Source organism: Ursus arctos, unplaced genomic scaffold (assembly GCF_023065955.2).
Source record: "Ursus arctos isolate Adak ecotype North America unplaced genomic scaffold, UrsArc2.0 scaffold_11, whole genome shotgun sequence".
Classification (NCBI taxonomy): domain Eukaryota; kingdom Metazoa; phylum Chordata; class Mammalia; order Carnivora; family Ursidae; genus Ursus; species Ursus arctos.
Window position 1 is genome coordinate 38,401,455 of NW_026622775.1, and position 72,089 is coordinate 38,473,543.

Below are 72,089 nucleotides of genomic sequence, written 5' to 3' on the forward strand. Positions count from 1 at the left end.
AAGATGGTGGTCCAAGAGGTGCTTGGTCAAGTAGGCAGCTGGATGGGCCAGGCATGTAGGAGGCTCGTCAGGCTATGGGGGATAACTGACTCCTAGTGTATTTTCAGAAAGTAGAGTGAGGACAGGACATGGCCAAAAACTGAGACTTGAAGAAGTCTAAGACCTAATGGCCAAGCAAAAGGCAGGAAAAAAAAAAAAGGCTATCAAAATAGAAGAAAAACCAGGAATGCCTTCCATCACAGAACTCAGGGAGAGCATGTTGTGTGGTGAACAAGATTACTGGTTGGAGAAAAAACTTCATATGTGTCCAGTCATATGAACGATATTGATGATTTTATTGAGGGCTGTTTTGTTGAAAGGATGAGAACAAAAACAGATGAGAGGGTTGAAGAATGGGTTCTGGTTGAGGAAGTATGTGAACTCTCTTGAGTAGTTTATGCATGTATGAGAAGGGAGAGATAGGGCCTCCAATGAACAGCAATGAAGGGTGAATGAGAGATTTTTTTTCTTTCTTTTTTTTTAATGAGGGAGAGGGTTTGGACGTAGCATAGAACAGTTTGAGAAATACAAACAGAAAGTAAGGTATCTGAAATATGAAGGATGGTTTATGTAATTGTTAAAATGAATAAAATGAATGTAGCAAATCTGTATATACTAAAAGGAAGCAATTTCCAAGATAACTTTTTCAGAAAAACAGTAATTTGCAGAATTCTATTATAGATATTACCATTTGTATATGAACTTGTATATGCATGTTTGTCTGGCTGGGTGAACATTTAGAATGTTTCCAAACGTTTTCCTTTTTTTTAAGATTTATTTATTTATTTTTAGAAAGAGAGTGAAAGAGAGAGAGAGCACATGCATGTGCCTGAGAGGAGTAGAGGGACAGGGAAAGGGAGAATCTCCAGCAAATTCCCCACGGAGTGCTGACCCTGATGTGGGGCTCAATCTCAGGACCCTGAGATCATGACCTGAGCCAAAATCAAGAGTAGGACGCTTAACCAATTATGCCACCTAGGTGCCCCTCCAAACATTTTTCTTAAAACTGTAAACAATTTTGCAGTAAATACTCTTGTTTATATCTTTGCAAACACAGATGTGCGTATCTGTAAGATAGGGTAGGGTTAGGCTTCTGAGGAATTATTTTTGTTGTGTTAAAAATTTAAAGCTAATTTTATAAGGTAATGTGTATGAGTTTTGTATCTTACCGTCCCCTGAAACAGTTTAAAAATATTTTTTCTTGGGGCACCTGAGTGGTTCAGTCAGTCAATCCTCTGCCTTTGGCTTAGGTCATGATCCCAGAGTCCCTCCCCCTGCTCATGTGCTCGCTCTCTCACTCTCTCTCTCTCTCAAATAAATAAATAATCTTTTTTAAAAACGTAATTTATAAATAAATAATTTTTAATGAGTCCTGGAAATCAGTTATACACAATAAAGCAGCAGTCACTATACTTCAGTTCTACTGAATTGGAGAAAGAATGAGATTCACAAAAATAGTGAGATTTTTCTGGATAGGAAGAGCAATGTCTCTGAAAAGTCAAAGATTTCTTGAATTTTTCAAGGATGAGTGACCAGAAAAAGAATGGGGTCAGTAATTGATAAATGGATATTTGGGGATATCAAGTTAAAATAAGAAAATAGTTTGTTTTAGTTTGTTGAGTTAGATGTTGTGGTGATATCTACCACAGCTGACACTTTCAGAGATAAATACCCCTGGCTGCTTCTAAGGAACTACTCAAGCTGCAAGCCACAATTTCTTTTTTTTTTTTTTTTAAAGATTTTATTTATTTATTTGACAGATAGAGACAGCCAGCGAGAGAGGGAACACAAGCAGGGGGAGTGGGAGAGGAAGAAGCAGGCTCATAGCAGAGGAGCCTGATGTGGGGCTCGATCCCAGAACGCCAGGATCACGCCCTGAGCCGAAGGCAGACGCTTAACCGCTGTGCCACCCAGGCGCCCCCCTGCAAGCCACAATTTCTAAATGCTCTGATTATAGTGTGCCTCCTTCTCAGTCCTAATTGCAAATCCTGGCTAGCTCTTCCGTAATTCATTCAGCATGCTTTCATTCCCACTCTTTTTCAACCTCACAAGCTTCCAGATACATTTCACATTTTACTTACATTCTTCTCTGTTCTTAGAGTCCTAAGGGGATCAGTCAGAATGTTTCACCTCCACCCCTCACTACCACTCTTAATTCTCCCAACCTGTAGGCACAGCACAGACTAGCATTCAATCTTGATTAGGAAGGCACAGGACAGGCAAGTGGAGATGTCTAGCAGCCTGGCAAAGATATGACATTCACCAGCAGAAAGATTTATTTGGTAACTGAAATTGTGGAAAGGGCTGAGTTTGCCAAAAGTACAAAACAAAACCAGAGGTCAGACAACTCAACCTTCGGAAATAACTACTTTTCAGGGATCAAGTAGAAGATAGACAGCCATTGTCTATAAATTCATTCTCTACGTAGATAGCAAACAAGTCAGTCTCTGGAAAAGAATTCAATTCGTCAAACATTTTGAGTCCCTACTATGTAACTGATGAGGACTGCCTATATTAAAGAAGTTAAGAATAAGTCATAGTCATTCGATATTGGGTGTTTTTAAGTTGAGCTCCTAGGGAAACAGACTCTGAGATGGAGATGTATGGGAAAGGTATACTGGGGAGTGTTATTTAGAATGGTACCTGTAAAAGAATCAGGGAATCTGAGCTGTGATACACTTCCAGTTGATCCTAGGAGTAGCTCTGGAGCTGAGATGACCCTTCAGAGGTGTCCTCAGTGGAGGAAGGAGGATCCGACATTTGGACCCCCACATTGCTCCATCATGGGATGTGGACTGTGGTTGGGATGAGATGTAACCTTAAAGGAGCAGTGTCATCAACTGAAGGCATCCCAGAGAGAGACTTTTGCTGTGAGCCATCAGCAGTCAACACCCTAAGCACCCAGGAGAATAAATCCTTCAGTCTTTCAAGTGTGGTTCTGAGTAGTGCATCTGGGCATCCACCACAGAGAATATTTAATGGCATCTTTTCTTTCTTGGTGGGGAACAACTGAATCCCTTTAACAGCAGAGTGGAGGTTTTGTTTTTGTTCTTTTAAAACAGCATTATTGAAATATAATTCACATGCCATATAATTCACCATTTTAAAGTGTACAATTCAGTGGCTTTTAATACATTAACAGTTGTGCAGCCATCACCACAGTCAATTTTAGAATATTTTTATTACCCCAAAAAGAAAGCCCATACTCCTTAGCCATCACCCTTCCAGTCACCCACTGTCTCCCCTAGTGCTAGGCAACCACTACTTCCTGCTGCTATAGATTTGCCTATTCCATTTCAAATAATGGAACATACAATATTTGGCCCTTTGTGAATGGCTTCTTTCACTTAGCATAATGTTTTCAATGTTAATCTATGGTTTAGCATGTATCAGTATTTCAATTCTTCTTATTGTCAAATAATCTACTATATAGATATATCACATTTTATTTGTCCATTCATCAGTTGATGGACACTGGGGCTTTTTCTACTTTTTGGCTATTATGATTAATGCTGCTAAGAACATTCATGTACAATTGTTTCAATGAAAATATTTCTCATAGATATATAGCTAGGAGTGGAATTTCTGGATCATATGGTAACTCTATGTTTAAACATTTGAGAAACTGCCAAACTGTTTTCAAAGGAGCTGCACCATGTTACATTCCCACTAACAGTGTGTAAGGGTTCCAGTTCCTCCACATTTTTGCCAACACTTGTTGTTATCTCTTTTTATTACATGTAGTCATTTCAGCGGGTAAGCAGGTGTGAAGTTGTATCTCATTGTGGTTTTGATTTGCACTTCCTGATGACTAATGATATTGAGCATCTCTTCATATGCCATTTGTATATATCATCTTTGGAGAAATGTTTAGTCAAATCTTTTCAGTTGTGTTAATTGTCTTTTTATTATTGAATTGTAAGCATCTTTTATGTGTTTTAGATACAAGTCCTTATCAGATATGATTTGCAAAAAAAATTCTCCCATTCTGTGGATTGCCTCACTTTTTGATGGTGTCCTTTGAAGCATGCAGGTTTTTAATTTTGCTGATGTCCAGTTGACTTATTTTTTCTTTTGTTGCTTGTGTTTCGGTGTCATATCTAAGAAACCATTACCTAACTAAAGAGCACGAAGATTACAAGAGCACCTTTTTAAACAGAGATATAAACTGGTAGAGAGGGAAAATGTAGCTAGAGGGTAAGATGCAGTCTGGATAGAGAAAATCCAAAATTCCACTTGGGAAGTTTTACCTTAAGTCAAAACATTTAAACATGCATTTTATTTTATGGTCACAAGGGCTCATTATTAAGTAATAGAGATACATACATACTCATGAAACATTTTAAAAATGGGTCCATAATTAAAGTGCTCAACTATTAGAAGAGGTCAGATAGAAGAGGCAATACACTGGCACTAGATTTAAAAACTAGAACTTGAGCTGAATCTTGTGAGGTATGTAGGATCTAGAATATAGAGAAAAAAAGAAGCCCATCCAAATTAGGTGAATAGCAAGAAAAGGAAAAATCACAGAGGAGAGAATGGTCATATCAGGTGAGATCAGCCAGGTTGGAACAGGAGGTGGAAGAAAAGAGATACTAAAAAACCTAAAAATGAGTTTGCAACACAGAATGCAAGAGCAAAACAAACTTACATATACTTCAAGCAGACCTCAGAACTAAAATTAATCCACAGGACAAGACACGGTGGCAACAGTCTCCTGTACTTCCTTGAGAGTCAATGGGAATTGTATGTGGTTCTGGGAGACCTATCCATTTATCAAAGTGGGAAAAAAAGCCCGTACCTAAGACTAATACCACCCTCCAAGGTAATAAGAGTAGGAAGAACTATGTGGATTGGAGATCAGGGCAGCATCTTCAATCCTCAAAGGAAACAGTGATATCATGCAAAATAATTGGCTGGTGTACGGCATAGGGTGGAGGTAGAAACCCAGTCCAAGGTGCAATGCTGTGATGCAAGGGATAATTAAGAAAGTTTGGAGGGCTTGTCTAGGTGCCCCAGGTCTTGGCATCTGGTAGGCAATAAGACTTAATTCTTTTTTTAATTTTAGTTTTTTATTGAGGTATAATTGACAAATAAAATTGTAAGGTATTTAAAGTGTACATCATGGTGATTTGATATACACAATAAGACTTAATCCCAAACCCCATCTGATGATGGTGCTAAAACTGCTGGCAGAACTATAGGCCACATCAGGTCTGTATAATATGTGAATAGCCTTCATCCCACTGACAGATACACCTACAGGGGCTGAACAAAAGGGAAACAGGAGAACCACCTTCCATGCAGTAGTAGCACTAAGTGAGAAATATGGTTAGATGGGGCCATATCCTGGAGGATTTTGAAAAGTAGGCCAAGAAGCTCTGGCTTGACTCAGGATTAAAGAGTCATTATATGTTAATAAGCCATCATATGTTAATAATCGTAACAGCACTATGGTACCATAACAATATGATGGAAGCAGCATCCAACAGGATTAATTTCAGAGTTTCATTCCACTATTTCACATTTTAATTATCCACTCTTAAGTGCTCCTTAAAGTGAAAATACCCATTCCCTTAGCTATCACACCCATGCATATTCCCCCACCATATTCCTTTTTTGTTCTGTGTTTCTTTAGAAGCACAGTTGCCTACCTAATTAAGATAAAAATCACTCAACTCCCGAATTGAAGAAGGTATTTCTTAAATAGGCCAATTACACCAAAACCATAATGACATCAGAGAATTCATTTGATTCAAGTCCCCAAGAGTTTCAGACTGACTTCTTTGCTACAGCTGGCTGCTGCTTTGTATGAGGCGATGTATTAAGGAGCTTGAAAAGTTCAGGTTATGTCCATCACCAGCCTAATCTCTAAATATCTGCCACAGTAGATCTGCTGACTACTCAGTGAAAGTACTTCTGCCTCTGACATCAGCAATGGTGACATTTGTGCCTTAGAATTTTAGATCTCTTTTCCTCCCAAATCTGTTCCTCCCCAAGTCTTCTCTATCATAGTAAATAATACCATTTTCACCTGTTAAGCAGGACAAAAATGTGGAAACCATCTCTATTTGTCACCTCTATCGTCTCAACTCCATTATCAAGGTCTTGTTGGCTCTTCCCTTTTAATATCATAAATCTGGCGACTTCTTACTACCACTGTCTCTACTACCCTAGTCTAAGTTCCATCGTCTCTCCATGATTCCCGAAATACCTGCAAATATGACCGCTATGGTAGTAGACACTGCTAGTTGTCTATGCAATATCCATGCCCCTCTTCTTTCTTACTAATGGAGCCCTGATTTTGTTTGGAGATACAGAGTAAGCAGCTTAGTACTCACCTCCTGAGCTGTTCTCATACTAAAAGGTAGCCATTTGACCCAGTTCTGGCCAAAAAGAAGTAGTCAGAATAATCTTGAGTAGAATTTCCAAAGGAGCTTTCAGAAAGGGCACGCTTTCAGCCCTTTGCTTCCTTTTCCTACCAAGGCTGTGGTCATGGGGCGCCTGGGTAGCACAGTCATTAAGCATCTGCCTTCGGCTCAGGGCGTGATCCTGGCGTTCCGGGATCGAGCCCCACATCGGGCTCCTCCACTGGGAGCCTGCTTCTTCCTCTCCCACTCCCCCTGCTGTGTTCCCTCTCTCGCTGGCTGTCTCTCTGTCACATAAATAAATAAAATCTTTATAAAAAAAAAGACTGTGGTCATGATATCCAAACGTGAAACACCCATATTGCAACCAAGATCTAAAAGCTACATGCCAAGGATGAGGTACAGGAAAGTGGAAGAAGCCTAGATCCTTGCTGATATCACTGAACCAGATTTGGACTGACAATGTACAGTGTTCTTATTGTGTGAGACAGATAAAACCCTGGCTTATTTTAGGCACTGTTTGTAGGGTTCTCTGTTGTTTTCAGCTGAATGCATTCTTTTTTTTTTTTTATGGTGACAAAATATTTTATTTATTTTTTAAAAATATGTCATACAGAGACACTTTGATATTATTCCAAAACTCCTAGGATCAAAAAAGATTTTATTTTATTTTATTCTATGATTGATTGATTTATAGTGAGGAAAAGTTTGTATATAACATTATATTACTTTCAGGTATACAACATAATAATTCTACATTTGCATACAATACAAAGTGATCACCACAATAAGTCTAGTTCCCGTTGTCACCATACAGTTGACTTCCTTTACACGTCCTCTTTTCTAAGTTAAGCATCTAAAGCTATAAATTATCTTCTTTTTTAAACACTTCTGTTTTATTTAAATTCAATTAATTAGCATATAGTGTATTATTAGTTTCAGAGGTAGAATTCGGTGATTCATCAGTCTTATATAACAGTGAGTGCTCATTACATCACGTACCCTCCTTAATGTCCATCCCCCAGGTACCCCATCCCCCCACCCACCTCCCCTCCAGCAACCCTCAGTTTGTTTCCTATGGTTAAGAGCTGAATGCATTCTTAATAGATAAACCCCCTTTGGTTAAAGCTTCTAGGTAATAACCAACATGAGCTTTGCAAAGACTGGCTTCCCATCAAAGTCAGAAAAAAATCCAAATTACTAATGTGGCCTGAAAGGCCCTTTATGATTTGTCCCCTGCCTAGCTTTCTAAACTCATCACTCCTCACTTTGGCACACTAGACTTTCTGCCAGTTAAACAATGTATAGAAATACCTTGTTTTAGGGATGCCTGGGTGGCTCAGTTGGTTAAGCGTCTGCCTTCAGCTCAGGTCATGATCCCAGGACCCTGGGATCAAGTACCACCTCAGGCTCCTTGATCAGCGGGGAGTCTGCTTCTCCCTCTGCCTGCCGCTCCCCCTGCTTGTTCTTTCCCTCTCGCTCTCTCTCTGACAAATAAATAAGTAAAATATTAAAAAAGAAAAAGAAATACTTTGTTTTATTGTGATTCACAGATACTACATTTTTTACAAATTGAAGGTTTTGGTAACTTTGCATTGAGCAAGTCTATCGGCACCATTTTTCCAACAGCATTCACCCACTTTGTGTCTCTGTGTCACATTTTGGTAATTCTCATAACATTTCAAACTTTTTCCTTGTTCTTATATTCGTTACAGTGATCTGTGAGCAGTGATCTCTGATGTTACTATTGTAGTTGTTTTGGGGCACCATAAGTCACACCCATGTAAGATGGTGAACTTAATTGATAAATGTTGTTTGTGTTCTGACTGCTCTAGCAACCAACCATTCCTCCTTATCTCCTTCCCTCTCCTCAAGCTTCCCTATTCCCTGAGACACAACAATACTGAAATTAGGCCAATTAATAACTCTGCAATGGAAGGGAGTTAAGATGGCGGAGGAGTAGGGGACCCCTTTTTCAGCCGGTCCCCTGAGTCGAGCTGGATAGGTACCAGACCAGCCTAAATAACCACAGAATCAGCCTGAGACGCAGGATGATGCATCTGGATCTCTACAAATGAACATCTCCAGCGCTGAGTATTGAGGTACGAAGAGGGGAGCTGTAAACCGTGCACAGATATCGGAAGATAAACGGAAGGGGGAGGGAGCCGCTGCGTTTGGGCGCCGGGAAGCGGCAGCCACCTGCACGGGGGAGCGGGCGGACTCACAGAGGGCACCCGTGAGAGAGCACACTGAGACCGGTGAGCCGTGAACGCGCACCACCAGGCATCTCCCGGAACACCAGAATCCCGGTGTGCTCACGGGATCCAGACTGAAACCGGGAGCTCCGGGAGCGCGCGCGCACGCGCGCGTGCGGGGCGGCTGGCGGGCCACCTGCACGGGGGAGCGGGCGGACTCGGGGTCGGCACCCGCGAAACAGCAGACTGAGACCCTGAACCGGGTGCGCGCGCCACCAGGCTTCTCACGAAACTCCGGAATCGAGGTGTGCTCACTGGGCATAGACTGAGACCGGGAGACCCGGGAGCGTGCGGGGCGGCTGGTGGCTGGCGGCATTAGAAACACAAAGGACAGAGATGCGCCAGCCCTGGAAGTGAGGGCAGGGACGCCGAGTTGGTGTGCACATCCCGGGAGGCTACAGGGTTGAGCAGCACCAACAGTAATAGAGTTAAAGTGGCCAGAACATCAGTGGAGAACGGGCCGCAATCCCTCTGTTCTGTGACAATGCAGCCTCTGCTGCACTGACCCTCAGAAGAGGCATAGCCAGCCGCCAGGGAAAGCCACCAGAGAACAAAAGCCTGGAAATACCGGCTCAGAGAGTGCCCATTCCCATCCTCCCTCGCAGGGGACACGGAGACTCTACCCAAACAGGGTTGCCTGAGTATCGGCGCGGCAGGCCCCTCCCCCAGAACACAGAAGGCAGGCTGAAAAATCAAGAAGCCCACAACCCGAGGTGCCTGGGTGGCGCAGTCATTGAGCGCCTGTCTTCAGCTTAGGGCGTGATCCCAGCGTTCCGGAAAGGAGTCCCTCATCGGGCTCCTCCGCTGGGAGCCTGCTTCTTCCTCTCTTACTCCCCTGCTTCTGTTCCGTTCTTGCTGACTGTCTGTCTCCCTCTCTCAGATAAGTAAATAAATAAAATCTTTAAAGAAGAAGCCCACATCTATAAGATCCCTATAAAACAAGGGGCACGGCCTGGGACCCAGTCAATAATTTTGGGCTCTGGACAACCCCGCAACCTCTCCTCATTAGAATGACAAGAAGGAGAAGCCCCCCCCCCCAGCAAAGAAAAGACAGTGAGTCTGTGGCCTCTGCCACAGAAGTAACGGATATGGATGTAACCAAATTATCAGAAATGGAATTCAGAGTAACAATGGTCAAGATAATGAGTAGACTTGAAAAAAGTATTAAGGAAAATGTTACTGAGAATATAGAATCCCTAAGGGCGGAAATGAGAGCGAATTTGACAGAAATTAAAAATTCTATGAGCCAAATGCAGGCAAAACTAGAGGCTCTGACGGCCAGGGTCACGGAAGCAGAGGAAAGGGTTAGTGAATTGGAGGATGGGTTAATAGAGGAAAAAATAAAAATAGAAGATGGTCTTAAAAAAATCCACGCCCACGAATGTTGGCTACGGGAGATTACTGAATCAACGAAACGATCCAATGTTAGAATCATCGGCATCCCCGAGGGCGTGGAGAAAAACAGAGGTCTAGAAGAGATATTTGAACAAATTGTAGCTGAAAACTTCCCTAATCTAGCAAGGGAAACAAAAATTCGTGTCCAAGAGGCAGAGAGGACCCCTCCCAAGCTCAACCATGACAGACCTACACCACGTCACGTCATAGTGCAATTCGCAAATATGAGATCCAAGGATACAGTATTGAAAGCGGCCAGGGCAAAGAAATTTCTCACGTACCAAGGCAAAGGCATCAGAATTACGTTAGACCTGTCTACACAGACCTGGAATGAGAGAAAGGGTTGGGGGAGCATTTTTAAAGCTCTTTCAGAGAAAAACATGCAGCCAAGGATCCTTTATCCAGCAAGGCTGTCATTCAGAATTGATGGAGAAATAAAGACATTTCAGAATCGACAGTCACTAGCCAATTTCGTAACCACGAAACCAGCCCTACAGGAGGTATTACGGGGGGTTCTATAAAAGTAAAAAGGCCCCAAGAGTGATACAAAACAGAAAGTCACAGCCAATACAAACAAAGACTTTACCTACAACATGGCAGAATTAAAAGCATATCTCTCAGTACTCAGTCTTAACATTAATGGTTTAAATTCTTGCTTAAAACACCACAGGGTTGCAGATTGGATAAAAAGAAATGACCCATCCATTTGCTGTCTACAAGAGACTCATTTCGAACCCAAAGATGCATTCAGACTGAGAGTAAGGGGATGGAGTACCATCTTTCACGCAAATGGACCTCAAAAGAAAGCTGGGGTAGCAATTCTCATATCAGATAAACTGGATTTTAAACTACAGACTATAGTTAGAGACGCAGAAGGGCACTATATTATTCTTAAAGGAAGTATTCAACAAGTGGATATGACAATTATAAATATATATGCCCCCAACAGGGGAGCAACAAGATACACAAGCCAACTCTTAACCAGAATAAAGAGACATATAAATAAAAATACATTAATAGTAGGGGACCTCAACACTCCACTCTCAGAAATAGAACACCCTGGCAAAAACTAAGCAAAGAATCAAAGGCTTTGAATGCCATACTCGACGAGTTGGACCTCTTAGATATATATAGAACACTACACCCCAGAACCAAAGAATACTCATTCTATTCTAATGCCCATGGAACATTTTCAAGAATAGACCATGTTCTGGGACACAAAACAGGTCTCAGCCGATACCAAAAGATTGAAATTATCCCCTGCATATTCTCAGACCACAACGCTCTGAAATTGGAACTCAACCACAAGGAAAAATTTGGAAGAAACTCAAACACTTGGAGACTAAGAACCATCCTGCTCAGGAATGACTCGATAAACCAGGAAATCAAAAATCAAATTAAACAATTTATGGAGACCAATGAGAATGAAAATACAACAGTCCAAAACCTATGGGATACTGCAAAGGCGGTCCTAAGGGGGAAATACATAGCCATCCAAGCCTCACTCAAAAGAATAGAAAAATCTAAAATGCAGTTTTTATATTCTCACCTCAAGAAGCTGGAACAGCAACAGAGGGACAGGCCTAATCCACGCACGAGGAAGCAATTGACTAAAATTAAAGCTGAAATCAATCAAGCAGAAACCAGAAGTATAGTAGAGCAGATCAACAGGACTAGAAGCTGATTCTTGGAGAGAATCAATAAAATTGACAGACCACTGGCAAGACTTATCCAAAAGAAAAGAGAAAGGACCCAGATTATTAAAATTATGAATGAAAAAGGAGAGGTCACGACGAACACCATTGAAATTGGAAGGATTATTAGAAATTTTTATGAACAGCTATATGCCAATAAACTAAGCAATCTGGAAGAGATGGAATCCTTCCTGGAAACCTATAAACTACCAAGATTGAAACAGGAAGAAATTGATTTCTTAAACAGGCCAATTAATTATGAAGAAATTGAGTCAGTGATAAACAACCTTCCAAATAACAAAACTCCAGGCCCAGACGGTTTTCCTGGGGAATTCTACCAAACATTCAAAGAAGAAATAATACCTATTCTCCTAAAGCTATTTCAAAAAATAGAAACAGAAGGAAAGCTACCAAACTCATTCTATGAGGCCAATATTACCTTGATCCCCAAACCAGGCAAAGACCCCCTCAAAAAGGAGAATTACAGACCGATTTCCCTAATGAATATGGACGCCAAAATCCTCAACAAGATACTTGCTAATAGAATCCAACAGCTCATTAAAAGGATTATCCATCACGATCAAGTGGGATTCATACCTGGGATGCAAGCGTGGTTCAATATTCGCAAATCAATCAGCGTGATACATCATATCAACAAGAAAAGACTCAAGAACCATATGATCCTCTCAATCGATGCCGAAAAAGCATTTGACAAAATACAGCATCCTTTCCTGATTAAAACCCTTCATAGTGTAGGAATAGAAGGTACATTTCTAAATCTCATAAAAGCCATCTATGAAAAGCCTACTGCAAATATTATTCTCAATGGGGAAAAGCTGGAAGCCTTTCCCTTAAGATCAGGAACACGACAAGGATGCCCACTCTCGCCACTATTATTCAACATAGTACTAGAAGTCCTTGCAACAGCAATCAGACAACAAAAAGGGATCAAAGGTATTCAAATCGGCAAAGAAGAAGTCAAAATGTCTCTCTTCGCAGATGACATGATACTCTATATGGAAAACCCAAAAGAAGCCACTCCCAAACTATTAGAAGTTATAGAGCAATTCAGTAACGTGGCAGGATACAAAATCAATGCTCAGAAATCAGTTGCATTTCTGTACACGAATAACGAGAACGAAGAAAGAGAAATTAGGGAATCCATCCCATTTACAATAGCACCAAAAACCATACGTTACCTTGGAATTAACTTAACCAGAGACGTAAAGGACCTTTATTCTAGAAACTATAAATCACTCTTAAAAGACATTGAGGAAGACATAAAAAGATGGAAAGATATTCCATGCTCATGGATCGGAAGAATTAACATAGTTAAAATGTCCATGCTACCCAGAGCAATCTACACTTTCAATGCTATCCCGATCAAAATACCGAGAACGTTTTTCAAAGAACTGGAACAAATAGTCCTTAAATTTGTATGGAACCAGAAAAGACCCCGAATCTCCAAGGAACTGTTGAAAAGGAAAAACAAAGCTGGGGGCATCACAATGCCGGATTTCGAGCTGTACTACAAAGCTGTGATCACAAAGACAGCATGGTACTGGCACAAAAACAGACACATAGACCAATGGAACAGAATAGAGAGCCCAGAAATGGACCCTCAGCTCTTTGGGCAACTAATATTTGATAAAGCAGGAAAAAACATCCGGTGGGAAAAAGACAGTCTCTTCAATAAATGGTGCTGGGAAAATTGGACAGCTACATGCAAAAGAATGAAACTTGACCACTATCTCACACCATACACAAAAATAAACTCCAAATGGATGAAAGACCTCGATGTGAGACAGGAAGCCATCAAAATTCTAGAGGAGAACATAGGCAACAACCTCTACGACATCGGCCAAAGCAACCTCTTTCATGATACATCCCCGAAGGCAAGAGAAACAAAAGACAAAATGAATTTATGGGACTTCATCAAGATTAAAAGTTTCTGCACAGCCAAGGAAACAGTCAGAAAAACTAAGAGGCAGCCCACGGAATGGGAGAAGATATTTGCAAATGACACTACAGATAAAGGACTGGTATCCAAGATCTACAAAGAACTTCTCAAACTCAATACACGAGAAACAAATAAACAAATCAAAAAATGGGCAGAAGATATGAACAGACACTTTTCCAATGATGACATACAAATGGCTAACAGACACATGAAAAAATGTTCAAAATCATTAGCCATCAAGGAAATTCAAATCAAAACCACACTAAGATACCACCTTACGCCAGTTAGAATGGCAAAAATAGACAAGGCAAGAAACAACAATTGTTGGAGAGGATGTGGAGAAAGGGGATCCCTCCTACATTGTTGGTGGGAATGCAAGTTGGTACAGCCACTCTGGAAAACAGTGTGGAGGTCCCTTAAAAAGTTAAAAATTGAGCTACCCTATGATCCAGCCATTGCACTACTGGGTGTTTACCCCAAAGATACAGACGTAGTGAAGAGAAGGGCCATATGTACCCCAATGTTCATAGCAGCAATGTCCACAATAGCTAAATTGTGGAAGGAGCCGAGATGCCCTGCAACAGATGACTGGATTAAGAAGTTGTGGTCCATATATACAATGGAATATTACTCAGCAATCAGAAAGAACAAGTTCTCAACATTTGCTACAACATGGACGGCACTGGAGGAGATAATGCTAAGTGAAATAAGTCAAGCAGAGAAAGACAACTATCATATGATTTCTCTCATCTATGGAACATAAGAACTAGAATGATCAGTAGGGGAAGAAAGGGATAAAGAAAGGGGGGGTAATCAGAAGGGGGAATGAAACATGAGAGACTATGGACTATGAGAAACAAACTGAGGGCTACAGAGGGGAGGGGGGTGGGGGGATGGGATAGGCCGGTGATGGGTAGTAAGGAGGGCACATATTGCATGGTGCACTGGGTGTTATACACAACTAATGAATCATCGAGCCTTACATCGAAAACCGGGGATGTACTGTATGGTGACTAACATAATATAATAAAAAATCATAAAAAAAAAAAAAAATAACTCTGCAATGGCATCTAAGCATTCAAGTGAAAGAAGGAGTCACACATCTCTCATTGTCAATCAAAAGCTAGAAGTGATTAAGCATAGTGAGGAAGGCATGTCAAAAGCCAACACAGGTGGAAAGCTAGGCCTCTTGCACCAGTTAGCCAAGTTGTGAGTGCAAAGGAAAAGTTCTTGAAGGAGACTGAAAGTGCTACTCCAATGAACACACAAATGACAAAAAAGAAAAAGTCTTATTGCTGATAGGGACAAAGTTTGAGTGGTCTGCATAGTAGATCAAACCAGCCACAACATTCTCTTAAGCCAAAGCCTAATCCAGACTAAGGCCCCAACTCTCTTCAATTCTTTGAGGGCTAAGAGAGGTGAGGAAGCTACAGAAGAAAAGTTGGAAGCTATCAGAGGTTTATTCATGGGGTTTAAGGAAAGAAGCTGTCTCCATCACATAAAAGTGCAAGATGAAGCAACAAGTGCTGATGTAGAAGCTGCAGCAAGTTCTCCAGAAGATCCAGCTCAGATAATTGAGGAAGGTAGCTACAATGAACAACAGATTTTCAATGTCGATGCAACAGCCTTCTACCAGAAAGAAGATGCCACCTAGTACTTTCGTAGCTAGAGAAGAGAAATCAATGCCTGGCTTCAAAGTTTCAAAGGTCAGGCTGAGTTTCTTGTTAGGAGCTAGTGCAGCTGGTGATTTTAAGTTGAAGCCAGTGCTCATTTACCATTGTTAGGGCTCTTGAAACTTATGCAAAGAATTATGCAAAATCTAGTCTGCCTGTGCTCTATAAATGGAACAATGAATCTTGGATGACAGCACATCCATATACAACATGGTTTACTGAATATTTTAAGCCCACTGTTGAGACCTGCTGCTCAGAAATAAAGATTCCTTTCAAAATATGACTGCTTGTTGACAGTGCACCAAGAGCTCTAATGGAGATGGACAATGAGATGATGTTTCCAGGTCTACTAATATAACATCCATTCAGCAGCCCGTGGATCAAAGAATAATTCTGACTTTCAAATCTTATTAATTAAGAAATACATTTCATAAAGTTATAGCTGCCATAGATAGTGATTCTTCTCATGGATCTGGGCAAAGTAAAACCTTTTGGAAAAGATTCACCATTCTAGATGCCATTATGAACATTCGTGATCCATGGGAAGAAGTCAGAATACCAGCATTAACAGTAGTTTGGTAGAAGCTGGTCCCAAACCCCCATGGATGACTTTGAAGAGCTCAAGACTTCAGTGGAGGAAGTAACTGCAGATGTTGTGGGAATAGCAAGAGAACTAGAATTAGAAGTGGAGCCTGAAGATGGGACTGAACTGTGGCAATCTCATGGTAAAAAACTTTAACAGATGAGGATTTTCTTATTTGGGTGAGAAAGAAAGTGGTTCTTGAGATGGAATTTACCCCTGGTGAGGATGCTTTGAGGATTGTTTAAATGACAACTAAAGATTCAGAATATTATACGGATTTAGCTGATAAAGCAGTAGTAGCGTTTGAAAGCTTCAACTCCCAATTGTGGAAGTTCTCCTGTGAGTAAAATGCTATGAAATAGTATCACGTGCTCCAAAGAAATTGTTCATGAATGGAAGTCAATTGATGTGGCAGACCTCATTGTTATCTTATTTTAAGAAATTGCCACAGCCACCTTGACCTTCAGCAGCCACCACCCAATAAATCAGCAGCCATCAACATTGAGGCCAGACCCTCCACCAGTGAAAAGATTATGACTCATTGAAAGCTCAGATGATGGTTAGCATTTTCAGCAATAAAGTATTTTTAATTAAGGTATGTACATTGTTTTTTCTAAACATAATGCTATTACACACTTAATAGACTACCGTATAGTGTAAACATAACTTATGCACTAAGAAAAGAGAAAATTCATTTGACTCACTTTATTGCAATATTCCAGCTACCCAGTATCTTAACATATTTAATTATATGAAATGCAGGGCATCTCTGCAGGACTTCATGCATTTAGCCTCCTATCCCAGTCTTTCCACAATTTGTTTCAAGATAGGCCTAGATCACTAAGGACTTAATCTTTGGCAGAATTAACATTTGTCCCATACTCCGTGTGGACTCTCTGTCCACCAGCAGTGAAATGAGCAGCATGAAATTGCATCCAGAGGTTGATTTACAGTGTCAATAAATTTGTTATCTCCAGGGAACTCCTGACTACAAAATCATTATCTAATTAAATTAAAGGGTGAAAGCACAAAAGCCTTCCTAATTCAGGTCACAATAATCCCAGCAATGAAGAGAGCAATGGCAGTCCATTAACTATCTTACCAGGAAAAAAAAAAAAAAGGCAAACCTTAGGTCCTTGGCTGCTTTGATGAGATAGCTCTAAAGCCCTTAGAATATTATTGTGGGTTTATAATTTTTACTTCTTACTATGGAAAAGATTCTACTTCCAAAACAACCCATAAAAATGTGAATAATTAAATTTCCACCTGAAAAATTCATTTGAAAATAGTTTTTGTTGCCTATCATAATAGAAGGGGCATTTCCTCAGATATGGAAATTCTGAAAGCCCTGTTTTAAAATGTTGATTTAGAAACTTAAGACCTAAATCGTTAAGTATGTACATGGACATCAACTTACATGCTTGTAGTCTCTAAGCATGAAGTATATATACAAAAGAGTTTGGTTCATGACTTATTTTATATCATAAGAACTTAAAAAGACATAATATATTATTCTGTTAAAAGTTACAAACACAGTTTTCTTAAGGAAATCTATAAAAGTCTGATCAAGTATTCACAAAGGAGAGACAAAATTAAAGTGAATTAATACATTTAAGTGGAGGACTTTAAATCATTATTTAAACTTTAACACATGGAAAACTAATTCTTTTGAGAAATTTCATTTTAAAACTTTGCTACTACATTCTGATGAAATAAAATAATACAAAGCCAAAGAAATAACAGTATCACATGAACATAACACAAATTTTTACCAGTATACAGTGACAAAAGTTAAGAAAAACTTTTTAAATATATACCAGGATGATAACAGCTTACTTGTGAAAGCTGCCAAACAAATTTCTCTATAGTGTTAGTTTTCAAAAACCTCTAGAGACATCAAGCAGAGAAAATCTTTTAAAATTAAACACAACACACAGCTAAGAACCATTTGTGATGTGTCAGTTATGGCCCTTAAAAATAAAAGAGAGAGAATATAGAATGAATTTGCCAGTTGTGCTAAAAGAATCTGGTACAATAATCCTAATTATCCTAATAATAATTCATAGGGGTTATCCCCAACAGTTACCTGGAACATCTGTATTTTCGGGAGAGATTTTCTGAAAAACAAACGTGAATACATTACATTTCCGGAGTCGAACAGCTTCTAGCAACCAATTTTGTATAACAGGTTTAACCTCTCCATGTTTGTTTGTGATTTGAAAAGCACACAGTCCTGTTCCAAGTGGAATGGAGGATTTTTTTAATGCTTTTGGAAGAGTTTGCCTGGCAATAACTTTAACATCTTGGAAAAGCTTAGTTACTGATTCCACTTACCTTCCCCAGGATCATCGTAATCATAAGCAATTCACATGGAAAGTACCTGGAACAGTGCCTAGGACAAAAGAGATACTCAATAAATATGTTTTCCCCCTTTTCCCTCACCCCTATTCCTTCCATACCACCTGCTATGCAGTGGTTTCCCTGTGGTGCTTCAGGAGCCCCAGCCAGTGACAAAGAAAGATCGGGAGAGGTCAAGAAGGGTGGCCTTTGGCATAAGCAGTTTTGTTTTTATCTGCTTCACATTCTAACATCCAGTTAAGAGTTTGTTTGAATAAAGGGTTCTAATTGCACTACTAGGAGAAAAAGAAGATCAGCTCTGTCCTTCAGAAGTGGAAGTCTGTCCCAGGCTTTCTCTTTCCAGGGTGATCCCATGTCCCCTATAACTTCAACTGTCCTTTATACAATGATGCCCAGATCACTATCCCAACTCATTATCCCCAGTACCAGTTAGAACGTCCTGTGGATCCTAAATATCTCTTGCTCTGCTTCAATCCTATCACCACTGCTTTACTTCAGGTCCAGATTATTTCTGAGTGTATTAGTGGAATAGAGAATTCACTTCAGCAGTGTAGGCTGTACTGGGAGGCAGCAGTCCAGACATGAGGTGCTGAAGACTTAGATCAGAGGGTAGCAATGAGAAGGAAGGGCTGAGTGTGAAAGATACCACACAGGAAGATCCAAAAGATTTGTTTACTGAGTAATTATTGGGGGAACAGAGAGAACAAGGAGGCAGAGTCACTCTAAAATTTCTAGATTAAGTAAATTGGAAAATGCCTACAGAGAGTAGATTACAGAAGAAAGTAGAGTCATTAAAGAAGATACAGGAAATTGACTTGAAAATAGAAGGAGAACCAAAATTTCACAGTGCTAAGAATTAAAATAGCAGTAAGTATTGTTAAAAGTATATATTACATAATTTGTAATTATGTTTATCATCAATAATAATTTTAATTATTACTATTATTGTTCCTACAAAGAAACACAAGGGCCATGGGAAAATAATCAATAACATGAAATGATGGAGACATTAGAAAGACATGAATACAGAGAAATGTGTACTGGATTTGCTAATGAGGAGACCATCAGTGACCCCAGAGAGGGGAGTGGGAATGGAAGCCAGTCTACCAGGAACTGACATGAGTGGGTGATGAGAAATGCAGGCAGTAACAGATTTAAGAAAGACAGCAGAGAAAGGAAGATTGGGAAACGAAAATATTAGGATAAAATGACTGCTTAAAGGGATTATGAGCCATGTAAAGTTTGCAACCATTTAGAAGAGAGAATAGAAAAGAACCATTCATTTTACAAAGCAAGAAATTTTGCCTCCAGTGTTTCCTTTAAGTCTCAACAGAAGACAGCAGGCTTTTATATCCAAGAAGATATGTAGAGATCTCTGCACTAATGTGACATAGACCATATTCTTAGCTTTTGAAAAGCCGTCTTTGAGTCACTGGCCAAGAGGGCAAGGGCAGGGATATTGCAAAGATATCTATGGCCTTACTAAACAACACAAATAATGTCACAGGTCTGCTACCTTTCAAGGTAATATTTTCCTCCATACTTTCAATTTAACATTTTAACATGTTTGCCAAAAAAATAGATTCTATATGAAGTTATTGGATGATACAAAATATTTAGAATATGACCTATATTAAATCAAAAGTCAGCCAAACTTTAGTCACCAAAATGGCCAGATGACTGACAGCATAACTGCCATTCAACATTCATGCGGTTATCTCCAAAAAAAGAATTCACACTCTTAAACTCAGCAGCAGTCAAATGAAATTAGAATAAAGTGTAATAAAATAATAAAGTGAATAAGAAAATAGAATAAAGTGTAACACATGCAGTTTACCGACTGGCCCTCACCATTTCATAAATAGAGGGTGCTTGAAACCTGCCCTTCAGTTCTTAATAATAGCCTGCCAAGAGCTTCTAAAGCAAGTAGGAAGGAATGGGGGAGTGAATTTGTGATCTGAGGAGGAGATACTGTATATTTGGAAAATTCCTTTTAAATAACCCAATTGTAACAAATCCCCTTGCTAGATCCCCATTCTAGGAGACTGAAAAGCAATAATTAGAATGGGTGGGCTGAGAAAGTCAACTAAACACAGATTGACAGATAGGCCTACCAGAAGAGGCATCCCATGAACTTCATTATTCCGACAAGAATGTCTTTATTTACATAGCAAAGTGGGTATATTGTGTTCAGCAAAGCTTTTCAATAAGCAGAAACATGCTGCTAAAAGAATAGCCCACCACCACCGAGAACTTCTAATTTAAAGATACAAAAACCAGTTTGACAATTATTTCTGTCATCTCCACAGAAAACAGTGAAATAGCTTTCTTCATGAGCCTTGCAAATCACAACCATAGCAACTTAACATGTGCAGTCCCATATGGGTCCACTGCTTCCCAAAATGAGGCCAAGAACTAGGGAATTCAAACTTTTACATCAGAACTAGAGAAAAACTGGACATTAAATAGTTTCGTCTTGAAGTTAAATTTTAGAAATTCTAAAAGCAAATCTCAAGTAATCATGTATATTCTTGCATTTTGTTATACTGTTTATATGGGTTTAGTTAGATTTTCTGGCCTGTTCTATATCCCCACAATGATCAAAGGGACTCACTTTGATTGAGAATGGTCATTGCGTGGGGGGGGGGGGTATGTGTGTTTTATATGAGGTTTTTTTTCTGATTCTGAATTAAAGAGAATTTTCAAGAGAAAATTTCTCTTGATATGAACAGCCACTGAATAAGGCTAATGCTGGCTATGGGAAAGGACTATTTCCAACAGTCTACCGGTTTGCAATACATACCCTGAATAAATCAAAAAGTGCTGATGTACTACCAGAAGCCAAAAATGTAGGACTGGGTCCCTTGTAATTAAGGCCTTTCTCATATATCATATGAGCAGACTGAATTAGATAGGTTCAAAGTCCGGTTCTACCACTTAATTTCTATACTTTTTAAAAATTTTCTATACTTTTAAAAAAATTACTTAATTTTTCTATGCCTCAGTTTCCTCATCTGTAAAATGAGGAATAGTAATAGTGCATACCTCATGGAATGAATTAAAATATGAAAGCAATTAAAGCAGTACCTGTCTGGTAGTAACTGCTCAATAACTGTTCCCTGTAACGTGTTCTGTGTTGATCAAGAGAATACTATAGAGCAGTTCCCAGCTCCCAGACCTGTAATTGCATGAAACGTGTGCCAATGTGTTGTGTTGCCTTTACTGAAGAATTAAATATTAGGGCCGAAAAGGAAATCATTCTGATGAAATACCACTTTCTAAATATTTAGTGCCAACCTATTGGAAAGACCAAATAAACTAGAATATTTATCTGGTATTTTTAAATCAGAACCTCGTGATTGCAATTGTATTCTTAAAATAAGCTCAAGTGTTATTTCCATTAGAAGAAAAAGTAGAACCATATTTGGAGTTTACCTTTCTCCCTTATCACTACCTTTTGTGGTTTGTATCTCTTTTCTGAGTTTCCGTAATTGGAACTACTAGAGTGATTCAAGAGTATAATATGGGAACATCCTATAAATGATTACTCTTCTTGAGTACTTGCACAGAAGTAGGGTAAAGAACCTAGCAGATGAGCCTCTTTTAAAGGTCCCAACATTTGTAGGGGAAAAAAAGGAGAGAGAAACATTTTCATCCATTTCAAATTAATCCACACATTCATTAATTGAGTAAATATCTTTTGAAAATGCTACACACTATTCTAGAAACCACAGGTACATATATAAATATGCAATCCCTGCCCTTAAGGATCTTATAGTTTAGTGGAAAGACAGTCTGGTAAACCAACAATTACAGTAGAATATGACAACAGAAGTATTAGAAGTATGTACAACATACAATGGAAACATAAAAGAAACAGGACTCAATGTCTGCCTGGAGGTATCAGACAAAAATTCACAAAGGAAAAAAATACATGGAAAAGAGATTTTTCTTAGCCTGGGAAGGATGAGAGGGCATTCTGGGCAAATGGAATGGCATCTGCCCAAATCCAGAAGCATGAAAATGCCTGCTTGACGTGCTTCAAAGAGGTTGATGTTGCTAAAGGGTGAAATGTGAGTGGAGAGTCAGAGAGCTAGGAGAGAAAACTGGGGGAGTTGGTGGGGAAACAGATCGGTCATGTCTGGCTACAGAATTCAGTCTTTATTCTATAGTTGATACACAACCAGGATAAAGGGACCAATACTAATTTCAAGTTTGGAAAGGTCACTCTAGGCACAAAACAGAGCCTGGAGCAGAGGAAAAGCAGAGTAAGAACCTCAGGCTGGAGATGGTAAGTGCCTACCATAAATCAATAGTCACAATAAGTAGAAATGCGGGTGTGCTCAAATACATATTTAGGAGCACAACCTTACAGAATTTGGTAATTGATAGGATAAAGCATGAGAAAGAGTCAGGAAACAAGAATAATGCCAAAGTATCTATCTTGATTAAAACAGATGAAATGTCAGGGCAGGAAGAGGAGGTTTGACTTCAGATTAGGACACATGAGGTGTCTGTGGAATTTGTAGGTGCAGACGTTGGATCTGGAGGTCAGGAGAGAGATTTGAGCTAAAGATAGCGATTTGGATATGAAGAGGACAGAATGCACAGTTCAAGTGATAGACATGAATGAGTTTGCCCAGCTAGAGGGTAGATGAGAGAAGAAAGGACCCAGAAGTCCGTCATGTGAGAGGTGAGGTAAGTCAGCAGAATTCCAAAGGAGAGACTGGAAGTCATGGAGGCCACACAGAGGGGTAGCAATTGGTGGTTGCTACCAAATGTTCCTGCTGGGACATGAAAAAGCACAGAAAAAAGAAAAGTCTACTGGATTGAACAACTAAGGAGCCATTAGTGACTTTAAGGGGAGTGAGGAGGTAGAGAAGCTGGGTTGTGTGGGTTGAGGATTAAGTAGGATGTGAGCAAAAAGAGTAGGCAGACCCAGCTCTCTCTAGATGAACACACATGTGGCTTATCTTATGCACATGACAAATACACAGTCACACTTTCAGCCCACTTGTTAAAACCATGCTGGTCTTGCATAGATGTTTATGGTAAGCTGCTATCTATGTGGTATGCCAAGAAGCCCCTTTTCCCCTGCAAAGACCTTTCCATCCATTGACTAATGCCTAAGAATCTGATAGAACACAAAGCCTTTCTTTCATATATTAATTAGAAACAAAATTTATAAATTCCTTTATAAAAGGTAAAACATGGGCAAATTTCAATTTAAGCTGAACATCACCTTTGCTGACCTTTCTCTAAGAGAAGGTTTGGGCAGGGCAAGGAGCCAGGAAGAATCTGAGAGCCCTGAGAGAGAGGACAGAAAGGAAGACCTAAAGGTACTGATGAAAACAAATTCTACCTCATCCAAAATTGTATTTAGGGCTATGTCTGTCTTCCATGGTTTTAGAGGTCACATTGTCATAAGCACAAAGACACAGATTCCTAACCACTGGGAGAATTCTTTCCCCTGGTTGCCAAAGGAGAGAATTACACCGATGAGTGATTTCACATTGTCTAAATTCTAGATAGCTTTAAATAAAAAGCCTACCCTTATTCTCCAACCCACATACTCATTTCAGCTATCTAATAATCTTGACACATTTCATTTGGTTTTAGGGTTTTTTTTTTTATATCTCTTTAGCAATAGTTAATTTTTTAATTGCCAAGAAAAGTTTTTAAAATCTATTATGGGTATTATGATATGGAACTATTAAGTTTGAACATATATACTGACTTTCAGATATTTTTGAAACCTGTCATAAAGTCTTAACTTTTTTTAAATACTCCGCTACTTTCATGAGCCTTCTAAAAAACCACTCATCAGAGCCATTTAGAAAGAAATATGACATTAAAAGGAGGTAAATTTTCCATGTATTATACTGCGATTTAGTAGTGCTCTCCCATTAACTCTAAATCTGTCTTCCAACCAGTGTGTCGTAGTCATGGTTTATTTGAGCCTGATGGAAAAGGTCTATTAAAACAATAACTTGAAAATAGTCTTCATAATTAACGTGTCACTCATCAAAGAGATTAGGGCAGGAATTCCACAGAAGGCTGTGGGTCCATCTGTGTCAAGAAAATGAAATGCCAGAAGAAGTAAAGATGTCTGACTCTTCGTGCACAGAGAACCCCACTCTCAGAGGGTCTCAGAGAACTAGGGGAGACTTGGAAACAGGAAAAGAAGTTCTCAGAGCCTGTGCCTGCCACAGGCTGTGAACTGTCCTCACAAACTGACTCTGCATTTAAAAGAAATATTTGCAGTTGGATAAGGAAAACAAAAGGAACAACTTTAAATTCTTTAAAATAATATCCAGCAGAGTTGTCTATAACACAGCTTGCTGGCAAACAGATTTAGACATTCCAAAGATCAAATTCCTGTCCCCCAAGTCATAACTGTTACAGTAGTTCAAGCCCAGGAAGACACAGCTATAAGGTGGGTTTTCACCATGACCACATCTTCCAGACTCTCTCGTAGCCTTTGCAAGGTTAAGGCTTTTGGTATTGGAGTCCACCAACTCCTTTCACTAGAGGTCCTCCTTTTCTATTGCTGTGTACCTATTTTATCATCAAACTTCTCAGAGGCAAGTTCTATCTTCACTATCTACTTTTTCTCAGTATAAGTATATTCCTCAATTCATTGCCTCACCACCCCCCTGAAACTGCTCTAATTAAAATAACCGGTCACCTTCCAATTGCTAAAACCAATTCTATTTGTCTTTGCCTTTCCTGCTCTTCTGCAGCATTTATGATGTTGATTGTCTCTTTTATTACTCTCCAGAACCCCATTTGCTCCTGCTTCTCCTCCTCCCACTCTGATCATTTTCTCTCCTAATTGGCCTCTACCTCTACTCTTAGCAGTTCTCATGTTTACATATTGAGTCCTCTTCTCCATTCACACCACCTCCTCTCCCTTTATGATCTCATCTACAATCTATAAAGCGTGTGAGTTTCAAATCTTCATCTCCAGCCCCCATCTCTCTCAAGATCCAGACACACAGGTGCAGCTTTATGTTTCACAGGTTCTTCTCACATACTGTGACTAAAAGTTATTTTAGTTTTGTCCCACCCCACCCCTCTTCAAAACCTATTCTGTTTTTCTTTATCTCAATTAATGGTGATACTCCAAATGTAAAATCCTGGGACTATTCTGTACTTCCTCCCTTTCTCTCACCCCTGACACACTAATGAGTCACCAAAACTCATTAGTTCTATCACAGAAAAGCTTCACAAATCAAATATCTCCTGTAGCGCTGCCTGTGCCTTAGACCAACCACTCCTTGTCTGTCAAATGGATTGATGAAATAACCTCTTAATTGGTCTTCTGCCTGCAATTTCTCCCCATCCTGCAAGCGTTCACATACCTGATCCTAAAAGCAGCTGTTGGTCCTGTCCCCCCCAGTATAAAGATCCTCACTGCTGCAACTCAGCTTCCTTCAGATGTAGTTCACACTCCTTAAAGGGGCATACAAGACCCTCAAGATGGCCTCAACCTACTTCTCCAGTCTTAACTGTTGATGCTTCTCTCACAAAGTATCTACAGGTAGTCACGTAGGCCTTCTCATTTACTCCCTCTGAAATCTTAAATAAATTCCTTCACTGAATGACCAACACCTCCTAACTGTCCAAATTATTCACTACCTTAGCATGGTGTATCTAATTCTTTACATCACTGAAACATCTTGTCCCTCCATGATACCCCCTCCGCATTTATTTCCAATCTATTAGCTGCCTTTTGAGCTAAAGGCTCATCCCTATATGCCTGCAGTTAGATCTTCAATATTTCCTCATCTCTCTTGCCCTCCTGGTCTTCTTATTTATTCTATAAAACCCAACTCTGGATTAATCCAAATATATGAATTCTTTGCTCTTATTCTCTAGGGGTAATCACCTTCACCAGCTCTGTTCTCAGAAATAAGTCCATTAAATTTTATGGAAATAGCTTATAATAGCAATAGGTGTCATTCTACTGCATGAGAAATTACTGAAATGGATGATACTCAGAATATTCTCTGATGCTGCCACAAGAGTTTGAGCTTTTTGGTGGGGAAAAAAGCACAGATGATTTCTTTGTCCAGGAGAAACTTTATCTTATTGAAAAGTTTGAGCCCAGAGTCAGGATTTTAGGTGAGTTGAGCATCATCCTATGGCTCTCTTTCCAGCCAGTCTATATGGAAGTCTCATTAGATCAAATCATATTTACGGAACTTTTCAGATGAGTTTCTGACTAATTGATTGAAACTGAGAGTGACTAAATAATAGCAGAAAGTTACATTCTTCTTTTGGTTCTCTGGTATGAACATAAAAAACATTATTATTTGAATAGCAAATTAACTTACAGAGAAAGAGGACTGGCTTCCTTTCTTTTATGTGGGTGGTATCTTGTTAACATCCATTACCAATTTTACCCAGCAGTAGGCCAACCTGGGTTCCAGGTGAGGGTCCTGAATATTGTCAATGGGCAAGTCTTATAGCAAAACACAGAAAAGTACTTTTCTACTCAGAGAGGGGATTCAGGTTGGAGCCTTACTTGAACCAAAAGTCAAAGAGTGTTAGTATGTTTGTCATTCTGTTCAAATAAGAACAGAAAAAGCCAAGGAGTAAGCACGAGGAATAATAATGAGAACAAGCACCCACCACAGAACACTTCAGGGACAAAGCAGAAGCAAACCTGTTGTAAGCAATAGAAAAAAATTCCAAGGGGGGAGCTGGGGCACTTCAACCCAAATTTCAACAGCTGGAATTCAAGAGTCAGAATCAGGCAGTGGAAGACCCCATCCCTGTTTCAGGTAGGTAGCCTAAAAGAATCAAGTATGGCCTTGGAAACTTCATGAAGCACTTGTCTCATATTCACTGTACCAGGCAATCTCTGAACACCTCTGCTCAATCACTATCCCCACAAGTGGTCTTAGCAGTTCCTGGCCATTGGTATTTGTGTGGATTACCATAAGGACCCATTTCCTTGCCTCCTCAGGGGATATCAAGGGTATTTTTCTTTCCAGCAAGTAGTACATGAATCCTGAATCACCATCCCCAAAACTAAGGAATTTTAGTTTTATTTCCTCCTACCAATATCTGTGTTAGCATGTTGGCCAATTAAAAAAAGAAAGTAGCCTTGTTTTCACACATAATTATTTAGTACCATTTTAAAAGGCCCAGTTGCAGTCTCCCTTTAGAAGGCCTAAGACACAGCCTTCCACAGAAAGAGGAAAAGGAAAGGAAGGGTAACAGAGGGACCACCACCATGCCAGAGAGAGAGAAAAGAAGGAAGTCATTTATTTGACTCTTTCCTGGCAGCATTAATTTATGATTCTTGGAAACTTTTGGCAGGAAAGTGGGAGGAAGGATTTCAAGAATTCACAGAATCATTAAAAAAAGAAAAAAGAAGCATGGGGAGGGGTATGTACAGTGCATCTAGTCCAGTTCTATCATTTCATAGATTCAGACAATGAAGAAAAGGAAAATGGAAAGAGGATAACATTTTCTGCAATCCCAGTATTAGCCAATTATTTTATATATTTGTCATTTCATTCATCCTTTTAAAAAAGTATGAAATAATGACATTTCCATTTTACAAAGATGGAAATTCAGAATCAGCAAGGTTAAGTACATTTTCTAAGGGCACACAGCTAGTAAATGAAAGAGCCAAGATTTCAGATTTTTCTGGATGCAAAGCGTCTTTCCACATGGAGGTACTGAAAGATTAAAAGATCATCTTGGGCAATATAACCAGTTAAGGGAGAGCAGCCAGGTCTGCTGACTCCCTGCCTCATAGTCAGTGTAATACTGCAATTTCCATTTTTTTAAGTGAGATCAAATGACACTGTAAATTAAATTCATACAGCATGGTGAGCATCTGTTGGGTTTTGCCTGCCCAACCCTACTTCTCCCACCTTCTCTCCAGCCCCTGCTTCATGTCTGCCCCAAATTCACCTTTGTACTGGACCACTCACTGACCCTTACTTGACAGTTTCCCTTCTCATTTCCTCGCCTTTCAAGCTATTTGTTCTTTCTCTTATTCCCTAAAGACCAAGTGTCTTCTAAGGAACTGATAGATTCATTTAAGGAATATGTTAACTAATAAAGACTTAATGTTTTAATGTATTGTAACCACCAGCCATCATTTACATGTTAATATCCAGCTACATTGTAGTAGCTCAAGGGATTCAAGTGTAGGGAATTTCAAGCCTCAGGCTAGCCAATGAAGGTCACTTTATTTATTATTATTATTATTATTATTATTATTATTATTATTACTATTATTTTATTATGTTAAGTTAGTCACCATGTAGTACTTCATTAGTTTTTAATGTAGTGTTCCATGATTCATTATTTGCATCTAGCACCCAGTGCTTGTTGCAATACGTGCCCTCCTTAATACTCATCACGGAGCTCACCCATCCCCCCCACCCCCCTCCCCTCTGAAACCCTCAGTTTGTTTTCTGGAGTCCATAGTCTCTCATGGTTCATCTTCCCCACTGATATCCCCCCCCTTCAGTTTTCCCTTCCTTCTCCTAAAGTCCTACATGCTATTCCTTATGTTCCACATATAAATGAAACTATATGATAATTGTCTTTCTCTGCTTGACTTATTTCACTTAGCATAATCCCCTCCACACGTTAGAGGCTTGGAGGCTTTTTAATCAGAAATGTTAGTTAGGCTAGTACCTTCTTCCCCCAAACTTGGCTTCTAAAGTAAAATGTGGCGTCAATCAATATATATATATCTTGACTACCTACAGTGTGTTCAGCACTGTGCTAGCGCTCTGGAGAGATGAAAGGTGAAAATGAAAGATTTCAGACAGCATTCTCACTTTAAGTTGCTCACATAATAATATTCATGAATTAAACAAGTTGGCAACCAATAACCTACTAGAGAGTGACTTTGATAAACTCCTAAAACCACCTCAGACTCAACATTTCCTTCCTTCTCCAGTAAAAGTTCCTCTTTCTGCATATGTAAAAACCTGTGTATGTATGTATGTATTTTGGCTCATAAACACCATCCTAGACACAACAACACCTCTGCCCTTTTCTCAACCAGTCAGTTGTCTGGTACTGTCAGTTCTAGCTCAGCCATGTCAATTAACCATCCCACTCTTTTTTTTCTCATTTGCTGCTCTTGTGATCATGTCTTTGCTCAACTGTTGCACTGATCTCCCCATTTATAATCTCTTCCCCTCTTAACCATCCTACATACACACTGGTTTAGTTTATCTTTATTTAATCTTCCTTAAGTGCATCTCTGTGGGTGTCACTGCTCTGATGAAATGTTTACAACAGCAAACTAGATTTCACGGCCTGGCCCTTGGAACCCTTCATGATGTGGCCCAGGCCTGTCTTTCCAGTCCTAGCTCCCATTCACTTCCCTTTGATAAACTTTGTTACACTGTATTCATTGAGCCAATTTCTGTTTCTTACAGGAATTTCTGCTCACGTGCCTCAGTCTATCCCTTACCCTGTGAGCCTTTCTTTCCTCCTCCTCTCCGCCACCCACCACCCCACCAAACTGTACCCATTCCTGAAGGGCCCACTACCATTTCCACTGTGAAGCAGTCAGAAGCCACTGCTCTGTCTCTAAATGCTCACAGGACTTTATGTGATTATTTAAAGGATATACCAATCAACCATTACTTAGTGTCATAGTTATAGCATATATGTCTTATCTTTTTGCTGGCCCCTAAGCTCCTTGAAATGCAAGACTAACATTTAATGCAGATAGAGTTGAAATGCTTTGGTGGTGGAAAGAAGATAGATATGCTTTCTATCTGGAGAAGTCAGAGACAAAAATAAAGAAGGGGTAGCCTTTGAATTGATCTTTAAAGAAAGAGGAAAATTGGAATGTATGAAGACTGAAAAGGTCTGTTCAAGAGAAGGGGCCGTGGGGGTGGGGAGGAATATTGAAATAAAGCTAAATTATAAGTGATATTTATAAAGAAAAGAGAGTTGTCCAATTTGGTTAAAGTTCTGAGTATATGAAAATTTGCTTTCTAGTTCACCAGATAAAGTGCTATCAGAATACTTTTAAGTATAAAATTTTAACTTGCATTGCTTTTAAACACATAACCTAGACAAACACCTCAGATGAAGCACTTTGACTAGTGATGTGTAGAATATGTTGTGCCTCTCGCACTTTTCAAGATTGGCCTGGAGAAGGAAAGGAAAGGAGTGAGAATAGTCAGCACGTCCTGGCAACATTGTCTAGTGACTTGCCAGACAAACAGTCCTTGCAGTCTACTAGAAGAAGCAGTGAACAAAGAGTAATAAACTCATCAATGAGAAGAGGCAAAAAGATCCAGGCTGGCCTTAATCTGCATCTGGAGATTCAATTACTAAGCCTGTACAGCAAGTTAGTAACTCATGTCTTATATTGCCACATATTTTTCTGTAAATTGTTTTTGGTTGCATTAGAAACACAAAGAATCTTCATGAAATATTTTTAAAACATCCACTGCATTTTAGAAGCATGTATGCTGCCTCACTGCGTTTGTGTTACTTCTATCACTTCAAATAAAAAGAAAGAAGAAAAATGTTCTGTTTGGAAATTTCCATTGAGGAAATTCGATCATATCTTTATTCAACAAATATTTATTGCATACTTTCGTTGTGTCAGGAACTTCTTTTCTAGGCACTGAAAATGCAGCAATTAATAAAACAGACAAAAATTCCTGCCCTGATAGAGTTTCCGTTCTAGTATAGAGAGACAAGCAATAAAGAAAATAGTAGGTAAGTTATATAGTTATTAAAAGGTGGTTAGCACTACGGAGAAGAATAAAATGGAATAAGGGGAGGGAATAGCAACTCCGAATAGGATGACAAGGGAAGTTCTCACAGAGAGAGTAGCATTAGAACAGAAAAGATTTGGGAGCACTAAGCAAATTAGGCATGTGATTATCAGAGGGCAAACATTCCAGACAGAGGGAACAACAATCATAAAAATTCTGACATATCCAGTTATGAACTGAGTAAGTCATAAGGATGTAATATACAGCATGGCGACATAGTTAATACTGTATATATTGCATTTTTGGAAGTAGCTAAGAAAGTGTATCTTGAAAGTTCTCATCACAAGAAAAAAATTGTAACTATGGATGGGAATGGATGTTACTGGATTTGTTATGGTGATCATTTTGTAATATATATAAATACTGCATCATCACATCATATACCTGAAATTAATATTATCTCAATTATACCCAAATTTTAAAAAATCCTGAGACAGAAGCAGATAATGGAGGAAAGACAAGAAGGTCACCATGACTATTGCTGCTACGGGGGATTTGAGGCAGTAATGGGTGCTCCTGGTACTATATAGGAAGATACCACAGATAGAGAAATATACAGTTTAGACTGATGGGATTGGGGATGGAAAAACCAGCGTATAATGATATGGAGTGACTCTTTCTATAAAATAATAACCCAAGAGAGGAGTTGGCCTCATGAAGGAGGAGAGTGTTACCTAAACTGATATTACAGTCTTCCTGCTACAAGACACAGTTATTGGGGAGCAGGTTGAAAAGCATAGAGGGCAGCAGCTCAGCAGTACAAGGACTGAGGCTTTGACTTCCACCCCTGGAGAGGCCTTCCTACTCTCCCACACTGGTCTACCTTTTGCGTGTGAGCTTCGTGGAAATCACACATGCACACACCCCTCTGAGGAAGGGGTTTTTTAAGTGTTAGCATTAACATGTAATCTGCATGTTTCATCTTTGGCATGGCTGGTTCCTTTTTCTCTTAGTTTAATCTTCTTCAAAAACTTTCAGAAGGACAGAAAAACAATTTGAGTTGGAAGATTGTGTGTTCCACATAGAAGATATTCCGAAAAATGCTGACAGGAGAGGAGTATCCCCCCCACCCACCCCGCCGCCAAAAAAAGGTAGTATACCTAATCCAGGAAACTGAGGGGCTGTGGGGGAAGACTGTACCTGACCCAAGTGAAATATATTAAAACAGGGTGAACAAAATCTTGACTTTACAAATGCCCTTACAATCGGTAGATTTCTTGAACACTACACTTGTAGTATATTGATAAATAAACAATAGATCACAAATTTAACTGCATATCTAAAGCACAGTATAAGCATTTAACTCTTATTAAATATTTTAGGATAGAACAAAGACTGAATTAGTAAATTCCATTACCAAGTGTTAAAGATAATCTGTCTAAAGCCCATTAAAATATATATGCTTGAATGCTCCTTCATTTCAAAAAGTTGGAAAACAAAAAAAATGAAAAACTTTGCTTCACTAAAAATATCCATGCCAAATTGCAAATATTAAGGGGAAGTTGTCACTTAATAATAGCCAGGCAAAATGCTTTCAAAATACCAGAAACCAATATAACAATAATTATTATTCACTTGAAAGCTCTGAGCTTAGCATGACTTCTATATTTGTGTGAGCGTTAGATGATCACATTTGATTCTGTCGCATTTCACAGTAAAGCAATGTCATGTATAATGATGTTATCAACCTCAGAAGAACATAACTATTGTAACAGGATATCTTAATCCTTCTAAATTAGTGGTTTGTCACTAATTTGCTACAGCACTAATTTTATCAAAGTACAAACACCTTGTATAGCAATCCACCTGCATTTACTAGGATTAAAATCTACCCCTTTTCTTCAACAATACTGCCACCTTCTGTTTAGTGTGTACTTTACTTCTATTTCTCTGCCTTAGAGTCGTGAAATTTACCTTAGGTTCATATATACTTAAAGTTTACTATAAAGAGACCGTAAAAAATATCTAATTGTGTCCCCACATTTTATAGATGAGGTAACTGTGCCCCAAAAAGTAGGAAGTCTTACAACCAATTTCCACAAATTAGAACTCACAAATTATTGATTCTCTCTGGTTCTCTTCGCATAGACATATTATTAAATCAGAGTGGAGATGTTTTATCAAGACCTTAATAATGGTCTTCTCCAAGCATGAGATTGGCTTAATTTATATTACATAAATTTTTTACCATGAGCAAACATTGTGCTTTCAATTTTAAAAGTTTTGTGGTTTTTTCAGTGTCTGGCCTTAAATAGAAAAATTATTCTAAGCCAGGAAAGCAGGTGATAATTAAAAAATTTTTTTACTCTTTTACTTTCCTGCACTTCTCAGTTATGAAAACTTTGTCAAATAGTGCACAATTCCAATGTGATGGAAAGGTTCTAGAAAAACAAGGGACAGGAAATATATATATTTTGAAATAACTAAACAAGAATTGTGTTATATTTTATAAGTTGGTAAACTTTTTAAAAGTGGATAATTTTATATTTAACAAACTCTCATTTAGCAGGTTTTTTTTTTTTTAAGTTTTGTACAAACTTAAATGTCTCATTTAGCTAGATTGGGTGTAAACAGGATTAGCATTTCCAGTATGAACCCCCTGAGTGACTGTAGCATATTACATATTTATTAATATTTTATTAAACATTTTTGCATCTGTGTTCATGAAAGGATATTGATCAGTTTTCTTTCCTTGTAATGTTGTCTGGGTTTGATATCAGAGTAACATTAGCCTCAAAAGTTTAGCCTCCTCTTCTGTTTTCCGAAAGAGTTTTTGCAAGGTTTGGAATATTTCCTTCATAGGTTTTATCGGATTCACCAGTGAAATTATCTGGGTCTGAAGTTTTTTCTGAACCAAGGTTTCTATTTATGAATTCAAGTTCTTTGATAGATTTAGATATAGATCTATTCTGATTTTCTGTTTCTTCTTTAGTTCATTTTAGTAATTCGTATCTTTCAAGGATTCGGCCATTGCATCTAAGTTGTCAAATCTATTGGCATAAAATTGCTCATAAGTATCCTCTATTATCTTCTCAAAGTCTATATAATCTGTTGTAATATCCTTTCTTTCAATCTTGTTATTGGTGATTTATCTCACTTTTTTATAGTCTGTCAGAGGTTTATTGATTGTATTGGTCTTTTCGAAAACCTAGACTAAGGTTTTATTGATTTTATCTAATGCTTGTCTGATTTTTATTTTATTAATTTCTTCTCTTTATTGTTTTCTTCCTTCTACTTACTTTCGGTTCTTTTTCTAGCTTCTAATGGTGGAAAGAGAGATCACTGAATTTAAACCTCTTTAAATATTAGTGTTGAAAGGTAAATATGTGTCTAAGCCCTGCTTTCGCTGCATTTCACAAATTTTAATATATTGTATTTTCATTAACATTTCAGTTGTCTTTGCTGATTTCCCTTGCTTTTTTTTTTTCTTGGACCCATGGGATTTTTAGAGTATATGGTTTAATTTTCAAATATTTTAGGATTCTTCAGATATTTTTGTTATTGATAACTTACTTAATTCAGTTGTCATCATAGAACAAACTACATAATTTTAATCCTTTAAAAGCAGTTGAAAATTGTCTTATAGTCCAGCATATATTCTCTTAGAGAACGTTCCATGTGCACTTGAAAAGAATGCATATTCTCCCATTGTTTAAAGAATTCTGTTAATGACATTTAGGTCAAGTTGGTTTACTTATTTTTTATAACAACCAACCCAATACTCAAGGATATATTTACTTTTTCAATTTTGTTTTCATAATCTTTAGTTTGCTGGACTCATCCTGGAATGTTAGCATATCAGAGCTAAATATCATTGCCTAAGGCAATAAATCAGTTTGAAAGCTAGAGACTACATGATTTCCTAATGTCCCTTGTCGTTCTGAAATTTTATAATTAAGCTTAACACTAGAAAATGTGGATTAGATATCTTTATTGAATGACACTGGAAATTTGTTATAAAATATAAGATTAATAAAACTAAAAGGTAAAACTAAGAATTATTTTTAATTTTATTTATAATTTTTAATTAGTTATAATTTTAATTAGTTATAATTTTATAAGAAGTATTTATAATTCTAATTTAACTAAAATTAAAGTAGAATAAAATTGAATATGTATAGTGGTCAGTGCATTTAGCCTTATGGGCTTCATTCTAATTAACCTAAGTTCCATGAAAAGAAAATTAAAGAGCCTTTGCCCCCAAACCAATGGATTATTATGTTGCTTTGCTTCATTTTCCTTTTTTTTTTTTTTAAGATTTTATTTATTTATGTGACAGAGAGACAGCCAGCGAGAGAGGGAACACAAGCAGGGGAGTGGGAGAGGAAGAAGCAGGCTCCCAGTGGAGGAGCCCGATGTGGTACTCCATCCTGAACACCGGGATCTCGCCCTGAGCCGAAGGCAGACGCTTAACGACTGCGCTACCCAGGCGCCCCTGCTTCATTTTCCTAAAGCCTACTGATCTTTACTTTCCTTATTTGTGCTGTAGTTTCTTGCATAGTGTATGCCATAAAATCTAGATTGTAAATAGGATTAGAAATTAGTGGGCTTCTCTGAGATACTACAAAAATTGATCTGGGTATCACACTGGAAAAATACTTTCATTTCAAGGTCAAAGATTTACTCAGCTGTTCTACTAATTTACTTCCTATTCTACAGTCACCAATCATGGCAGGAAGGCCTACAATAGCAAGTACTCATGCTCCTTCTTTTACATTCAAAGCCAATACCTTTGAGAGTCCTTTAACAGCCCAAAAGGCTATAGCTAAGTTACTTTTCCATCTCATCCTTCCTCACCAGCCCACACTGACTGCACCTGCTGGAATACTGAAACTACCATTAAAAACCTGAAGAAATCATCATTAATTGAGAAACATAGAGGAGGGGAAGAATATCAGAGAAGAGTCAAAGTAAAGCAGCATCATGTCATCAAAAGATTATGAATTTTGGACATGAATCAAAGGATCATGCCTGGTTTTGAATTCTAGGTCTTTCATTTAGGAAATGAGTGACATTAAGCAGTATTTAAGGCAACCTCCTCATTGAAAATGAACATACTAAATGTTTCACACATATAGCGCACTGCGTGGTACACAGTAGGTGATTAATAGTGATTCCCTTCTAATCACCCTCCAGCACACTAGTCCGGTCCTCCAACCGGATATAATTTGTTGGTGTTTAAGGACATCTCTGTCATATAGCTTATCTTTCAAATTATGAAAATAAAGATCAGGAAGAATAGCTGTATTTCCCAAACAGACTTAAGAAATTCATTTTGACCATCTCAAAGTACCTAAACCACTCAAAAAATGTTTTTGTATTATTATCTGAATTCTCCAATGTTCAGTCCTAAGTCCTACAGTTTCCATTGCTCTTTCAGCGACCAGTTACTGTGCAATTTAGATTTATGGTGATGTTACAGGCGACCATAGTCAGTAAATATTAGTTAAAGTGAAGAAGGTGGGGCACCTGGGTGGCTCAGTCGGTTGAGACACTACTTTCGGCTTGGGTCATGATCCCAGGGTCCTGGGATCGAGCCCCACGTCAGACTCCCTACTCAGTGGGGAGTCTGCTTCTTCCTCTCCTTCTGTTCATGCTCTCTCTCTCACTCTCTCTCTCTCTCTCTTTCAAATAAATAAAATCTTTTTAAAAATAAAATAAAGTGAAGAAAGTAAGTGTGTCTTACAATAGTAAGAATTGAAAAGTATTTACTTCTAGACTTTACTTGCATTATGATCAAATTATTTACACAGTGATGAATCATTACGGAATCAAGGTGTAAGAATATTCCAGATATTCTTCCTATGAGAGCAGCCTTCCTTGTATGACTATTTCTAAAGGGAAGTTCCTCATTGCTTAATAGATCAAACATTCTGCTGAGAAGCTTTTACCTCCTAATATGTAATGATGAACACATTTTGACAATTGCTTACAGATCAACAGAAAGTGTTACTGGCTATTACCAGCAATTCAAAGGGGAAAAATACATACATGCACAGTAAAGATCCATAAGACAATATGAAGCAGCTTTTGCCATCCATTATTTCACAATAAGGGAGCGGGGAGGGGGGGGATCTTGTCTCTAAACCTCCAAGATTTCTCAGTACAGCAATAATCATTTTTTGTTGGGAATTGATGTGCCCTAATTAATAGAAATAGTTTGGGATAATTAAGACTTACCATATAATGACATAGAGAAATTACCAACTTTTAAACTATTAGAATACAGTAAAATACACTTAACACCAAAACTCTACTGAACATAATTTAATTTTTTTCTGGATGTTGAGGAGCTTTAGATCTTGTGCTTCTAGGACATTGTTATGAAAACAGTAATCATTAGATTATACATAAAAGAGGGATTAGAGATTCTATAGTAATTCAATTTGTCAATCGTGGTGCCTGCCATGCCAGCAGCCCCTTCAAAGGGAAAGTGCCCATGCCCACAGCCTCTGCACAATGGCAGCCTAAGACAGATGTTTCATTTTTTTTTAATTTAAATTAAACATATAGTTTACATATAGGGCAATATTGGTTTCTGGAGTAGAATTCAGTGATTCATTACTCATATACAACACCCGGGGCTCATGACAAGTGCCCTCCTTAATACCCATCACCCATCTAGACCATCCCCACCCACCTCCCTCCATCAACCCTCAGTTTGTTCTCTATCGTTAAGAGTCACTAATGGCTTGCTTACCTCTCTCCTTTTTTTTTCCCCTTCCCATATGTTCGTCTGTTTTCTTTCTTAAATTCCACATGAGTGAGATCATATAGTATTTTTCTTTGACTTATTTCACTTAGCATAATATACTCTAGCTCCATCCACATCGTTGCAAATGGCAAGATTTCATTCTTTTTGATGGATTTGTAATATTTCATTGTGTGTGTTTATATATATACATATATATACCACATCTTTATTCAGTCAATGGACAACTATAGTTTGGCTGTTGTTGATAATGCTAATGCTATATACATCAGGGTGCATGTACCCCTTTGAATCTTTATTGTTGTATCCTTTGGGTAAATACCTAGTAGTGCAATTGCTGGACTGTAGGTAAGTTCTATTTTTAACTTTTTGAGGAACCTCCAAACTTTTCTCCAGAGTGGCTGCACCAGTTTGCATTCCCACCAACAGTGCAAGAGGGTTCCCCTTTCTCCACATCCTCGCCAATACCTATTGTTTCTTGTGTTGTTAGTTTTAGCTGTTCTGACAGGTGTGAGGTGGTATCTCATCACGGTTTTGGTTTGTATTTCCCTGATGATGAATGATGTTGAGCATCTTTTCATGTGTCTGTTAGCCATCTGGATGTCTTCTTTGGAGAAGTGTCTAATGTCTTCTGCTCATTTCTTCACTAGGGTGTTGAGTTTGGCAAGGTTTTTTTTATAGATTTTAGATACTAACCCTTTATCAGATATGTCATTTCAAATATCTTCTTCCATTCCATAAACTGCCATTTAGTTTTGTTGATTATTTCCTTTGCTGTGCAGAAGCTTTTTATCTTAATGAAGTCCAGTAGTTCATTTTTGCTTTTGTTTCCCTTGCCTCCAGCTATATGTCTAATAAGAAGTTGCTACAGCCGAGATCAAAGAGATTTCTGCCTATGTTCTCCACTAGGATTTTGATGGATTCCTGTCTCACATCTAGGTCTTTCATCCATTTTGAATTTATTTTTGTGTATGACATAAGAAAGTGGTCCAATTTCATTCTTCTGCTTGTTGCCGTCCAGTTTTCTCAACACCATTTGTTGAAGAGCCTATCTTTTTTCCTTTGTACATTCTTTCCTGCTTTGTCAAAGATTAGTTGACCATAGAGTTGTGGGTCCATTTCTGGGTTCTCTATTCTGTTTCATTGATCTATGTGTCTGTTGTTATGCCAGTACCATACTGTCTTGATGGCCACAGCTTTGTAATATAACTTGAAATCTGGAATTGTGATGCCTCCAGTTTTGTTTTCCTTTTTCATAATTGCTTTGGCTATTTGGGGTCTTTTGTGGTTCCATACAAATTTTGGGATTGTTTATCTAGCTCCTTGAAAAACGCTAGTAGTATTTTGATAGGGATTGCATTAAATGTGTAGATTGCTTTGGGTAGTATAGACATTTTAACAATGTTTGTTCTTCCAGTCTGTGAGCATAGAATGCTTTTTCATTTCTTTGTGTTCTCTTCAATTTCTTTCATAAGTGTTCTGTAGTTTTCAGAGTACAAATCTTTTACTTCTTTAGTTAGACTTATTCCTAGGTATCTTACTGTTTTTTAATGCAATTGCAAATGGGATTGATCGTTTGACTTATTTTTCTGCTGCTTCATCACTGGTGTATAGAAATGCAACAGATTTCTGCACATTGATTTTATATTCTGCGTCTTTGCTGGATTCATGTTTGAATTGTAGCAATATTTTGGTGGACTCTTCAGGTTTTCTACATAGAGTCTCATATCATCTGCAAATAGTGAAAGTTTGACTTCTTCCTGAGGCAGCCTATGTTTCAAAGTTAGGGCAACACCTACTCATTGAACCAAAGTGATCATTTATTTGATCCGTAAGAAGCCAATCCACAGTCTAGCCAGCAATCTATAATGTGTTTTGACATGAAAAAATCAGCCTCTATCTTAGGGAATTTAAACTTGTAAAAAAATAGCTGTCAGAGAAAGCCAGTGAAGACTCATGGGAAAATATAGGGTGTAGGAAACTGACAGCCCAATTTATGAGTAAACAAAAATCATGAGTAAGCAGAAGGCAGAAGGTAGAGAAAATATATACAGAGAATAGAGAGTGAAGAATATAGCCAAGAGAGTGAGCAGACAATAACTGAATCTCATTGATAGTAGAACCCTTGACTCAAAATCCATAGATTTCTGTTGTCCAAATCCTTGAAACTGCCTGGGATTCTGAGCTGCATCTAGTTTTGGTTTCCTTTTAATCCTTTTTTTTTTTTTAAGGGACCATGGTAAAACAAATTTCTTTTGGGGGATAATTCCCTTTAAAAGTAGATCTCTATCTTTAGGAGACAAAAGGAGACTGTGCTGAACCATGTGCCCTGGTCTGGAGGGCACCTATACTCTGCTGTGGGCTCTAGCCTCAGTAGCCAGACCCAGGTAAACCTGGAAGAAAGACAAACCCACAGACACACAGTGCCATCAAAGACAATGACACCCTGTGAGAAGGCTCTTTTCTGTATCACCACCTCACTGCAAGGTAAAGCAGGTGCAGCCAACCAAATTTTTGATTCTCGTATCTTGCTTGTGTCCTAACCTCATCTCAAATTACCTGATATAAATTGATTTTCAAATCTTTTCAATCAAATCAGTATGCAAAAATAAAAAGATTAAATTGTCAACTGTTTCCTTGACATTCTTAATTGCCTTGAATAATCCTCTGATGGTAATTTATCTATTGAGGGTACCTATTGATCTTTCCTCCATAGAAGATTAGTATAGTAATAGTAATAGCATTTGTTTTTATTACTTTTTTTGGGAATTTCATTTTAAGTAGCATGTAGACTCTCTGTGAAGGGCATATTGAATCCAGAAATACAGAATGTAGACTGAGAATCAAGGTTAAACTCTCCATGTAGACCAAAGCCAACTCCACAAAGGGAGGAATGCCAGGTACTATTATTATAACTGTTTTGAAAAATTCAGGTACCATTGGTCTTAGATTCCCAGAAAAAGAAGAAATAATTTTGCATCAAGTTTCATACATAGTTGTATGTTAAGTTCACAAATCCCTAATTCCAATATACAAAATGAAAATAGAGAAATCTAATGAAATTGGATACAGGCACAATATCTGAATTACCAAATTTGAGAAATAAATAAGATAACTAAATGTAGCACAAATGCCAAGAGAGGAGAGATAAGGAGGAGAAAGAGCAATGGAAAGAAGAAATTCTGTAGGTTAAAATTTATGGTCCAAAATCTATTTACAAGTACATTTTAGGCTCCACAAGGAAAACTCTAGTTAGACCTAGAGAAAAGGCAGGCTGAGGGGCGCCTGGGTGGCACAGCGGTTAAGCGTCTGCCTTCAGCTCAGGGTGTGATCCTGGCGTTATGGGATCGAGCCCCACATCAGGCTCCTCCGCTATGAGCCTGCTTCTTCCTCTCCCACTCCCCCTGCTTGTGTTCCCTCTCTCGCTGGCTGTCTCTATCTCTGTCGGATAAATAAATAAAATCTTTAAAAAAAAAAAAAAAGGCAGGCTGAAGAAAGGAGAAGACTGTTTCATTCATCTTTAGCCTCTCGGACTTCTTTGTGAATAAGGCAGTAAAAGTTTGTGGTCTTTAGCCCAATGTTATAATGGATTTGGCTATAAAGAGAAATTAAAGGGGCTTTTATGGTCAATGTTGAAAATAGAAACACGTTACTCAGGAAACCCTAACTACATTGTTAAATTATGTTAAGGCACTTATATATTTACTGTATATCTAAGAATCCTTGACCTATATTATTCTCTCTTCTAATTTTCACAATAACTGAAGGTTTCCATGTGGCTTTGTTTTTTTTCCAAAGACTATTCTATTTCCCCAAGACATGTGATGTTTTGCACTCCATATAAAAAACAAGTAAAATCACCTCAAGGTTATATGTAGCTAGTTATGACTAATTCAGATTCTGACTGTAGGTGGTCTTCACCACTCTCCCTTCACATTGGAGTCCAAGGTCATTCAGTAGGGAGATGTCACTGATAGGTCTTGCCCACCCTACCACATAACCATCATTATTACCAGACCTCAAAATGTAGTGCTCATATAAGCAACATTATAGATGGCTGTTAGACACAGTGATATAGCACTGACATTAGGACTGAATAGGCTTTAATGGAATATAACTACCACCCACTTTATTGTTATTATGGGGAATGCATTCTATATCCTAGTCAGTGAGCCAACATTTTAACTTATGAAAGGTGCAAGTTGGGGACTGCATGCATATGGCCATATGTGTGTAATATGTAGGAAAAACCAAGATTTTCCCAGGGAATATATGCAAACCTCTTAAAAAACTTAAAGGGGAAAAACATTAACATGTTTAGTTTTTCTTCACTCAGAAACATTGCATTAACACATTTGTTTTGAGAAGTCAAAGATTTTACCATAGTCAGAGAAACATGGTCTTTATACATTGCCTTAAGGTGAGTCCAAAATAAAAAGTGCCAACTGTTCATGTCATTTTAAATGTTAAAAGTTTCTGTAATCTATTATAAAGTTTAAATGACAGGGTAAATAAATTTTTTTAATGGCAACAGAGAAAAAACTGAATTAACTTTTTGGGAGCCTATTAAATTAAAGTGATTTTTAGCACACTCTGCATTCTCCTTGCTTCAAAGAGAAATAATAATTCAGAGACCAGCCCTTTTTTATTCCTCTGAGAGGCATAAAGAACAATGACTGAAATGACTTTGAGAGGAGAAAAAGAACTGACAGCCAGCAGGGAGAATGGATACTGCTGTGAAAAAAGGAGTTGGAAGGAAAAAATATATCTTGAGTAAAGGAGTCAAAGTCTAGTGGAAAACGGAGAAACAAGCACAGAAGAATGGATGGGTCAGGGGAAATCAGAAATACTACAAAAGTTTTGCATTCAAAACATAAAATATAATGGGCACAATATTGGCCAGAAATAAAGTCTCAAAAAAACTCCACCAAAACTTATATTACTTCTAGTGCCTATAAAATATGTTCATATTATGAAATTCTGTTTTATTAGTGTACCAATTATTTCCAAATCTAGAATCATGGCTAAATAAATTGTCACATTTGCTGTATTTATCACTCATCCTTAGTTACTAAAAGCTCCATGCTGCGTTTCATTAAGGGAAAATAATTAAATAGGAAACAAAGTCTGGACTTCTTTAAGAAAACATACTTGCTTCCTTTTTCCATTGCACTGCAAGAATAATTTCATGAGCAAATCATCAAACCTTAGGAGTTTCCTTTTTAAACTTCTTTAAAGATTTTATTTATTTATTCGACAGAGATAGAGACAGCCAGCAAGAGAGGGAACACAAGCAGGGGGAGTGGGAGAGGAAGAAGCAGGCTCATAGCGGAGGAGCCTGATGTGGGGCTCGATCCCATAACGCCAGGATCACGCCCTGAGCCGAAGGCAGACGCTTAACCGCTGTGCCACCCAGGCGCCCCTAAACGTCTTTAATATTACAGCTGATGTCCAAAGAAAAATTTAGAAGTTAATTAGCTACCCTCATCTGAAACATGTTTCTCCTTTTTTATGAAGTATACTGAGAACAACAAATATCAAGTACAAGTTTTGTAAAATACAATCTTAACAAGCCCTACTATACGTACTAACAGGAATCCCAAAACTTAGCCCAATAATTCAATTAATCTTTTACTAATTTTAAAGAAAGCATATCTTCACTGGAATGACTTCTTTCTTTCCTCAGAACGTTATAATGCAGATACCCGTTTGCAGCATTAAACACCATCATACTACATAAATCCAGAGAAGCACCATTCACTTTGGAGCCCATGTAAATGGTGCCCCCTGGAGTTGTGCAGTGTATAGGCTAGGCTATCAGACAGTACATGAAAGTTCTAGCAGTATTTATATTTACCATAGTCAATTTTCTTAGGAGCTTGTATCATGAATCTCAATTTCAAAAAATAACATCAATAAAATTTACTACTTATTAGCAAAACAGATTCTCACTCCTTATTATACATTTCCCAGTAAGATGGTAAAAAAGAAAAAACTACCACCTTTCCCTCAGACACATGTAGTTTAAATCTCAAATCTGCCACTCACTACTCACGAGATTCTATACAAGTTTATCTAGCCCCTAGGCTTTATTCAAGTGTAATGGGATTAGCCAACTCTCACAGGATTATTATAGGCGCTTCCTGACACAGAATAAGTACCAATAAATATTAGTTTTTGTTATCATGCCACCAACATACTAAATCTGACATGTTTCGATAATAAAGTATTCCAAAAGTTAAGGGGTTCAAGATTTACATAGGCGCATAGAATTTAAAATTATGCCCCTGGTTAGATAATTGTCATAAATAATATGTACGGCATTACATTTTTTTTATATAAGTTAGAATTGTGTCATGAAGAGATTGGTACATTTTCATAATCACACAAATAATTCTCTGTAATACATATAAATTCAAATGAAAGGACATTAGTAAATATAACAATAGTTATTAAAAGATTATGTTCAATCACAAAAAAATACAATCTTGGGCTCAGATGCCTTTACAAGGGAGAGGTAAGTTACCACCAAACATTTATAGAACAGATATTCTAATTTTATACAGATTGTTTTGCTAATTGACGAGGGGAGTGGTGGTGCTGGTACTTAACTCATTTAATGAAGATAACAGTAACTTTGATACAAAAATCAAGAAATTTTAAAAAACTAAAATTATAGATTAATTTCACTTATAAGCAGGGACACAAAATCCTAAACAAAATATCAATCCAAATCTAGCAGTGTATTTTTAAAAAAATATAATTGTCATGCAAGGATGACAATGCAATGTAAGGATGATTAAATGTGATAAAAATGCATTTATGTAATTGAATACTTTATTAGACTAAAAAAGAAGTTATGTGGGGGCACCTGGCCGGCTCAGTCGGTAGAGCATGCAAGTCTTGATCTTGGGGTCATGAATTTGAACCCCATGTCGGGCGTGGAGCCTACTTAAAAAGAGTAAATAAACAAAAAAAAAATTTTTTTAAATAGAAGGTATGTGATCATCTCAATAGGTAGAGAGGGAAGAAGCATTAGATAATATTCATCCTACCCATGATAAAAAAAAAATTAAAAAATAAAAAGCCAACCTCAGCAAAATAGTGCTATTAAAAAAAAAAACAAAAAACAAAACAAAACTTCGCTAACCCAAAAAGGATACAAACCAAAAACTTGGAATGACCATTGCACTCACTAATGGGAAGCTGAAGCTTTCCCTTTAAAGTCAAACATGGGACAGTGATATTTCTATCACTGGTTCTACTTAGCCATGTTCTGGAAGTCCTAACCAATCAGTAAAGAAAATAAAACAAAGATTTAAGGATTTGGAAAGAAATAAGCATACGTGTCATTACTTTACAGATAATAGGATTTTCAGCCTAGAAAACTCGAAAAGAATCTATAGACAAATTATAATAAGAGAGTTCAGCAGAATTGTAAGGTGAAAAAAAGGACTATATATAATCTATAGCATCCCCACAAAACAGAAACAGTTAGAAATTAATTTTTAAAAGACCCCATCTACAACAACAAACAAAAACTGCAAAATATATAGGAATAAATTTTTTTAATTGGGTAGCATTTATATGGTGAAAATTTCCAAAACATTATTGGAAGGTTGAAAAGGCTGGCAAAAATAAAAGAAGAAATAGGTGATGTTTACAGATAGAAAGAATCAAACTATAAAGATTTCATCTTGCTCAAAGTCATACATAAATTAACGTAATTCCAATAGAAATACCAACAGAGATTTCTGTAGAACTTGAAAAACTGATCCTAAAGTTTGGAAAAGCAATGGAACAATAAAGCTGAGGCAATTTTGGAAACAAAGAACAAGCTGGAGTAACTTGACAAAGCCATAAGTAATCAACACTCATTACAAAACTAATTGTTAAGATAATGGGTTCTTGACAACTTAGCCCAACAGAAAATAAATAAATTGGGCTACCATTTACAAAGGTTGTTTGTAGTTTAAAAGATCAAATCAATTGAAAAACAAAAATGTAAGACATTTATAAGAAGGGACAATAATCTTTATGTCTTAGAAAATGATTTCTGAAACAAGATGCCGAAGTAAAAACAAGAAAGTACTTATACTACCAACTACATTTTAAAAATAAAACTTGCACACGGCAAAAGACAACTTAAAAAGAAAAGACAAACTACAGACCAGGAGAAGCTACTTAACAACAAAAATAACTACCAATGGATGGTATCCAGAATTTACCAAAGAACTCTGAAAAATAAGAAGGAAAAAAAAAGCTCAATAGAAAAATAGCCAAAGGATATAAAGAGGCAAGCTTTTCAAAGAGGAAGAAATATGAATGACTAAGGAAGAAATGATAAGATATTCATCCTAACCAGCAATCTGGAAAATGCAAATTAAGACCAAGAGTGTGGGGGTTTCCTAGGTGGCGCATTTGGTTGAGCCTCTGATTCTTGGTTTCAGCTCAAGTCGTGATCTCAGGGTCATGGGGCGCCACGCTCAGTGTGGAGTCTGCTTGGGTTTCTCTTTCCCTCTTCCTCTGCCCCTCCCCTCCCTTTCTCAAATAGAAAAATAAATATTTTTTAAATAAATAAATAAAACCACAGTGTACGACTATTTCATACCCATCAGGTTAACCATAACTTGAAAGTACCAGGTGTTGGCAAGAACATGGAGCAATGAACTCTCGTAAACTACCGGTGGAGGTAGTTATCAATTGGTATGCCCTTTGAGAAAAATTTGATGATATCTAAAAGGATTGAAGATAAGCATACATTTCTGTTTCTGCAGTTCCACTCCTAGGTTTATATCCTAAAGAAACTCTTGCAAAGTAGCGGAAGATACTTGCATGCAATTTTCTTTGTACTGCTACCTGTGATAGCAAAATAGTGAAAATAGCCTATAGGCCAACCAATAGAAGAATAGACTTTAAAAAGTGTTGTGTGGTTAAACTAGAATAATATTTTTGCCATATCTGTGTGGGGGTTTTTTGTATATTTGCATTATTTCTATTTTTAAAAACAGGCAGAGAGAGGGTAAATAGAGTAGTTATATTTGAAAAAGGAAATACTGCTGGATATTTCAAATCTATGAACCATGCTAAAAAATTGCTAGAAGAAATCATTACACAATAAATTCACAAACACCTTGAAGGCATTAAATATATGATCTGTAAGGAACAGATCTCATCAGACTCACCTAATTTTGTAACAAGGCAGAATAATAGATCTGGTGGGTCAAGAGGAAGCGGTTAATGCAATGTCCCAACTTTAGCAAGAATTCTTATCTTGTGCCATATGGAATTCTCATCAAAAAAGGGGGAGAGAGAAAATTTATATAGAAAGTGGGAATAGCGTAGTCTAGAGCTAGGCTCCAGTCAATAGAATAAAATTACACAGCACACAAGAAGATGGATGATTTTTCTTCCTTAAAGACCATTGTCGACCTTTGGGAGCAAAACTAGAGGCAATCCTAAGTTCATGTGTCTCTTGGCTTCAGTGGTAAAATAAAGACCATAGAGGCCTTAAATGTGTAGTTAACATCTATCTAAGAGGGAGTAAGGAGAGTTCTTTCATACGGAGATGTATTTATTAAATTAAGAAAGTGGTCAAGACCAATCTAACGTTTTAAGAGAGGATACCAAAAAATACATCTTAGGAAGAGAAATTAATATTCTGTATATAAAATATGAAAAAATAACTGAAGCTCTAACTAGGAAGCACAGTTCACAGTCCTTTACATGAAAAACAACTTTGGCAAGGAAAGTGGTGATTTTCCATCAAGCAATTAATTTGATGAGAGACACAGGATAGCAAGGGAGGGACCGGCTTCCCCACAGCTGTGTCTTCATGCTGTCTGATGAGGCAAATCCACGCTACTGACCAATCATGTGGGCGAACAACCAGATGGTCTCACATGCTGGGACTGATCAGTTGAGAGTAGAAATCAATTCAGAGGTCAGCTTGGACATCAAATTGACTTATAAACATCAACATGTCACTGAGATCTAAAAATCAGTTCTAATAATGGGATACAGAAATAGGAGCCCTGCCCTGAGGGTGAGTCCAGTTATTCTCCACTTTTGTTCCATAGTGTGTCCGCTTCTGTCTCCACCACTTAAAGGAAACATGAAGGTATAAAATGGGCAAGGAGATTCTTGAAAATCACCAAGTATGCCAATGAGAAAAATTATTTTAAAATTCATATTATCAGAGAATTTTAGCTAGTCACATTTAGGCTTACTCAGAATGTTGTTCCTGGCTGTTCTTCATTTTAGGAAAAAAGAAAATAAGGGTTTAGATTACAGCATGAGATATTTAGGTCACGATTAAAAACAACTTTCTGATAGAGACCAGCTGATAAACTTTAGAAACGGTCCGTATGAGAAGTTGTAGAATTTCCTTTTAAGGACGTTATTCTTCAATAACGTGTATTCTATTCTGCCTTGGAAAATACCGTCAAGATTGCTCTCAGTCCTCAAATAAGAATCTTCCTAGAAATAGCACCCCCCACACCCCATGAAAAATTACTAAAAATTATTTGAGGAAATATTTCAAGAGAAAAAAGTTATTATAAAATAAGTACTCAGCAAAGTAAACTGTGCATTGTGCAGTGAAGGTGTTTTACCTTAAATTATACACCCACATTCTAAAAGAAAGATCAGCATTAATGCTTTTAAAACAACTAATGCTTTACAGAAAAAATATATAATTTCAGAAACCATCTGCCCACGAGTCACATTTTCTTTGTTACTTCCTTGTGTTTTCTTAACTACTTTGTTAATATTTGCATAGAAGCAGGACCTTTCTTTCATGAAAGCACAGATATTTAATCGATGTTTATAATATTACACAGCTGTTGAAATTACACTGAACAAAAACACATATGTAGTTCTGAGGAGTTCGCATGCTGGAAGCGTGAGCATTCCCAGAATAAATAATATGTGTGTATTCAATGCGGTAATTGCTGGTGTTTCTGTATTCTCTAGTGTCTCTCTTTTATCTGACAAACGGACTCAACTCTTCCCCTCCTAGGGTGGAGTGGCAAAGAGGAGAAAAGTGGAGAGGGATATGTGTGCGCACAGGGGGTGGTGTTGCCTCTCTCTGTGTGATCCAACCCTTCCTCTCTTAAAAGAACTAGTGCAGGTCACCACTGCACACATACATTCGAATTGCTATGGAGAGACTGAGATTGAGTTGGGCACTGAGCATCCTGATGCCATAGACTAAAAATACACGAAAGCAGGACAACGCTGTGAGTATGGGATTTCATCTATCTTCTGTAACCTGAAGAGTCAAAAAAACAAGACTAAATTTCATCTTCAAGTAGAACAGAAAATAGTGACACCACCAAGGAAGCCCCAAAAGGCTTCTTCCCCTTTCCCCCCTGCTCAAGGCTGAGTCTGGGCAGAGGAAGAACTGCCCATGCTGGGTACAGGACTCAGGAAAAAAGAGCCTATATCACTTAGATTTTGTCAGTTGCAAACAACAGAAACTGATTCTAGCTAGCTTAAGGGGAAAGGAATGTTTTACCATAATAGGAGGTTGCTCATAGATTTGAAGAAAAAGCAGGGGGGCAAAAAAGATTTTTTGAGAAAAAGCTAGAATCCCGGCAGCTCTAGGAATTTAGTTAAACAGACAATTCCTTCTTGACCACCACAATCACACCACTATGATGAGGAATGTGTTCTAGTCCTATTCACTTGTCCCTGTGCCACTCAGGACAAAATTCAAATCAAGGCGAAAGGACCCGATCAGTCAGGAGTTGAAATGAATACCTTGCCTGACAGTCTCACTGAAACTGCACTCAACAGAGAAGGGACCATTCCCCAAAAGAAAAACTAAGCTGCTATTAGAAGAAGTAGGAATGGATGATAGGCAGACAAAATCGATGAAAGTAAAGGCACCAACCAGCCAGAGCAGGTGGGTGGCTGACAAGAGAAGGAGGGCTAAAGGCATGTGCATAGGCGCATAGATAACAACGCCAAAACGTCCACAGGTTCCAGAGACAATGGGTTTACTGGACCCCTCTTACATGACTCTTAGCAATCTAGAACATTATTTAGCATGCAAGAATTTTCTTGTCTATCATTGCTTTCACCTATTTATATTTCAGCAATATCTCATCCTCATGCCAAAAACTTCATTTCAGTGATGGATTAATGGGGACTTCTTCATCTTACACTCTCCTTCCAATGAAAACATACAGACCATTTTAAAGATTATAGTCTCATTAATTCACTCATTCATTCATTCAGCAACAGCTGTTTTAGCCAGAAAGTGCCATTTAGAGTGCAGTATTGGGCCTTCAGCATCAGCAACCATTCCTTGAGGCATAACTCTAGTAGCTGAATAAGCTATTGATACAAATGTGCATACAAAGCCATTTCTAAAGACTCCTCCAAGTTAAACATGGTCGTGAAGAACATGTTAGATTTGGAGGCACTTCATCTGTTCCAGAACCAGCCAAATATCACATCAAAAGCAAGAGTTCTAAGGCATTCAAAACAAGAAAACACTTGAAATTTTTGAAAATGACAACTCTAGAGATTAATACATGTGTTTATGACATTTTCAAATGTTCCCCAAATTAAATGTCATTATAAAAGGCCCATTATTAGGTCATTGTTTAAACGTAAGTATGGATGTCAGCACTGTATGTACAGTCTCTCGCTTATAAGTGGCACCTACCTCAAACAGAACACCCGGGTTCTATTTTTTCTGGCTCCTGTTCTACGTAGGAAATGAAGAGATGCTTGTCCATACACACATGTACAGGTACTTACACATTCACCTACATAACACCTTGCATGTTCTTACACTTGAGGTGAAGACTCTATGCATGTAGCATATTTGTAAATGATTCACTGAGTAATAAAATCCCCTTTACCCTTTCTGAGCTTAAAGAGCATTAAGCAGCCAAAGAAAAAAAGAAGAAGAAGAAAAACACACGGGGACTTGGCAAAAAGCTAAAAATAACAAGGGCTAAAAATAACAACGAAAATTTTGACGAGAAAATTATAAAAGTATGGTTCAAAGGGAATAAAATTTTCCCAACAGCACAGGAAAGACACATTTCTTCCTGCAGTCTCCAAATGTGAATTAAGTAGGCAGGCAAACAGGACGAACTGTGCCTCAGCTTATTGCAGCTGAGAATGGAATGAAACCTGGACAGGCTGCCAGCTAGAAAGTCTACTCGGGGATAGAGAAATAGATATTCCTAATGAAACGTTAGTACTTTCAAATATGTGTAATAATCCTAGAAGGCCAACAAATGGTTAATATGGAGAACCTGGACTTAATGAAAAGATAAACAGAATTTCTTATCTAGCCCTCAAATATTCTTATTGCATATAAAGTGTATCAAATTCAAGTTTGATTTTTTTTTAAAGATTTTATTTTTTTATTTGAGAGAGAGACCAAGAGCATGAGCAGGGCGAGGGACAGAGGAAGAGGGAGAAGCAGACTCCCCACTGAGCAGGGAGCCTGACATGGGGCTTCATCCCAGAACCCTGGGATCATGAGCTGAGCCGAAGGTAGACGCTTAACTGACTGAGCCAGCCAGGCGACCCCAGTTAGATTTTTTTTTTTTTAAGTATAACCTGCCACACTGTTTTTTAAGCTTAATCACAGAGAATCTATAGCATAAATGCTTTAAATCCACATTACAATGTATTCAGATTTTCAGAATCACAAATGTTTCAAAATTGTGCCAAAATGATACCAGATATTTTTAATTTGCAAGAGCTTGTGAAGCACCATATTTCCCTACCACCCCAGCCCTTCGTCCACTACTACCGTGAAAAAAAATTTCCCCGGAATATCAGGGCAATTGTGGAAGGGATGTCAGGGCTTGTCCCTCCCTTCCTCAAAGATGATGCTATTGATTAGCTGTAGGAACAGGAGACATAGTGGTTGCTACAGTCAGGGTATAATTTAGCCCTAACTGAGGAGAGAGCTCTGTGAAACCAAAATGGGTAACATGCGTGCTTTAATGCATATTAAATACCTGTTTAAGGGATCAAATAACCTTTATTGCGGTTGAACCTCCTTTACTCCTGAAAATTTTTTCTGGGGAAGGTTGGTCTTCTGCTTTCTAACACTAGGTTGAGTTGGTCAAATCCAATTAAAAATGGCTTCCAAAAATAGGAATTGGCTTTGACTGATAGGCAGAAAGATTAATTTTTCACACAAATCCACAATTTCCTGCTTTACCTTTTTTGGTTTTTTTCTTTTTATTGTAATAATATATGTAACATAAAATTTGTCACTTTAATCATTTTTAAGTGTATAATTAAGTGACATTAATTATAATACACGATGTTTTAGAATCATCACCATATCTATTTCCAAAGCTTTTTCTTTTTTTCTTTTAAAGGTTTATTTATTTATTTGAAGGACAGAGAGAGAGAGAATATGGGCACGGGGAGGGGCAACGGGAGAGGGAGAGAGAGAATCCCAAGCAGAGTCCGTGCTGAGCGTGGAGCCCTCCATGGGCATTGATCTCACAACTGGGAGATCATGACCTGAGCCGAAACCAAGAGTCTGATGCTCAACTGACTGATCCACCCAGGTGCCCCAACAACTTTCTCATCACCCCAAAAAAATCTATACCCATTAAGCAATCAGTCTCCCATTTCTTCTTTACCCCAGCCCCTGGTACCCTCTAATCTACTTTCTGTCTATGAATTTTTCTACTCTAGATATTTTACGTAAGTGGAATCATACAATATTTGTTCTTTTGTGTCTGGCTTATTTCATTTAGCATAATGTTTTTACGGTTCATCCATGTTGTATCATATTAGAATTTCATACTTTTTTACAGTTGAATAATATTTCATTGTACTAATATACCACATTTTGTTTATCCTTTCATCTGTTGATGAATATTTGAGTTATTGCCTCTTTGGCGATTGTAAATAATGCTGCAGTGAACATCGGCCTGCAGCTATCTGTGTACCTGTTGTCAATTCCTTTGGGTTTATACCTAGAACTAGAATTGCTGGGTCATATGATAATTCACCAAACTATTTTCCACAGAGGCTGTACCATTTTACATTCCTACAAGAAATTTTTTTCCTTTTTCCAAGTAACTTTTTCTTAAGCCTCAAAATAAAGAAAAAGAAAAGGAAGAAATAAGGAACTAGCCTGTATCTCAAGGAGCCAGCCTGCAGAACCTTTCGTCTTGTCATGCTGTCCTGCAGACTTTTATAAATGGACTGTAAAATAGCCCTCATTTTAACACTTGGTTTTATTTTTATTTTTTTCTATTATACAGTAATGTGTAATTAAGTACATATTTCTCCCTTTGGTTCGCCGGCCCATATTATTTCCATTTTCCATGCTAAGGCTGTAGGAAAGCATTATTTTAGTTGAATGGAAGGAAGCATGTCCAAGGCCTATTATTAGGTTGCCCTATATATATGCTAGGAGTTGTTCTCTGGTCCCCTAAACACCCAGATCCTTCCACCTCACCAGCCTGCAGTTACACTTTCCAGTCTTTTTCCTCCCTTAACAAGTTTCCCCATGTCATTTCCCAGAGCAATTGCAGGCTGCTCTTCCTGCTTCTGGCAGATTGATTGTCTCATTTAGTGGTGTGGTTTTGCTTTGCAAATAGAAGGAATTTCTTCTGCATTAATCTTTTGTCTTAAATTTTAGGAATAATTCCACTAAATATACAATTTAATGGTTACTAGGAATGTCAACTGCACATGATTGCAACCAAAAAAACCACAGATGGCATTTTTGAAAACTGCACTCTATACATCTTTTTGGCCCATTATGTGCCCCAAGCAGAGGGGTTTCAGCTGATTGATATATTAAGTTCTCAGAAAGTAAGAACCCCACCAGAGGGTACATTCTCAATGTGCAACCAAAAGTAGACCTTCTCATACTGCTAGTTAGGGAGCAGATAGGAATCACAAAGTGTTATTGAGTGGCTAGCAGTGAGGTACTCTCCTTGGATGCAAAACTTAATGGGTGCCAGAAAGCTCAGTAATCAAGATAAATAATATTTTAATGCAATATTTTCAAAAAATAAAATGTATTGCAAAAATGTTCATGATGAACAATACATTAAAATTTTAAATTGAGATAGGATTAGTATTACTAATTTTTCCTTTTGCCTCTGGCTCCATGTGGTTCGGCACAACAGTGGTGGCTAAAAAGGTTTTTATTATGAGTATGATAAAAGAAAGCAGCATCACTATAATATTTCTATGGTATCATTATTCTACTTCCTTAAATTTCTCTCTCATAGAAAACACTCACACAGAGCCCACGGCAAAACTGTGAACCAAGTAAAATTTATCCTCAGTAGCTTCCATCTCCTTCATTTTCCTCCATACCCACCCACAGATTCCCAGTAGATTTCATGCTGTCCCCCGACTTCTGAGGGCCTCCCACTTGGGCACCTTAGCTAGACCTACCATCCCATAAAATAGGCCAAACACTGTACCTCTTGTAGCTTTTGTGTAGCCTGAAAGCAGAAAGAATCTACCCCAAAGGAAAAGAAAGTTTGATATCGAAAAACACCAAGATTCTTTTTTTTATTATGTTATGTTAGTCACCATACAGTACTTCATTAGTTTTTGATGTAGTGTTCCATGCTTCGTTGTTTGCGTATGACACCCAGTGCTCATTGCAATACGTGCCCTCCTTAATACCCATCACCATGCTAACCCATCCCCCCACTCCTCTCCCCTCTGAAACCCTTAGTTTGTTTTCCAGAGTCCATAGTCTCTCATGGTTCGTCTCCCCCTCTGATTTTAGAATGAGATCACAGGGATCCACCAAACAAATTCCTTTTATTTTACTAATAAAGTAACAAGCCCAAAGAGGTTAGGAATAGCTTGTGCACTGAATTAGACTAGAAGCATAGCAAAGACTAGAACCCAGGTCCACTCACCTACAAAATTGACAGAACTTAATCTTTACTCTGTTGAAACTACTCAATTTCTTTCTGATATTTTATTGCGCAATCACCATCATTAATGACTTCAGATATTTATCCAGGGATGATTTTGTGTCTAGGGTACTGTGCTGAAAACTTGAAGACTTGTTATAGGAGGCAAAATTTCAAATAATCATTCCATAACTGGAACATCTTATAGAGAAAAGGAAATGGGCGAACACAAATGGGGAGATTGAGCAAAATGAGCAGTAGGTATTTTTGCTACAATAAATTTTTTTTAAAAGAGCCAGCATTTAAGTCGGTTACAAAATGTGATGTTAGAAACCTTTCTCAAATATATTAGTAATCTGATTATCTTTAAGGTTTGGCCCAGGAATGCAGATGGATTTGCTAACAAGAATATCTATCATACCAAAATGTATCACAGCTTCAGACTTCTTTCTCTTCTAACCAGTTTCTCATTATTCTCTAATGCAATATATAAAGTATGTTTATATATATCAATGTCGAATAAAAAACAAACACCAACCATTAGCTAGAAAATGTATGTAACTGCTCTTCAGTAAAATAGACAATTTGGGGAGCGTGGGGAGACGGGAACTGAGTAGACCCAATCCGATATGATGAAAAATATGCAGTTTATGGATTGGGGGATTGGGAGTGGGCATGGTTCTTAGCTTTCTGAGGTTTTTTTCTGAAAATGAACTCTAAATCCAAGAGTTTTAATTGGCCTTTCTTTTATCCTATAATATTGGTGACCTTTTTTTCTTCATTCAAATGGTTGCCTATTTTCTGAAAGCTATCAAAAGCCAAAAGATTCTACTTTTTTTTGACCATCAGAAGTTTCTGATCCATTTTTTAATCTTTAAAACATTTAAAAGTAAACAACACTTTTTATATTATTGCCTCAAATTATCCTTCTAGATTTAATATGATAATAATTATTGAAGCTATCTCAAGTGGTATATAATAAACTAATACAATGACAAGATCTGTGAAGATCTGTGAAGAAATCTAAGCCAACAAATGATGTGTATATTGAAATCCATCTCCCCATCCCAAATCACCCCCTCCCATTCCCACCAAAAATTAGCAGGGCTTTCTCTTCCCACTCCTTGGTTTCATTACATTTTCAAAATTCCCAGAAAGTCTACATTTCTTACCAGCATTTAGCTAATGAATACAAAGCAATTATCATGTCTTTGGACACCTTGTTTTATAATTTTATGCAGCACATTTTTCCTAGCTGCTACCCTGGCTCCAATCTAGTATTTTCCTTGATAGTAATTTTACCTGTGCTTCCTCAAGTGCTGATCTAACATTATTAAAGCTTATCCGTGGCCAGTTTCTACATTCTTTACTAGAAAGATGACACACCACGCAGATGCTACGTAACAGGACTGTTGGTTGCTAAATTGGTGTTTCAGGGAACAAGAAGAGAATATCACATTCCAGCTTCAAAATTGGAAATATAGTTTTTTGTTCAACTTGACTTTCAAATATTTGATTTCGCACTTAGTGGGCAGGCATTTCTTTTTTTTTTTTAAGATTTTATTTATTTATTAGAGATAGAGAGAACCAGCGAGAGAGGGAACACAAGCAGGGGGAGTGGGAGAGGAAGAAGCAGGCTCCTAGCGGAGGAGCCTGATGTGGGGCTCGATCCCATAACGCCGGGATCACGCCCTGAGCCGAAGGCAGACGCCTAACCGCTATGCCACCCAGGCGCCCCAATGGGCAGGCATTTCTAATCGATATTATTGATAAACGCTAAGCAGGTGGTAAGGTGGAACTAAATGTACTATCATTACACGCAGAACAGTGCTTCAAAACAATGAAGGGCCTGAGTTGTTAATGCAAAATTGCCTCAGATTTCATTACTCACTTAAAGCAAAAATGTTAAAAGATGGCTCAGTGAGTGTTTCCTACAGTCAACATTCTCTAAACTGTACTCTAATGAACAGAAATTGTGAGGTCAGTTCAAGCATACATTAAGGGGACTAAAAGCATTATATAAAACTGAAATAAAAAGTTTTTATACTATGGCTGACATGCTGATTAGTTCTTCTTTAAAAAAAATGTTCCTCAAAGTTTCTTTCCAGAAACTTTACAAATTAAATATTGGAGTACTTAAGTATCTTTTCTGATAACATTGTTACATGCTAAAATAAAATGAAGGTTAAGTATATCAAATAAAACATGAAAATGCTTGGACATAAAAGGTTTTAGTTTTTCAGTTTTTAAGTGAACTATATTGTGAATATATTTGTCTCCAATCTGTCCAAAGCTGAAGAAATGTTGAATGAAGTGAAAGTAACAACAATCTTGGAATGATGATTATCATGCTGGAGTTTCTGAAAGCCAAAAATAGACATTGAAATATTTATCTTAGATTTTAAAAATTTATTAATTGTGCTCTTCTATTTACTTCCAAAAATAATTTATGTAGACAAAAGACTACATAGCAAATTTCATAAGACCAAGTAAAATGAGAGGAGGTATACTGCTGTGCCTTATTCAGAGTTAAGTTTACTATACTCTTGGGAAGCTTGCCGGTGAGAACCCACCTCCTGGGCCACATATAACCCAATAACTGACATCTGCTGCCTTGCCTGCACCTTATATGAGAATCTGGCAGAACACCTCTCATCACTAGAGATGTTTTGTCCCAGATAGAGACTGACCCACCAAATCAGATCTTTCTCAGGAATCTGAATACAAGACGTATATAAAGTGTTGGTAACTGTTAGTGAAGGCAAAGCCCAAGAGACAACATTAAACTAAGACCAGGGGTCAGTAAAAAGTAATACACTAGCGATTCAAGTGATTGCATTTAAGGTCAAATAAAATGACTCTGTTTAGTTGCATCACCCATCCCACATAGTAGATAATCTTATCACCTTCTTCTAATACATTCTGGAAATTTTTTTCTCATGCCTGTGGCTGATTCAGTCCTCCTCACTACCACCTGGCTTCTTAACCATTGCTCGCAACTCACTGGAGATCTCTACTCACGTGCTACTGTTCCAAACTGGAACTCCCTTCACCTTTATTTAACCCAACACCCTTAATCTAAGGTCGTTACGTATAACAAATATTTACTGAAGGCTAAGGATAATGGAGGGTAAAGTTGTAAACAAGTTTAAACTATATGTTAATTACCAATTTCTCTAGCAATTCATTGGACATTTCTTACCCACAGGTAATTTCATTAGCTATTTCCCTAGGTAAACCCTGTCTTCTCTCTATCCTACTAAGGAAGCTTTCTCTCCAGGCTTATGTACAGATGGGTGCAAGGCAGATAAAGTAAGCGACAAAAGGAAAGCAAATATAGTAATAGTTTTTATTTTAACAAAGAAAAAAAATTTTAACATAGAGCTTTGTCAATCTTTCATTTCCCAGATATTTATCTCATTCTTTTTTTTTAAAAGTAGGCTCCATGCCCAATGTGGAGCCCCCAAATTTTTATCACATTCTTAGAGCTACTGTTAAGAAAACTATATATATGTACACGTGTGTTGGTGATGTGAAATGGTAAGTGATTTTGGCCTCATCTCCTGATAAGTATGGGATGGTGAGCATGAGAACAAATAAGGGAGTGCCTCCCCTTCTAAAGCGGACAACTCGTCTCCAGCTCCAGCCTCTTTGCCAAATAGAATGCCAGCCCAGTGCTTCTAGATTTTCAGACTATTCAAGAGAAACCAGAAATCTAGTGTGTAGGAATTTTCCTAATTTTTAAAATTCTGAATACTAATTTAATTTTTGTAAATATTATGTGAGCCATACAAAATCCATATGCAGTGCCAAATTCAGCCACAGGAAGACCCTGTCATTCATCTCACATCCTAGGATTTCTCTCCACCATTTGAGTTGCCAGTGGACAACTCTAAAATTACTATTTTAAAATACTGAAGTGATACAATTTGACTAGCTTAGGAAAGGAGAAATTACTGAATATATCTTATGGGCCCCAGGCTGAGGAATGTGGCTAGGTCTTGGGAACATTGGGTCCAGGAATTCAAATTCCATTACAGGTTATAGTGGCCACTTTTCTCTGTAAAGATGCTCCATCTCTCTGTCTCTTTGCCCCTTTCTCTGTCTCTGCCTCTCTCTGTCTCTCCCACTCTTCAGTTGATTGTACTCATATCTCCTGCCTACATGGCCACAGCCATGGACAACTCCCCAGCTTTTCATTTTAACTCTCCTAAAGAAAGATAGCCACCTCTTTCTCAATTTCCAAAATTTCCAGGTAAGTACTCTTGTCCAGCTTGGGTCAGGTGAGCAACCTTGAGCCAATCAAATATGACCAAAGTGGGGTCTCATTACTGGTGATATATAATGAGAAGAGGCAGAAATGGTAGAGAATATTGCACAGAAAAAAAAAGAAAATAGTTGTCACTATGCAAACATACATTGCAAACACACTCCTACAGTCATAAACCTTTAGATAACAGTGCAAAGGAGCCCATAATTAAATGCTCAGATGTGTGATACAAGCAACTTATGCTACAGGACTTAAAAAAGATTTAATGTAGCTTGGAGTTAGTAGAGAAAACTTTCTGAAGGAGGAATAATATGAGCTGTCCTCTGAAGTGTACACAAGATTTTGTTTGCAGAGAGCCAAAGACTCAAAATGCTGAACAGTCATAAAGAGATACATACATTCAAATCAGTTCAACTGAACCCTGTCAGGGACCTGTGCTATGTAAGGGATTATACAAGGAACCTAGGCCCAAAGATGATCATAAAGGGTTAGGGAGTAGTGTGATTATTCTAACTGCATTGTATTTGGTTGAACAACATGCTTAGAGACTATTAATAGATTTTTGTCAATATTGAAGGAAGTCCCTCGTTGCATTTTATAGAATATTACACTCAACTATGACTCTTAAACGCTATGTCAACTTGAATGAAGGCATTTAAAGATGCTTACAAAATCTGCCAAGAATATAAATTTGAGAAAATTTAATAAATCAAGAATACTTCAAAATGTTAAAATAATAGCTTGCACAAGCATAATAAAATTTAATAGGAATCAATATGAAATATTGCAGCAAGGGTCAAAATGAAATCTGTTTTGAGGCTCAGAATGTGGCAGACCTGGCAAAATAGCAATTGTGTGGGGCAAGAAAAAAAGATTATGACTGTTTGTTAATTGCAACATTGCTATAAGCCAACCTTCTGACAAGGCAGTAACATATCAGATGCAATCTTAACAGAATTAATAGAATTATTGTGCCTAGAACAAGAGTGTCACTAATGCCACTACTGGCTCTGATTACATCTAGATCATTCTGTTCAACTCTGGATTCTACATTTAAAGGACACATTGACAAACACTTCTAAGGAAGGGGACCAGAAAGTGGAATGGTCTAAAAACCATACCATAAAGAATAATCAAAGGGGTCTGGGGGTAGGGGGGAACAAAAAAGGAACTAGTTCCATGAGAATTCTAATTTAGACTAATCCCGAGGGTCTCTAGCAGATGGATCTATTACCAATGGAAGGAAGTTACCAAGAGGCAATGTTGGGTTTACTTTGAGAAAGAAGTCAATAACAATTACTTCTTTCCCACAAAAGATAGATTGCCTTTTAAAAGAATGAACTGGACAAATATTTGCCAAGACTTGTGGACCATATTCTTGAAGAGGGGAGGAGTTTGGGCTCAATGACCTAATAATCTCTTCCAACATTCTATAGTCCATTAGCTTGTTTTTCTTTACAAATTTTTATATAAAAGTTGGTGGGGAGAGCTCCTTTGGCCATACTGTATAAAGGAACCAGCCTGTGTCCTTCACCTTCATCACATTTAGAATTTAAAAACTAATATCAGCTTGGGCAAGATGTTTGGCAATTTATTTTATTTGAAAAACCTCAAATTAAATTTATCCAGAAAATAGATATAATAAATGTAATAATATCAACTACTTGGTAGGAGTGGACTTGGGTAGGAGTGAACTTGGACTACTTGGGTAGGTGTGAACTACTTAGGGGAGACAAATATAACATTTTTTTCCTGAAGGTTAAAATTGTACCAATGTCTACAACTCACTTCAAGACAAAATGAGCACTCCTACATGCTCTTCTGTGAAATTTCCATATGCTGCTGGCGAGAGACTCTTCCAGTAGAAACCAAATTTGAGTACCAGCTACTTGCTTACAAGTTGTGTTAACTTGGGCAAATCATTAGCCTATCTAAAGCCCAACTTTTCCTCTCTAAAATAAAGCTATCAATGCAGCAATACCTCCTACATACCTTTAGGTGAATGCATACAAGTCAAACTAGATAATGTATGTGAATACAATTATAAGTTATAAATATTAGCTATTATATACAGAGGAAAAACAGCATATATTCAATTAAAATTTTCTGCAGCTGGAATTTCTTGCACTGAAACATTTTTAATGTTCCATAAAATCCCTGCTTCTACTTGCAAGGTTGCCTGGTTTTACTATACAGAGTTACATTTTTAAGATACAACAATTTCCTAATTACAGTTGTTTTCTATATCATAAGATTAACTGGTACACTTGAGTGCTGAGTTTAGCAGCTGGTTCAACTTTAATGCTTTTTACTCAGACCACACACTGTGGTATAATATTCTTTCATTTTATTCTACTGTCTCACATGAATTTTACATTTCTTAATTGTCCTTTACAGTGTTTTTGTCTTAAAAAATATATATGGAGTCAAATGAAACATATCCTGGGACCAGGGGCCACCACACAATCAGAACTTCAACTTTTCTTAATGAGCCACTCAACAATTTTAGAAAGGATAAAATTTTATGAAATACAATAAAATTGCTCAACGCCAAAGCTGGGGTTTTAATCTAAATTATTTATAAAGCAGAAAGAAAGGATTAGATATTGCTGAAACAAAAGGATTTTGCACTTGCGGTTATTTTAAATGATTTTACATGCACAGTATGTTTTTAAAAGTTTACTGATCCCACATTTAGTAATAAACTCCATGGGATGTCTGGCAGAAATTCCCTGCCAAAACAGTTTACATCAACCATCTGTGTCTGCAAGAAGCTTCCAGATATTCTGCCACCTGATTCACTGTCCCAACTCTTCTCACTTCTATTCACAGGCTTCTTTTCATTTTCATCGTATACTATATCTGCCCTGAGAGGAAGAAAATATTACCAAAACAATACAGTGTTACATATTCTGAAACCAAAATAAGATTGAAGAGCTTTTAACAACCAATTCAATTTGTAATGGATTGATGATTCTCTTGCTCTTCAGAATGAGAATACATCAGCACCAGAGAATGTTTACAGAAGGGGAGGTCTTTAGAGATTGTTTGGTCCTCTGCTTTCCTTTGTCAGATAAGGAAACTGAGGCCCAGAAAGTCAGAGGCTTGCCAGAGGCCCCACAAACTGATGTTGTTGAGCAGGGAGATAACTGTAGTGCCGCCGACTCCTATCAGTGCCTTTGTCAGGCTCCAAATCAGGGCTCCTCCATGATTAGTGACTTCCCTTATCCCAGCCCAAAGTGCAGCCTCTCAGTTCCACATGGGCTGGGAAATAGACCTACCTGCTTAGAAGAAGAACATTTCCAAATAGAGCAAGGCTGGCTGCCCTCAAAGGCCTCTTTTCACCAACGCCATGGCCTTGTCTCCCCTCACTCAGTATCCTAAACTCTTTTTATTGAGATATAATTAATGTGACATATCATATTAATTTCAGGTATATAACATAATGATTCAATATTTGTATATACTGTGAAATGATTACCACAATAAGTTTAATTAACATTCATCACCTCACATAGTTACAATTTTTTTTCTTATGATGAGAACTCTAAAGGTTTACTCTCAGTGATTTTCAAATACACAATACTGTATTAACTATAGTCACCATGCTATATAATACATCTCCAGGACTTGACAGAGCATGGAAAGAACACTTTGGAGTCAAGACACCAGGGACTCAAGTCTCAGTTCTGCTACCCTTGGGTATTTGTTACCCTGTCCCTCTACTTGCTGCTCTCTAGAATGGTTTTAGTATACCCACCTCTTAAGGGTTCTGTAAGATTTTAATCTATTTTTGGATATTTTTTTGGCATTTTTTCAAATTTATTGAGACATAATTAACATATAACATTGCATAGGTATACAGGAGGACTTAATAAATGTATATATTGCAAAATGATTACCATAATAAATTTAGTTAACATCCATCACTTCACATAGTTATGATTTTTTTTCTTATGAACATTTTTAAGATCTGCGCACTTAGTAACTCTTTAATATATGATACAATGTTGTTAACTTTAATCACAGTTCTGTACATTTCATCCCCAGAATTTTAATTTGGTTTAGTGTTTTGGGATGTCTTATATGTAGGTATTTAAATTTCTTACAGTAGCTTTAATGGAACCACAGGATTGAAATGGACATTAAGGAAGTGTCTAATTCAACTCTACAAAAAGTTCTAAAAGTCTATGAAGTCTTCTTCATAGACACAGAGACAATTCTGCAATTTCACATTGTCTTCTCACTACTTACTACTCTCTAAACCATCCTGATACAGGTCTACTATGTCCAAATATCAGTTTGGAAAAATAATAACCCATTGCAACACTGCTTTCATTGATCATGATCTCCATGTAAGAGGAGCGGAATAAGTCAATACATTCACTAATGTATCTCATCTGTTCGCTACCCAGATATTTGCCAGGGTACTCAATTATTTTAGGCTCTTGGGGAACCTAAATTACTGTAGATTGTTCAAATCTATCCTAGGACCATGCATTTGAGAAGGTGAGTCTATAACTTCTCCATGTAATACAGACTGAAGGCTGAAAATTCTTCACTATAAATATCTGAGTAGCCATGGGAAGGGGGATAAATGGTAATTGCTAAGGAAAGTAACTTTTATCTCAACCTGCCTGTACTCAAAATAAATCTCGCCCTATCACCACCCATTTTAAAACTTTAGTATTCCATCTTGAGGTACATGAGTGCCTACAGGATTAAGAGAAACTGGGTGACAAGGGAAATCTGTAAACAACCAGTTAGTACCTGCTTCACACAGAAGGTATTTTTTTATTATCATATTTTTTATTATATTATTTTAGTCACCATACAGTACATCCCTGGTTTTTGATGTAAAGTTCAATGATTCATTAGTTGCATATAACACCCAGTGCACCATGCAATACGTGCCCTCCTTACTACCCATCACCAGTCTATCCCATTCCCCCACCCCCCTCCCCTCTGAAGCCCTCAGTTTGTTTCTCAGAGTCCATAGTCTCTCGTGCTTCATTCCCCCTTCTAATTACCCCCCTTTCTTTATCCCTTTCTTCTCCTACCAATCTTTGACACACAGAAGGTATATTAAACATAGTTTAACATACTTCTAACATTCTTCTGTCTTGAACGTTACAGGTCCCTAGATTTATTGATTAAGATTTAACCACTCTGAAAAATGTGGCAATGGTTGTAACAATTCCAAATTAAATTAATGCACACACAGTAAAGAGAATTGGAGAAAGAGCTAGTTAGCTAATGAATAATTTTATAAAGTGTCAAAAGCAACTGACAAGAAAATAGTAATATTAATTAATACCAACTGGCTTCTCAAAAAATATCTAGCAGCCCCTCTCAGGAAATGTGATTACTGGGTCATAGTCCACAGATTCACGTAGCATTTGGAGTAAGTCCTGCAGCTCTCAACATTCTGGACTGTGAAGAGCCCTCAGATGGAGCAGTGATCTCACTGAGCATAAATTGTGCCAGGCTTTGGGTAACTCGTCATCTTGCACTCCCTGGAGAGATACTGCCTCCCAAAAAACTGCAAGATATAACACATTAATGTCTCAGGAGGTGGGGTTTAGGGGCATACTTGGGTTTTCTGTGTTGAGATGTTAATATATATATATATATATATATATATATATATATATATGAGTTAAAATGTTTAAAGGAAGATAATCAGGACTTTTAGAGCAAGTTAATTATCTTTTTTTAAACAACTTCATTAATTGCAAAAGTAATGATCATTTATTGCATGGAACTTGGACATGATAGCAAGGCACAAAGAAAAGAAATTAAATCCACCAACGATCCCCTCCATCCTGAATGACCACTGTAACAATTGTTTGTGAATTTTACAATATGAATGAACCAGGACCATGATGGGAAAAGGGTAACTTTGGCTGAGCCAGATGTGCAGTGATGCTCAGGGCAAGAAGAAAGGGGTTTATAAAAAATATTTTCTAAGAAAGTAAAACTTTAAGGGTTATTTTGACAAAAACTAGATAGAATACTACAAGAGATTTTTGCACTCTGTCACACTCAACCAGCTCATGGGACAGAGACTGAAATGTTCACCTTTGTATCCTTAGCACCAAAACACATCTGAAAAGAAGGAAGAAAGGAAATCCTTGCTGTTCCTCACCCAGGAGGACTGGCCTGAAGCAGAATGCCTGTCTTTGGGATTTTTTCCAGTTAAGATTCATATTCTACACCATTTTTGCTTTCTCAGTCCAGAACATCTTAATACATAGCATGTCTGTCCTTAAACCAGTCTCACTGCCATCCTGCCCTCGTTTTCAGATGACACCTCTCTCTTTGAGGTATTCCCAGAGCCCTCCCTGCAGTTGAATGTTGCATACATACATGCTCCCCATTTAAGTCAGAAAATCACAAACATACTCCAAAGTGGGAGATATTTGTTCAGCCATTTTCTCACAATATCATAGCAAACAGAGAGAAATACATAACAGTGGTTGAGTTCAGTTCAGGGCAACAAATGTTGATTATGTACCATGTGCCAGCAACCATCCTAGTATGAGTACATAAAAAGAAATGCATTCTCCCAAACTATGCAGAGAGCCCAAATATCCATCAGTTGATGAATGGATAAAGAAGATGTGGTGTACATATGTATATACATACTTACATACATGCACAATGGAATACTACTCAGCCATCAAAAAGAATGAAATCTTGCCATTTGCAACAATGTGAATGGAGCTAGAGTGTATTATGCTAAGTGGAATAAGTCAGTCAGAGAAAGACAAATACCATATGATCTCACTCATATGTGGAATTTAAGAAAGAAAACAGATGAACATATGGGAACGGGGGAAAGAAAAAAAGAGAGTGGGAAACACACCATAAGAGACTCTTAACAACAGAGAACAAACTGAGAGTTGATGGAGGGAGGTGGGTGGGGGATGGGCTAGGTGGAGGATGGGCATTAAAGAGGCCACTTGTTGTTGTGATGAGCACTGGGTATTGTATGTAAGTGATGAATCACTGAATTCTCCTGAAACCAACATTGCACTAACTAAAATTTAAATAAAAAATAAATAAAAATAAATACATTTTCCCTGCCCTTGAAAATCTCACAGTCTGAAGAGGGAAGGTGGGCACAGAAATTATTTTTGTGTAAGTGTGTATTAAGTACAAGTGTTTCGGGTCCATGGAAGACAAAAAAAAAGGCCTTGTATTAACTCCTTTCAGTTAACTTTCTCCTATATATAAATCTTACTCCTTGGTTTCTTTGGTTTTGGACTTTTTGGTTTGAAATTATTTTTAATTCATTAAGTACTTATTGTATATGGTGGGCATTGTGTTGTTTATAGACATTCCCTCGACTCTCAACAACCCTGTGCAATAAACATTACTTCTATATTTTAAAGATGAAGAAACTGAAACTCAGAGATTAGATAACCTGTCCTGAAGCATAGTATTAGTTAAATGACAAAGTTAATATTTAAATAGCAGTTTGTCTCCAAAATTCATTGTCTTTCCATGTAAACATGATGCTCTTACATAAATGTAGTAGATCATTATTAGAATGGCCATCACCTCTATTTGAAAAAGTGGAAGTTTGAATCCAGATGCAGTACCACAGTCTTCAATCTTGCTTTTTTCAAGATCATGTTTATCTGAGCCCACTGAAGTGTTTACTATTAACTCAGTCTCACACATTCCATTTCTTTTTTTTTTTAAGATTTTATTTATTTATTTGAGAGAGAAAAAGTGAGAGAGAGAGAGAGTGCACAAGTAGATGGGGGGAGGAGCAGAGGAGGAGGGAGAAGCAGACTCCCCACTGAGCAGAGAGCCCAATGCAGGGCTCCATCCCAGGACCCTGAGATCATGACCTAAGTCAAAGGCAGACACCCAACTGACTGAGCCACCCAGGTGCCCCTCCATTTCTTAGTATGTAACCATGTTACAAAGGTAGTTCACTTTTGGGATATCAAAATCAAATAATTACAGAGGAAAAGTATGCTTAGTGTGCTCTGATTGTGTAATCTCCCTCAATCAACAATTTCCAATGATTCACTATTGCTTTTAAGAAAGATTTCAATCTAAAACATAAGCCCCAGCATTCAAGACCTGTCATAATCTCTCCCACCTCCACTGTGAAGCCTGTCTTTACAAAGTCCATTTTGAGCCCTCTTCCTCCTTAGATAAGATTATTTATCAGGAACTTCTCACTTATTATACATTACCCAATAAAGACAAAGTTCCAACATACAAATGTTTGAATTATTGATGTCAATATAGGGAAAACAATTTTATTTGATAATGTTACAAAATGATAAAAATACTTGTCATTTTCGTTCCAGCCATCTATGTTTAACTAATTAAAGAGAAAAAAATGAGACTTTATTAAAAATTCAATTTTGTTGTATTCTCCCTCCAGACTAAAGAATTTTTAGGTTTCTCTCTCTGAGGATTAAGTTCAAATTAAATAAAATTTTTATTTGATCAGGACAATAATGTAAAAACTACCATGATTTTGAGTTGATGCACAGTATTTTTTGTTGTAAAAAATTTTTATGTGTACTATAGAACATTAGAAAATATAGACAAGCAAAATTAAAATTAAAATGCCATGTTCTTATACCAAGAGACTACTACTCTTAACCTTTCAGGTATATCCGTGTTCTGTGTGAGAATATGTGTCTCAAAATTTGTTTTGAATACTCAGATAAAAAAATTCTGTTTCTTTACTATTACATAAAATCTATTAATCATATTTTGTGTCTTTGTTAATGAGGAAGTAAGCTCTAGTAGAGAGTGTCAGAGAGGGAGCTGATGAGCATAAGAGAAAGAGACCTGAACTTCTCAAGAGATATAAAATCATTTGAGAATGAATTGCTCTCTTTTACAGATAACTTCATGACCATCCACAGATTCTGCTTAGCAACACAGCTGGAGGTCACCAGTCTAGACAGGTTAGAGAAGAATGTCCAAATTGCTTCTCAACCAAAATGGAAATGTTTTCCAAACACTGCAGAACATGAAGAAGCATGGAGAAGTCTAAAGTAGAAAAGGAAACCAGGCATTCTATAGTTCCAGTTTTTAAATGGCAATAAAGTTGGCACTTTCCTTTTTGCTTGGCCTTCTTTAAGCACCTTACATGTATTAATGCATTTTATACTCACATAAACCCTATGAGATCAATATTATTACACCTTCTTTCACAATGAGAAAAATGAGGCACAGAAAAGCTAAGTGACTTGCCCAAGGTCACACTACTAGTTAATAAGAGTCAGGAATCAAGTTCCGGCAGTCTGGCTCTAGAGCCTAATCTCTAGCAACTACTCTATTTTACTTCTTTTAACTATCAGATTCTCTGCAGGTCAAATAGAGGAATGGGAAGAAGAAAATACCTTCAGGAAAATATCTCAGACAAAGGTAAGGGAGCATAGTTCTCCAAACTAAGTGGACAACTTTGAAGTACAAAGCCTATAATAATTTGTTAGAGAACTTCCCTAACAGAGAACAAACAGAGGAGGTGGTTTTAAGTAGTAATCTCACAGATACATCATCTTTGCAAGACTGCAATTCAGATATAGTCCTGACCCCTCCATAGTACAAATCTCGCACAAATAGCTGGTCCAAGATGAACCTTCCTCATTCAAACATTATCAGTAGATCTACCACTGGTTCTATACTAAGGTATTGCATTAAAAAAAAGAGAGGGGGACAAATCACACATGAAGCTCAACCACCGGATAAATGTGGCCATGGAGCCAATGAAAATTGTGACCAAAACACTCTATAGCATCAAAAACAAAACAAAACAAAACAAAACAAAACCGAAAAGAGAAGAAAGAAAAAAAAAAAGCTTAAAGAAGTAATAAAGACTTTTATGCAATAAGAATTCAAAGCAAAGATACAAGAGTTTAGAAAAATTGTCAAGATACCAGAAAAAAAGATGAAAATGTCCTGGCAAATCTTAAGAAAGAAGTAAAAGAAGAAAATAAACTACCATGGAAATTAAGAATTGTTTTGAGACAAGACTGCTGGAAACACAGTAAGGGACACAGAAGACTGGAAGGAGAAAACCGGGCGCGGGGGGGGGGGGCGGTACGGGGAGTAACTGCCAAAGGGAAAAAAAATATGAACAACTAAAACCAAATGGTTGGGTAAAAGTAGTCATAGGAATGGAAATCCTCTCATTTTGTCGTTGCTTGTACAGAGTCAAGAGACATTTCCTAAAGAAATAGATGATTAAGAGTATTTAATAAAGTTTTAATTAAAAAAGTAACAAGCTTTCCTTTCAAATTATCAAAAGGAACACTTAGAAAGTGAAGGCAGACCATTTCTGAATATTTTAAGCTATAGAAACAGAGTGAAACATAAAACAAAGAACAGAACTGACAGATACATGTGATCACTTATTAAAAAAAAAGAAAAACAGGGACAAAAAGTCTGATTGGACTCAACAATATGCTGAGAGATAAGAGAAACAATTTAAAAGTGATTCAAAAAGGCTGGGACTAAAATAATGGACAAAAATATGCCAGGCAAATGTAAACATAAAGAAAGAAGGGGTCATGATCTTAGTCAGACCCAGTTGGAGTCAAGGTTAAAAATATTTAACCAATATAAGAAGGCTATTTTATCATAATAAAGGCTACAATCACAATGAATATCTTTTTTTTTTAAAGATTATTTATTTATTTGACAGAGACAGCCAGCGAGAGAAGGAACACAAGCAGGGGGAGTGGAAGAGGAAGAAGCAGGCTCCTAGCAAGGAGCCTGACGTGAGCCTCGATCCCAGAACTCTGGGATCACGCCCTCAGCCGAAGGCAGACACTTAACGACTGCACCACCCAGGCGCCCCAATCACAATGAATATCTACAATAATGAGTACCTATGCACCTCATAACCAATCATCAACTTGCATTAAGCAAAAGTATGAGGCACTATAAGAAGAAATGTTAATGGTAGTAGATTTTAATTCATCTCTCCCAAATTATGAAAACTCAAGTGAACAAAAAGAAGAATTTAGAAAAACAAACCAAACCTGATAAGATAGATATGTTTGTTATATGTTTTTTAGAAGTCTATGCCCTGAAAAGAGATGATAAACTCAGTTTTCAAATATCCATGGAACAATCACATTAAAAACAAAATAAAACACAAAGTTCCTGTAATAGGCCACAGAATAAAAGTGAATGAATTCCAAAGGGGAAAAAACTATAAATAGTATTCTTTGATCATATGATATAAAACTAGAAAACACAACAGTGTAGTGCTGGCATATGAAGAAAACAGAAAATGAAATAGAATACAACGTCCAAAATTAAACCCAATATATATAAAAATTACCAAAGTGGCATTTCAAAAGAGTGGGTGAAAAATAATTACTTAATAAGTACTGTTGGAACAAAAGGATAGCTATCTAGAAGATAAATAAAATACGAGCCTGTGACATCAACTACCAGTTATCCCTCAATATCAATTCTTCTTTCTGATTATGAACAGTTTATACAAAAGGAAATGTTGATAACTTAAACATATGAAAAGCTGCTCAGTCTTAGAAGAGAAAGACAAATTAAGGCTGCTAAGAGGTATCATTTTCCATCTATTCAGTTGACAAAAATTAAAAATTTTGATATATTCTTTGTGCAAGATTTTGAGGTATAGGTAGTTACACATTGCTAAGTGTAAATTAATACAACTTATACTGAGAGCAGTTTAACAGTATTTATCAAAAGTACAAATGCACACACCTTTGACTCAGAAATTCCCCTTCCAGAAATTTCTTCTGGAAGAAATTTGCTAAATTTCTTTTAATTTAGATGTGAACATTTGCTAAATGTTGCATATACAAGGATATTCATTGTTGTATTATTTGGAAAGATTGGAAAGGACTTAAATGTTCATCACTTAGAACTGGTTAAATAAATACAGTGTATTTATACACTGGAATCATAGATAGCTATTAAAAAGAGCTCTCTACATACTGATAGGGAATGAAAAGAAATATATTGTTGGGCGAAGGAGTGCAGAAAAAATAGACAAATTACAATTCTTTTTGTGCTTGAAAAAGCAAAGAATATGTGTATATAAATGTATATATTTGTTTCTGCAATGAATATTCTTTGAAGTATACACAAAAACTCATAATATAGTTTGCCTCCAGGAAGAAGAATCTGGCTAGAAGATAAGTAGGGGAGAATTACTCTTACAATTCACACTTCTGTGCATGTTTTTAATATTTCAAATGTTCATATATTACCTAGTCAAATTAATTAGCTAGGTTTGAATGAAATAGAAGAAAAGGAAATTCTCACACAATGAAAAAGATTAAGATATATATATATATATATATCTTATAATCTGTATTTACATGTATCATCTGGGCTAACATAAAGGATATTTGAAAGGATACTTATTTCAATCTCAGGCAACCTCCCAGACAAAGAACTGAAAGATTTAAGTTAGATAGCTCTATAAAATGAATTATTGCAACAGACCAAATGTTAAAATAATTTATTAATAATGGAAATTTAAAATAAAGGGATAATATTCGTTTCATTATATAAAAGCAATAGTTATAGCAATTCCCAAATAGTTGCAGTGTTCTTTCATTTAAAGAAACCCAGTAAATTCCATGAAAGCAGATCCTATATTTTGTTTCTGGCCATCCCCCAGAGCCTGTGACAGGAGCTGACACAGCATAGGGGCACAACAAATAAATATAGAATAAATTAAAGATTTAAATGGAGTTATAACTTTTAAACAATTACAAAAAAGTAATATTATAATGTATCATTGAAATTCATTGTACATCCTTTAGGCCTTAGTATTAATCCAAGTTTCTGCTGTTCTGATTTTCATGTCTAGGGTCTCACTGACTTTTTACCTGGCACATTTACTGTACTGTTAGCTCTGAGAACAGACTGTAAGGTTTACAATTTCTTGGGCAAATTTTCCTGTTGTGGCACTTGCTCTCTTTTCACTCTCACACACACACACACACACACACTTCTCAATTTTACTGTTGTCAGGCTGCTCACTTCTCATACCAGCTGCTCCTCCCACCTGCTCCCCCAAAACATAATGTAAAGCCTCCATCTGATGCACAGAAGGGACACCAAC

General features: G+C 37.4%; 1 pseudogene; it reads left to right on the plus strand.

The window, feature by feature from the left end:
* Window positions 1–14,774: 14,774 nt before the first annotated feature.
* Window positions 14,775–16,531, plus strand: LOC113255438 (tigger transposable element-derived protein 1-like; annotated as a pseudogene).
* Window positions 16,532–72,089: the final 55,558 nt, after the last annotated feature.